This window comes from Lygodium microphyllum, chromosome 24, assembly GCF_053477565.2.
Source record: "Lygodium microphyllum isolate KBCC chromosome 24, Lygodium_microphyllum_v1.1.10, whole genome shotgun sequence".
NCBI lineage: Eukaryota > Viridiplantae > Streptophyta > Polypodiopsida > Schizaeales > Lygodiaceae > Lygodium > Lygodium microphyllum.
In genome coordinates this window covers 62,645,611-62,717,699 of record NC_141158.1, presented here as the reverse complement: position 1 = coordinate 62,717,699, position 72,089 = coordinate 62,645,611, and positions in this window count along the sequence as shown.

Genomic DNA, 72,089 nt, shown 5'->3' with positions numbered 1-72,089 from the left:
GCTACTCACACTATGAAACACATAAATATAACTTTCTTTATTAATCTAAGCAAATATGCTACTCCTAGTTTTAGAGATGGTATATTTATTATATCTAATAAAACATGTTGCTCATGCTTTGAAACACATAAAGACAACTTCCTTAATTAATCTTTACACATGATTCATTGTCACGTTTCTAAGTATGAACATAAAAATGTTCCTTTGGAAAACATGATATTTACATTTGTAGTTCAAGATAATATTGGGCTTCACAATCTTGAATACATTGCTTGGATTCTTCAAAAATATTGAATGCTTGAAGTAGAAGAAATGTCCTTGGAGTGATTTAGAGCAAATAGCCCCCGCATGTGTGCACATGCATGTGCACATATGTTATTGTACTTGTACACGTGCACGTAAGATGGGTCTATTTTCAACCTCATTTTCTACATGTATTGCTAAAATTTCAACCATAGTGTCAGTAATGTTCAGTCCATAAAAGAGGCTTGAAATACCTTCATTTTTAGCTAGCAACCCCAATGCTCCTAGTTTCTTAGTAGCCTGTTTCATATATAGGCATTCAACCTTGCACATAGCTTCCATAGGCTTAAATCAACATGAACTATTTGATTCCTGAGAATAACCAGTAGTAAATACATGATTCATTCCATCCAAAGGTGAGTACATCCTCTGAATAGAACTACTGTAGCTCCACATTACAACATTTCTCATCAATGAAAATCTGGGCCTTTGAATTCCCTTGCATTTGGAGGTAAAGGAGATTCTCGAAGCGTATCTCAATTCCTAGGTTGATTAACACAAATGGTAAGAAATTGGATTTCTTTTCTCCCATCCTTGCTTCTAACTCTTGCATAAGCAGAACCATCATCAAGCACTTTTGTTTCCATACACACTCATGTAATATAGGGTTGTCCCAAAATCACTACATATAAGGAACTATCTTGCACAAAGGAGTGCTACTCTTCTTGTACATCACAAATTGTTGCTTTTACATTAGGACATGCAGCATAGAGCTCCCTTGAAGAATTATTTGTAGCCCTCATATGCCAACCATGATCAATGTTGATAGGCCATGCACCGTTCTCGTACAATCCATGCTCAATGACATTAATCTTAGACTCGTGGTCAAGCAAAGCAACACAAGGAGTTTCAAGCTCCCCTATTTTCACTATCATTTCAATGGTAGCCCTTGCCTAGTGATTTCTTGTGTGATGAATTTGAGGAACAAATCCTAGAGTCCTTTCCCCATATTGTTACATTTGCCTTACTCCACCATGCATATTGCTACAAGACAATGCATTTTCAGTCACTTTCTTATCTTTTCCACATGATGTCCACCATTGATACTACTAAATGCTAACACTAAAGGCTAAAAGCATGCTAATAAAAATCGTGATGCACAAGTGATGCTAACGGCTAATGCTAGAGGCTATAAGAAATGGGGGCTAAAAACAATTGTAAATATGAGAGATATAAGGACGACATTCTGAGTCTTGCATCTAGTCAGAGTCCGGCACTCATGATCATCCATGTTAGTAGTTCGAAGTTCAATTAGATCAGTACATTAGTTCTCTAGGTTAGCAATAAGTAAACATTGTACGCTAAATAAAAATGAGTTACTTATAAGTAATAATATTAGATGTCCACACCATACTTACATTAGTTAGTTAATAATCTTAACATTAGTAACACATGTTAGTTAGTAAAGTTAGTTTAAAAATTAGACATTAGTATTAGTTAGTAACGTTAACATTAGTAACACACATTAATTATTTTAGTACAAACATTAGTTAGTTAAAAACATTAATGTTAGTTATAAATTTTAGTTGGTAAAATTAATTTAAACAATAGTAAATGTTGGATGTTAGCTAGTAGCGTACATTAGTTTAAACCCTAGGGAGTCCACTAGAACCTGTAAGATACCATGTGAGTTCAAAAGAAAGGATATTATATTTTGAAACTTTGTAAGATTATATTTATAAAAGTATTTTTTAATTATAATGTGAAAAAAATCGTAACTTTAGTAAAGTAAAAGGAACCATTTTAAGACCTTATAACATGTAAAGAAAGGGTATTCTTTAATATCCTTTGAACACACATCATATAGATTATTTCTTGTAGGTGGACCCCCCAAGGTTTAAACATTAGTTAATTAGTTTAAATTTGTAAATATTAGTTAGTAACATTAGTTTAAACATTAGTAAAAAATTAGTAGTTATTTTAAATTAGTAGTAGTCAGTTCAATTATTAGTTAATTGGTAAATATTAGTTAGTAATATTAGTAACAAATTAGTAGTTATTACTTAATTAACATGATTACTAATCAATTAGTAAAACTTAATTAGATGATTATTAACTACTTTTTGTAAATTATTGAATTGAATTAATTAGTTAGTTTTGTGTAATGGTTAATTAGTAAAACATTAAATTAGTTAATTAAGTAAAAAAAATTAATTAATAGTTCCTACCTAATTGATTTTATTTCTAATTAATGAGTAGAGCTAATTTGATTACTATTAATTATTTTCCTTAATTTTGATTATATTACTTAATAGAATTACATAATTAATTTGATTAATAATTAAATATTAGTTACTATTTTAATTTGATCAATAATAAACTAGTAATTAGATTACTTAGTCAAAGTTCTCAATTAATTTCATTAAAAATAAATTAATATTAGTTGTCACTATTTCATTAATTTGATTACTAATTAATTAGCAGTTACTAATTAATTAATTTTATTAATAATCAATCAATAGTTTTAATTAACCTAATTGATAGATAATTTGGAGTTGAATAAATTATTGTATTTATTTTTTGAATTATTAAATTTAATTTATTAATTATTTTGGGATAATAACTAATTAGTTTAATATTAATTTAGTGGCTTAGTTAACTTTATATAAAAATAAAGTAATATAATAATTATATAATAGTTATTATTTATTTAGTTTATTTAATAATTAATGAATTAGTAATTATTTATATTATTATTAATAAATTATTATATATTACGTAATTTAATTAATTAGTTTATTTTCACATAATAAATAATTAGTATATTTTTATTAAGCTTTTTTGTTCATTTGATATAAAAATTAAAATTGATTCAGTGAGTCACATAATTTTTCACATCAATAAGTAATCTTTTTTTGGTAGCTTGATTAATTAGTTTTGATTTTATTAAAAGTAAAAATTAGTTAATTGCGTTGTTCTCTATTAATTAGTAGTTGGTTAAATTAATTAGTATTTTCTAATTACATGGTATAATTAGTTTATAATAATTAATTATTAAACTTTTAGTAACTACATTGTTATTATTTTCTAGTATTAAACTAATAATTGATTTACTTAGAGATAATGTAATTTGCTCATTTGCTTTTATTTGATCATTGTAGGTTCTAGTTTAACAAAGGCAAACTATATTCATTATACATACAAGATTTGAGAAGGTTAAATTCTACCTTTTGCCCTTTTTGTTATCATCAATAGTAAAGGAAAGCAAAGAAAACCAAAGAAAAGTCAAATCTTTCTCAAAAGACGAGGGAATGGTGCCTTCCCCCATAACCATAAAACAACGAAGAGACCTATGCTAGCTCTTTGACATGCTACTTGTATACCATGTTTGTGTTTGGTTTTTTCTTACTACTTTACTTTTATAAAGTTAGAAGTTCAATCTCAATCAAAACGTGTTGTAAAAAATAGTCAAACATAGAAAATAATACACCTCACACTTTGATTAATCAAATTTTTTATTTTCTATTTTATGTTTTGCAAGGTGCTCTTTATCAACATAAAGTGCCAAGCTATATGGTAAGTTTCCAGCCAAAATTAATTAGCTCCATAAACTCGTAAGCATTGTTCATGTAATACATACTTTAAAAAAGATGACATTCCATTTTGCTTAGTTGTAGTTCAAGACAATTTTTGTTTTTTTTTCAAGCATTCAAATTAAGATGTAAGATTCCATTTAATCATGGAATCATGCTTCATGAAACACTACAAGGATATAGGAGTATAGCAACTGCCATTTCTGATGCAAATTAGTGGTGTCGCTATTTGTGTCATAAATGCGATGAAAATAACGATGGTACTTAGGTAAAAAAAGTGGGCCGAAATCGGAGCGCGGCATTTTGCGTGAAAGAGCGAAAGAGGGAGAGAAAGGGAGAGCAAACTTCATCTTGCATTTGAGAGGGAGAGGGAGAGGGAGAGGGAGAGAAAGAGAGAAAGAGGGAGAAGGAGAGCTTCTCACCGCCACCATCGCCACCGCTGCCGTTTGCAAAGAAGAGGAGGAAGTGCACGGAGGGCAAAGAGGAGTCCCCCATAGCGAAGAGGAGCCACCGAATCCATCCTCGGGCCTTTGCGGTGAGTGCATTGTTCCCTCTTGGTTTGTTTTTGTTTTTTCTCCTTTTCTTTTGCTTGTTTTTGTTAAAAATGATGTGTACTGAGAGAGAAAGAGAGGAAATGAGAGAGGGAGAGAAAATGAGAGAGGGAGAGGAAGAGAGAAAAAGAAAGAAGGAACGAAAGAGAGAGGGAAAAAACATGAAACATAATAAAGAAAGAGAGAAAGAGAGAGAGAGAGGGAGGGAGAGAAGAATGAATGGATAAAAAACAAAGAGAGGGTAAGATCTTGCTCTTTAACTTCTTCTTTTCTTGTTTGTAGTAGTAGTAGTGGTGGTGGTGGTGATAGTACACACACAGAGAGAGAGAGAGAGAGAGAGAGAGAGAGAGAGAGAGAGAGAGAGAGAGAGAGAGAGGTTTTGTTAAAGATACACACAAAGGAAAAAAGGTAGTGAGGTCTGGTGCAATACCATGGGACGGGAAACACTTCGGCATAGGGTAGCTACTCACTCGTCCCCATGCATAGCATATTAGACTTTACATACTGTAGGCCCATCCGTAGGTGGGTGGAGACTTTACATACATTAATTTTGTTGAGTTACAAGAGAAGAAATCTCTTCTCAAACAATTTAAGAAAGAAAAAAAGAATGATAACAAAAACAAATTGTTTGTCGTAACGTAGAACAAATGGAAAACGATGAAGGCCGTGATGTTCAAGATCGTGAGGCGTATCTTAATCAGTGTGTCCCATGTCCTTGTTCTCAATGTAAGCTGGCAATTAGATGAAAATGTCGATTTTCTATAGAACACGTACGACGCTTCGACGAGTTTCAATCAGAGATCATTGATCAGGCGATCTCAAATTTTGAGCAAACGGTAAGAAAAGTATATATCGATCATTCAATATATTCGCAAACTAATTGAATAACATATACAAAAACTTTGGATGTGGCCGGTAAATTTATTACAGGAAGGTGATGTCTCATCCCAAGAAGGAGTGCACCCTTTGCAGCCAGTTAGAAGAGTTTGTGGGTGTGTGATGGATGGAGTGCCTGAGCCAATCTACCACTTGGAAGGTACTATCCAATCTATACTATCAATACCAGAGGAGACATGTAGTCTTCTATACTTTCCTACAATCTTGGAGCCTGAGCTGGAGGCAATGATCGATGCATTGATGCCCATAGATGTCAAGACATCTGATCCCCTTAGAGAGGAAGCATCAATACCATTATATGATGGGAGCCAAGTATCTCGCCTGAAGACACTGCTTGCACTCCTAAGTGTCCAAGCAAAGTACGGGTGGAGTGATGCGAGCGTGACTGAGTTGTTCAGGTACCTTGTATGTACGCCTCGTTGATAGCTTTTCGGCACTATCATAAAAAACAATTGTGCTTTTTCAAGATGTTTTATGATTTTCTTTCAGGTTACTGAAGTATCATATATTACCACTTGCAAATACCATGCCTGAGTCCCGTGATGATGCATGACATGTTTTACGAAAGCTTGGCATGGACTACAATAGCATTCATGCATGTATCAACGATTGCATACTGTTTCGAGGAGAATGCGAGACTATGGAGACATGTCCAAAGTGTGGTGCTTATAGGTCTTGACAGGACTTGGAAGAGCAAACCATCCCTCAAAAAGTTCCTAGAAACTTTTTGCTTATCCCCCACATAAATTATATGTTTCATACATCTAGCGTGATGAGATTGACAACATGGCATGCTCAGAATAGATCCATAGATGGAGTTCAACGAATAACAGTGGATTCACGCGCATGGAGACACATTGGCTCTACCTTTTCAGGCTTTGCCTGAGAGCCAAGGAATCTTCAGCTCGGTCTTGCTATGGATGGCGTGAACCCATTCGGTCTGCACTCAACTTCTTACAATGTGTGGCTTATAGTCCTTGTCAACTACAACATCCCTCCATGGCTTTCTATGAAGAAAGCACAACTCATCCTTAGCTTGCTCGTTCCCAACCGCTACAAAGTCAACAATATGGATGTGCATCTTTGTCCATTAGTCGATGAGCTTAAGATTTTGTGGGAGGAGGGGGTCACCGTGGAAGATATGAGCAAGCATGATAGTTGACGGCGGTCTACCAATATTCGAGCAATTCTCATGTGGATCATGCATGACTTTCCGAGATTCGGGGAATGCTTAGGTAAGTAGGCTTCCGTTCTCGTTGGTTTTATCTATCATAGCTTGTTCAAGTTTGTATTCATTGGATAGAGGTGTTGGAACAGGTCTGGTTACCTCAAGTTATCATGCATGTCCATTGTGTGGGCCACAGTTAGACTCCCAAAGGTCACGGACCATGAAGAAGATGGTATATCAAGGACACACCGCTTTCTTGCCGGAGGGTTATGAACTGAGAGAAGGTTTTCTTGGATGACCTCCAGCACGTATGAACGCCCAAAGCTCGAGCTGAAAATGGTCCACACGGAGTCACATCCAAATGGAATGTGACAGTTCTTAGTTTTCTACGAGTTGCCATATTGGACCCACTTATAGATCAACCACTTATTGGATCCCATGCATATTTTCAAGAATGTGGGCATCTTACTATGGGACCATATCACAGGAAAGAAAGACACTTCAGGGGCATGAATGGATTTGAAGGAGGTAGGCAAGATAGAGGCGCTTTGGCCGCAGTCGAGTGTTGATGGTTGCTTGCAGCTACCTCACGCTCCTTGGGTTTTGCCTACTATGGAAGAGCACGTTGTGAAGCAAATTATCAATTCTATCCGCACTCCGATGATTGTGGCATTCTCTTAGGTTTTTGTTTTCTAAAGATGATCAATTATTAGGGCTAAAATCCCATGATTGGCATAAGATATGTCACGTTTGTATTATGAATGGATTGTAAGTGGCCTGCATATTTTGCTATTTGGAGTGTAGTCATTGTTCGTAATGCTTCTTCATTCATGGTAGTTTGTACTACCAATTGCAATCACAGGATGCCTTACTCCAGAAATACGTGGGGCGATTTACAGGTCGTCAACTTTAGTGCAATGGATCTCACAGAAGGAGATTAAGATGTCCTCTATTGAATGCGCAAGGTGGGGAGCAGTGGAGATGGTCTGTCTCTTTGAGAAATACCTGCCCACCAGCATGCTCACGATAGAAATCCGCCTTCTTGTGCATCTTGTAGATGAAGTGGAGATTATTGGACCTATCCATACGCAATGGATGTTCTTCTTGGAGCGCTTCATGAAAACCCTGAAAGGCTTTGTGCGACAACGAGCTCGGCCAAAATGTAGCATGGCTAAAGGTTGGTTGGTGCCTGAGGCATTAGTGCATATTTCACAATGGCTACCAACGGTGGATTCAGGCAACAGTATGCTATGGTCGCTGAAGGACTATGATAGAATGACTAGAGATGTGGTGGTTGGAAATAGGGTAGAAAAATGAATGGATGTTGCAATGGAGGAGAAAGTGAATCGCTTTTGTATGTTGCAACATGCCTCCATGGAGATGTGGCTCGCTAGGTACGAGCAAGCTAGGAAAGATGGGGAAGAAGCGTGATCTGAATTTCGACGTAGTATGTGCCATTAAAAAATTCGATATCCCGAGGGCATGGAGGAGATGCCGCGGTCTATGTCAACACGATGGTTGCATGGAGATTTGACTGCAACGTCTTGGGAAGGGACAGAGGTCTCAATTGAGGAGTGGGAATTCTCGAGGGGATGTAGTCCAAAGGTGATGACATGTTTAGGGTTTGTCATATCTACATTTTATATGCGACAACTAATTGATTATTTCAATGTATAGTATAAAATATACAGTGTGGCGTGGTCGCGTGGACAATGTTTTCGCGTGGAGCGTATCGACAAAATGTGCTCCACAATAGATTTTGGTATCATGGAAAAGTTTGAGCAAGAGAGCCGACGACGAGCAACAGATCCAAACACCGTTATAGATGAGATGTAGTATTTTGGGAACTTGCAAAGTATTATCACAATGGATTATCGTAGCTTCTCCATGATCCTATTCAATGTGTAGTGGTTCGAGGTTGTACTTGAAGGAGATGGAGCAACAATTTGACAAGGTCCATCTGGATTTCTCAAATAGATTCTAAAAAAAGATGGATGGATTTGCGTGTCACGTTTGTATTGATGGCCCATTGTGAACAAGTGTATAAACTCATATTTTTTAAAATTCTATTATGGCATGGTACATGTCACAAAAGGTAAATCTCTCTTGTACGTAATTTTGAACATGTAAATTTCTATCCAAACCCCCGACAACCTCGATGGTGGTATGTTATACCTTCAGCTTCCCGAAGTGTGAGAGTATATGATCAAATCAATGTTCCTAGTGTAGATGAGGACATTATACAAATAGAGGGGTTGATATTGCAAGGGGTGGAGGCCACCGAAAGCTTGGATCATTGATGAGAATACAAGAGTCCAAGAATTCTTTGAGGATGAGGTGGACTCATCCTTTTGTGGTGACCTGTCTATCGACCTTCCAGTGTATGCGGAGTTGTATCAGGAGATTGACATGGGACCATAAGGTACTTCATACTTGAAGCATCCACCTACTCAATTCATTGATGAATCGCTTATAAGGGTACATAAGATATGTGTTTTTAAGTAATATCATTTTTTAAAGATTTATATTAGCGTGCTTTGCTTGATTTATATTGATTATGCTAACATCAATTTTTGTCTGTGTAGGTGACCTTTGTGGAGATTTAGATCAGCACGATGAGTCGAGGGATGAGCGATGAGGAGCTACAAGAGATCTTCACACATATGTCTCTAGATCAGATGGTTTGATCTTAGGCATAGCTTAGAGGGGCCTAGATACCTTGTAGATGATATGACAGGAGCCATCATCATGAATGATGAGGGGAGGAGGGTGATGGCTTGTATGAGAGAGTTGTGCCAACAAGTTTTTTGGTACAATGTCTTGGATCATTGGAAGAACATACCAGAGAGAAGCAAGGACTACATAGTAGCATCCTTGCATGAGGAGTTTCCGATACGCGCCAAAATAGATAGGTTTTTCACAGGCTGGATGATGGAGTGCATGCATGTGTACATGTCACACAGAGGATCGGATGTACGCAAGGCACTTAAGAGTGGGGCCTCAAAGCCTGAGTGGCTAGATGTCGATGACTGGTGTGCATGCGTGTGTACATGTCACACAGACGATCAGATGTATGCAAGGCACTTAAGAGTGGGGCCTCAAAGCCTGAGTGGCTAGATGCCGATGACTGGTGCTGACTCAGGGAGGAGGCTATAGATTCTCCAGGATGTTGAAGAGAACAACGCGAGGCGGCAAGGGCACGACTGGAGGCAAGAGTGGTCCATCATCTTGGGAGTGGTGGCCATAAGACTTATTTGGAGGACTTTGTAAGTTTTTCTTTTGTGTTACTTGCTTTTTTTTTTTGCAATTGTGTTTTAACGAGTCTATTTTGTTTTCTTTGCAGTACTCCATTACAAACCACGATCCCATCGGCCTAGAGAGTTGATATGCAGAGAGACACTGTCGCACTGCATTGATCGACCGATTGTATAGACACGACAGCCCTGTAAGTCACTTATCTTTCTTGTTCGTGATTACTAATTTTAATTGAAATGCATTATTGTATGATGGACTGATGTGTAGTTGTTTCTCTTTTTGAGAGTCCCTTCGATGCTCCTTTGCGGTGGGACGAGCTTTCGGATGGCAATGATCTATAGCTCGCCCTTGGATCCGTGCAACGCAGATGCTCTTCTTTTTTGGTCATATGATTTATGTAGGCATTTTTTATGCACTATGTTATTATCATCCTTTGTATCTTGCCATGATTGTATCGTCGCTTTCATTACGTGATCTTGTATTTATTTTATGTATCAGTATTATGGATTCAAGTACACTTTGCCTTCACTCAAACAAGCATTGTACACATTACTAAAACTCTTTTGTATGGCCCAAATAAAGCACATAGTGCTAGTTGGTTTGCCACAAATTTTTTTTCCTATTACTATTGCTATTAGCATTGTAAATTTACTGAACACGTCGCTATTAGTGTCGCTATTAGTGTCGCATGTGACTCTAATAGCAACACAAATAGCAACGCTTATAGCGATTGTTCTATGGCGTCGCTAATACCAACATTTTTTGCTATGACGGGGGCAATTTTCTTTATGAACATTTTCATCACTTTAAACATCGGTATAAGGCTTGTATCTTGTAGTGAAAATTCTGAATCATAAGATGTCATTTTTATGATCTTCTAGGAAAAGAAAAACTATGGCTTCTAGAAAAACAACACTAAAGCCATATGCTACACGTTGGTATGATATATGCATATTTGAATTATCTTGAGCAATAGAATGTGCAAGCATCATTGGCACACTAGCAATATGTTTAACTTGTGGAGTAGTCATGATGCATCATCAAACTATAGCTTCATAAACAAGTAATAGATATATAGAACAAATGCAAGTTTTGACAACTTTGTTAAGCACTATCCTCATTCTTGAATTCTAGCAACATGTAGTTAATGTTGTAGTGGTAAAATGTGTACCATGTCATACAAATAAAGACCAAAACAAACACGTAGTGCCCCTATTGCTAGGCTACACAAAAAGGATTCTACATGGTGAATTGTTACAACTATAACTTCTAAGTATCATTGATGTCTCTATCTCACTCTCCAAAACAACAACAACAATAAATGAAAATGGAAGAACGATCAATTCTTAACAATCCCTTGGTCTCTTGGAATGATGCAATGCTGACTCATACATCCACCAAAATTAACTTAACAATATCTATCATCGTTGGTGTATTCACATTTATTATATTCCATAATCTAATTATCCAAAAATACAACACAATAGTAGAACATCCACATCTAAAGAGATGTCTTTGCATCCTTAGTAAACAATCAATTGAAAGGATTCTAGAGCTACATCGTCAAAGATTTCCATTCAATCTAATGCTACAAATAGAAATGAAGTAGGTTATACTTTGCATTGAGCCCCCAACTGATGACAAGCATTTTAAAGGGCTAATCAACATGAGTTTGCATGCATCATCCTTTGAGACAACAATTAGCTTCTCATTAGGGGAGATTTGAGGTCAATTTTTGGTCCTATGTAAGAAATTGAGGAGAGGGAAAGTGATGTACAATTTATAAATTATGGGTAAGTTTCAACTACAAGATGTACTTTATTTTCTTGAGCATGGTGAGACACCTACACATATGAGTAAGAGTGAGAAAAGGTGGCTAGCTACTAAGGCCACTAATACTACTTGATATATGATGTCTTGTATTGCAAAGGAAAGGATACAATGCTTAGAAGGGTGCCAACAACAAAGGAGATTATGGATGTGATTAAGAGCTACCATGAGGGGGTTTGTGGTGGATATTTTGCTCAAGAAATAACCAACAAAAAGATTCTCCAAGCTGGTTTTGTGTGGCTTAGTTTGCATCGAGATGTACAACATTGGTGTCGCACTTGTGATGATTGCCAAAAGGTCGAACCAAGGAAGCTAGTGCATGAGGAACAAAATCCCATAACTACATATGGCCCATTTGAGAAATGGGGGATTGATACAATAGGGACACTCCCACAAACTCAGTCTGGCAAGGAATACATCATAATGGGGGTGGACTACATGACGAGGTGGGCAGAGTCTTCAACAACTAGTAGGATCACAGCCCAAGAAGTAGGAAAATTTGTGTTTGAAAACATTTGTTGTAGGTTTGGCACACCTTTGGAAATTATCTCTGACCGGGGTCCTGGTTTTAGGGCCAATCTAGTGGGAGAGCTAATGGAAAGGCTAAAAATCAAGCACTGGCATTCTACTCCCTACTACCCACAATGTAATGGTTTGGTCGAAAAAGTGAATGGGCTCATTTGTAAGATAATTACCAAGCAAGTACACATGCACCCCAAGCACTGGGATAAAAAATTGAGTGTAGCTCTTTGGGCCTATAGGACTTCATTCAGAACCTCATTGGCTATACTCCATTTCACCTCGTCTATGGCCAAGAGGCTTTGCTTCCTATAGAGGTGGAATTGGCTAGCTTATGTGTTTTAGTGGCCGGTTGAGAGAAGAATCAATATAAGAAGTTAGAGGAAAGGATCTTGGATCTAGAGAGACTGAAGTTAGATAGAGAAGCAGCAGTCCAACACTATTCCATGCAGGCTGAAGAGAGAAGGAAGACATTTAATAAGAAACTCGCTAGCAAACACATAAGGGAAGGATCACTTGTGCTACGCTATGATAACTGGTTTGATAACATAAAGGATGCTAAACTTGTATTCAAGTGGGAAGGACCATTCATGATCATAAGAAGATATCCAAATGGCAGCTATAAGCTAGGTGACATGGATGAGAGGGTTCACAAGACAAGGGTAAATGGATGGATATTGAAGCCTTATTTTCAAAGAAATATGGACACTTTGGAGTAGTCATTCAATGAAGAGCCACAAATGAGGGGGTGCAGTCCTCCCTGCTCTACTGGACCATCATTAGCAAGCTAGAGGCATGAATGCCTCTAGCTTAAGGGGAGGGCTAATGATCCAGGTTTTTTACAAATCGGATTTCTACCACAAAATTTGGCCAAAACCCCTATCAAGGACCTTACCGTATCACTTTGGGTTTACTCTTCAAGTACTAGGTATGCTACATTTCTTCTCGATTATGATCACTTAAGAAAATGGGGGGAAACAAGTTCTTAGGAGGGATGTTAATGTAAAGGGTAAAAGGGATGGTTATCTTAGTGAAGATAGAAATGAATTACACCTAGGAGTTGAGTGAGTGCATAGATTTTTCAAAGGACTAGCCTCCAACTACACGTGGGTTCCGCCTGCATCACTAAGATTTGGAATCTATCACTATCATTAGAGGGCACCTCACTCTCACCCTAGTACACAAGTAAATATCTACATCATGGTGTCATTTGAATCTTACACAAAAGCTTACAAGCATGGATCCCTTCTGTCACATGCTTATATATATTTATATATATAAGGAACTAAAGTCAAAGCAGCTTTTGGAAGTCATTTTTTTATAATCTCAATAACTCCCAAAGGAAAAGAGAATTTCAAGAAAATTCTCATGAGATCAATGGGTTTTGACTTGGTCTACAAAGTTACAAAGAAACTTTTTTCAGATTCTTCCCCGATTTGAAGTTACGAAGGCACAAGATCCTGGCTACATGCAATTTTCTTCTCTCTTTCACCACATCAACTTTCCATTCTATCCTTGTTGTAAATATATTATAATAATGTGCTTTGGGCATCCATCTCTTGCAATCTAGCTCAATTTTTCTATTTTGTCTACCACCACCCTTGGCTTCTTGCGCATGATGACCGAGGTGGGGACTTATCCCATCCACTATTCTCCATATTTTCAAAGATGCCATACATAATCTAGGATTATGTTAATCAAGAAGATTAGCTTAATCTAATCCCTCATGGAGGTTATATAAGGAGCCCATGGAGATGTAAAGAAGAGAAGGACAATGACAAGCACATGAGAGCACTCTAGAATACCCTCATGCTAGTCCATCTCTTCGAGGTAAGCTATGAGTGAGTTCTTTTATTATGTAGCATAATGGCAAGCTTCCTCTACCTCTTCTCCTAATGGCAAGCTTCCTCTACCTCTTTTTCTCTTGTCTCCCTCTCCTCTCATCTCTCTCTCTCTCTCATATTCTAATATGGTGTCTAGTACATATATTCTCTCTTGTGAAGTTTTGTCTTGGTTTCTTTGATTCTCTTTGAGAAAAGGGGTATCCCAGCCCATCATCCCTTTGGCTAGGTGGTGTCCCTCTTTGGTTCCCTTAGTGAGGATTGGAGGTTGGATGGGTAAGAGGCAGCCCATTCATCATTTCAGCCCCCTCACCACCTCACATGCTGCCATAATAGCACCTCTATACTCAGTCTCTGTACTCGATAAAGCAACTGTAGGTTACTTTTTGCTGCTCCATGTAATTGCTACACTACCAAGGGAAAACATGAATCCATTAGTAGATCTTGTGTTTGACATGCTATCAGCCCAATCTGCATCTGTGTATCCAAAGACCTGTACATTCTTACCTGCCTCATAAAAAAGTCCATAATGTAAAGTGGACTTCACATACCTCAATATACGTCTAACTACATCCAAATGAGGCTTTCTAGGTATATGCATAAATTGACTGACAAGACCAATAACACAGCTCAAGTCTGGCCTTGTGATGGTCATGTAAATCAAACTCCCTACTATCCTTCTTAACATAGTAGGGTCTTCTATCTCATCCCCAACGTCAGCACTCAACTTCACATTTTTCTCCAATGTATTGAAAGAGGCTTACATGTTGTCATACCATACTTGGATAACATATCCAAGCCATATGCCTTTGTGACAGCCATATATCATCATCACATCTAATCACCTCAATACTAAGAAAGTATCTCAGCTCACCCAAATCCTTCATCTCAAACTTCTTCTTCAAGAAGTCCTTAACTTCAAAAATCCCATTGTCATTGTCACTTGTAATAATCAAGTCATCCACATAGATGACTATGATGACCAAACTTGCATCTCCCTTTCTCACATAAAGTGAGTGATCAACATCAGAAATGCAAAATACAATATTGATAATATACTCTCCAATCTTGTCAAACCATGCTTTAGGTGCTTGCTTCAGCCCATAAAATGCTTTCTTTAATCTACACACATATCTAGGATGCTCTAAATCCTCATAACCTGCTAGCTGCTCTGTATACACTTCTTCTTGCAACTCACCATGCAAGAAGACATTCTTAATATCCATTTGGTGCAAACTCTAACCTTTGGCTACTACCAAGGCAATCACGCATCTAACAATTGCTATCCTAGAAACTAGGCTGAATGTCTCTTCATAATCTATGCCATATGTTTGAGCATAGCCTTTTGCAACCAGCCTAACCTTATGCTTGCTAACGGAACCATCTGCATTATGCTTGACTTTGTAAACCCACTTACAACCAATAGCTTTCTTACCCATAGGCAAGGGTACCAAATCCCAAGTCTTATTTTCTTCTAATGTAGCCATCTCCTTATCCATTGCTGCAACCCAATGAGCATAACCAACAACATCCTGAAAACAAGTGGAATCAACATCCTCAACTAGCTTCACCATATAAGCATAATGGTGAGTTTCATAACCTTCAAAACTAAATCTTTTAACATGGTATCTGACCCCGCTAGACCTGTGTACCACTGGATCACTCAATGGAGCCTTTACATTACCTATGAGCTCTCTGTACACCTGGGTCTTGATTGAAGGAATACCAAGCTCATCATCCAAACTCTCAGAACCACTAGAATCTTCATCAAATCCCAAATGACTAGTTGATGCATCATTACCATCCAACACTTTCTTCTTTCCTTTGTCTTTTCCTACAACACTTATAGATCCACTTGAAGATGTGGGGCTACTCCTTAGTCTCCTAGACCAAGGGCTCACTCTAGGTATAGTACAAGATGATGTTTTTGGTCCACTAAAACTTTGTGATTATTTCTTTTCTTTCTGCACGTAGCTATCATGATCATTATCATCATCTAATACATCACCACCAGGTGCATACCAACTACTCATGTCATAAAAAATAATATCCATGCTCACTCTGAACTCACTTGTGATAGGGTCATAACAATGATATCCTTTCTGCTCTAAAGAGTATCCAATAAAAATACAATTTGCAGCCTTTCAATCAAGCTTCTTCTGTAGCTCATTTGGCACATGAACATATGCAATGTAGCCAAATACCTTCAAGTTTGATACAACGGGCTTCTTGCCAGTAAAGCATTCATCCCATGAACTGCAACTGTGGGGTTTCTATTCATAATATAGACAGCAATATGGATAGCTTGAGACCAAAAATGTTTTGGCATATTCCTTTCAGCCATTAATGCCCGTGCAACTTTTGCAATATGCCTATTTTTTATTTCTACAACCCCATTTTGCTATGGGATATACGTGCAAGTAAATTGTCTCTTTATCCCATGAGTCCTCAAGAAGACACTAAACTCATTAGAGAGGTACTCTCACCCTTGCACTTTCAAGCTTGTTTCTGTTTCAATTGCTGCCTTGAAAGATTTGAAGTACTCAAATACATCACTCTTTTCCTTCATAAAATATACCCATAGCTTCCTTGAACAACCATCAATAAATGTGACAAAGTATTTACTTCCACCAAGAGATACATTCTGTGTAGGCCCCCAAACATCTGTATACACTATATCTATATTTCTGCTCACTTCTTTGTCATGTGAGAAGGGTTTTCTTACCTCCTTACCAAATTGGCATGCTTCACAGACTTTATGAAATTCTACAACTCTAAAATAAGGCAACTCTATAACCAATCCTCTAGAGTGCATTAATTTCAATCTTTGCATATTTGCATGTCCAATACGTTTATGCCATATTTTAATGCCTGCAACCACTTCTTTTTCTTTAGCATATATAGCAGCATCCATTGCAGGAATTTCCACATCTAAAGTGAATATGCAGCCAACTCTACTTCCTTTTGCGATCAACCTACACTTATCATTAAAGTCTTCTACAAAACAACCTTTTGTAGTCAATCAAACCTACAACCCTTGATCTACCATTTGGCCAACAAACACTAGATTCTTTATGACTAATGGCACATGTAATACATGTGTCAGACTCTTTGTCTGGCCATTATGCAAAGATAAGGGAACCTTTCCAATGTGTGAAATTGGGTGGCATGAATTATCACCCGTCTACACATAACCTGGATTTTGTAAGTCTTGCATCTCTCAAAACCATTCAACATGACTAGTCATACGATAAGATGCACCCGAATCGATATATCATACATCATCATGTGTCCCCTTTCTTGTAACTGCATTCATCATAGGCTACATAACAAACAGACGCTCATTTTTTTCTTCATTCTATCGTGAAGACAATGCATAGTTTCCTTGTTGCAATTTACTACTACGAATATCATCCTTCTTAGCATAACAATGGGCTGTAATATGACCTGTTTTACCACAATATTGACAAACAATAGCAAAATTTTCAGAACCTTTGTTCTGCCATCCACCTCTTCCTCTAGAGCTCCCCCTTCCTCTAAAGTTCCCTTAGCCTCCTAAAACCTACATTTCACCAAATTGTTGATTGAACCTATTTTATTAGTTATCGCCAGCATGTCCCATACCACGGTCTCTCGAAGAGGATCTACCATGTCTCCTTCTTGAACGTGAGTAAAATGCTTGGACCTGTTCACCATTTTTTTCCAGAAAAGTCACTCTGCATATTGATCTCTTTGGCAATCATGAGAGAGACCAGCTCATCAAAATCTAGAAATGGCTTACGTAAGTGTACTAAAGTAACAAATGATTTTCATGCCTTCTCATTATTAAGGCCACTCAAAGTGGATGAAACCAAATCATCATAAATATGCACGCATGCACTCCATCATCTAACCCATAGAAAACCTATCTACCGTGGCTGGAGCTAGAAACTCCTCATGCAAGGATACTACTATGTAGTCCTTGCTTCCCTCCGGTATGTTTTTCCAATGATCTAAGACGTTGTGCCAAAAAACTTGTTGGCACAACTCTCTCATGCAAGCCATCACCTCCTCCCCTCATCATTCATGATGATGGCTCCTAGCCTATCATCAACAAGATAGGCGTACCCCTCTGGGGTATGCCTAACATGGGTTCTCTCCCACCTGTGACCACTGCATGTGAAGTTTTTGCATTCTTGATATATCCCAGCATAGTATTATCAATGACTGCAAATAACTAGTACAACACCTTTTTGTCTTTTGCATTCCATTCTTTCCATGCCTTTAATTCACTTGTAGTCGGAGGTATACCTAGCTCTGGCTCCTTTTCTTCACCTGAAACAAACTCAAAAAGGCCCTTTCCAATGAGGAAGTTCGTCACATGGAACTTCCATGAAGGGTAATTGTTCTTATCGAGCTTCTCAATAATAGGATTTCCATTGATCTTTGCCATTATCACAAAAAAGGATACAACACAACAAGCTAGTCTTCTACAACCTTTCACAACAAGTGCACATCAAAACACGAAGCAACCTTTTTCATTGATTGCTCAATACTACATGTAATCAGCAACTTGTTTGCAGATAAACCTTATGTTTACTCCTTGGAAAACACCTCAATAATTACAAATTCAAAATCTATAACATATGCACCCACTTTTGGTCAATAAAGCTGAAATCACTGTGTACCCTGAAACTTATGTTCACAACCTTGCGGTTCTATAATGAGGCTTGACACGGCCTCAGATGCCCAAAAAATTTGTAGGAAAGTCCTAAAGGGCCTATTTTTTAGAATATATAGTACTCTGCTCGCACACCAAATCTCACAACAATATGAGATTTTCACTCTGCGCTGCTTCCAATAGGCACTATCCAAGAGAAAGAGTGGAAGAATGAGAGAGCTTCTTACCCATTGCTTACTTGCTCAAACCTTGCTTCTTTTCCTTCACTTCAGTCTTCAAAATCAGCTTCTCTCAATGCCACAGCTCTAATACTATGCCAATAATCGTGAGGTGACGGGACTTGCTTGAGCTACTTTGCCAAACACACACTATATACACAAGGCTCAAGAACACAAGAAGAGAGATGGAGGCCAAAACGTTTTCTTGCTGATTTCTTCTTCTTCTTCTTCTTCTTCTTCTTCCAGACACTATATAATGTATACAAAGTATAGATAAGATACCACATAAAGGAAAGTGGCCTACTAATTCAAATAGTGCATAATAAACTACACTAATTAGCTGGTGCTATATCTTTGTCAGCTATAGGTAGGTGTAACAAACAAAATATAATAAGTGATAAGTTAGTGGCCATGTTGTCAAGATTGTGGGAGAGAAGGAAGGAGTCTCGCTTGAAGCTTTCTTGCTTGCACAATGGGGGAAGACACACAAGGGTGGAGGCTGAAAACAGTTTTCCTCTTCTTAGTTGTGTAAGCCAAAAGAACTCAAGTACAAAGAAATAGAAGAACCCTCTATATGGGTCTCAAAACCAAACTCAACTAACTAAGGTGGCATACTAACTGAGCCACGAACTAGAGTAGATAAGGATAGCTATCATGTAGCTATTATTCATGGGCGGTGTACCAACCGCATCTGCAACTGACAAGTCGGTGACATAAATACACAACGGTCACCCTAGCGTATCACGAGTGGAGCTCGATATCTCAACACTCCCCCTCGCGCTCAATCCCAATTCCTGCACACCAAGCAGGTCTTTGAACTTGCGCAGCTTCTCTGCACCCAATCCCTTCGTGAATATGTCAGCTACCTGATCCTCTGTGCTGACATAAACTAGATCAATAAGACCTAGTAAAACCCTCTCTCGCACATAGTGATAATGCACCTCAATGTGCTTTGTTCTAGCATGATAGACTGGGTTATTTGCCAAGTGTATACTACTCATGTTGTCACAATAAATGACAACTGGTCCATCTGTAGACTGATGCATATCATAAAGTAGCTTATGCAACCAAGCTACCTCACATGCAGCCATTGCTGCACCCCTGTACTCAGCCTCTGTGCTCGACAAGGCAACTGTAGGCTGTTTCTTGCTGCTCCAAGTGACTGCAGCACTCCCAAAAGAGAACACATATCCATTGGTAGATCGTCTATCAGAAATACTACCAGCCCAATCAGCATCAGTGTATCCATGCAACTGTATCTGAACCCCAGTCTCATAAAATAGTCCATACTGCAATGTGGACTTCACATACCTGAGTATGCATCTAGCCGCATCCAAATGTGGTTTCCTTGGAGCCTGTATAAACTGACTTACCAATCCAACAGCATAGCTCAAATCTGGCCTGGTAATAGTCATATAAATCAAACTTCCTACTATGCGTCTGTACATAGTAGGGTCTTCTAGAAGCTCACCTGCATCTGTGCTCAGCTTCACATTTTGCTCCAAAGGAACTGAAATAGGCTTACAGCCTGTCATCCCATATTTGGACAGCATGTCCAATCCATACTGCCTTTGTAAGAGCTGTATCCCCCTTGGTGATCTAATCACCTCAATGCCCAAGAAATAACGCAGCTCTCCCAAATCCTTCATCTCAAACTTCTGCTTCAATAGCATTTTCACATGAAGGATATCTTCATCACTGTCACCTGTCATAATCAAATCATCAACATAAATGACAAGTAGCATAATACCTTTCTCTGTTTTTCTCACATAAAGTGAGAAATCTGCCTTGGAAATTTGAAAGCCAATAGTGACAAGATACTGTCCTATCTTGTCAGACCATGCTCTAGGTGCTTGCTTCAAGCCATACAAGGCTTTCTTCAACCTGCAAACAAACTCAGGATGAACAGCATGCACATAACGTGGTGGCTACTCCATATAGACCTCTTCTTGCAAATCACCATGCAAGAAGGCCTTCTTTACATCCATCTGATGTAAATACCATCCCTTTGATGCAGCCATAGCAATGACTGCTCTTACGGTTGCCATCCTTGCAACCGGACTGAATGTTTCTTCATAGTCAATGCCATATGTTTGTGCATACCCCTTGACTACTAATCTTGCCTTGTATCTGTTCACAGAACCATCTGCATTGTGCTTCACCTTATAAACCCACTTACAGCCAATTGCATTCTTACCTTTAGGCAAAGGTACTAACTCCCATGTAGCATTTGCTTCCAAGGCATCCATCTCTTCATCCATGGCTTTCTCCCATTTTTCTTTTCCCATGGCTTGCTCAAAAGATGTGGGTTCTGGTTCCTGTATCACTTTGACCATATATGCATAGTGAATGGCTGTAAATCCATCATATTTCAGCCTATCCACAGGATACCTAGCTCTCGTAGACCTGCGCAAAGTAGGTTCACTCCCAGGTGCTCTCAAAACATCCCTGGTCTTCCTTACTCCAGGTGTAACAATAGAAGGAATACCCAACTCATCATCAATGCTCTGTTCTGAGCCACTGGATTCACCATCCACATAAGAGTGACCTGCATTCACATCAAACATGGGCTGATCAACCTTCTCTTTTCCTTTTCGTGATACCTGCATACCACCATCTGCATTACTTTGAGAAGATTCTCCTGATCTCAATCTGCCTGTCCATGGCGAAGAATGTGAACCACTGCTAGAGGACGCTCCAGGTCCACTAATATTTTGTGACTGCTGTTGTGAATTCTGTGCAGCATTACCATTTTGTGCATCTACATCATCAATCACATTTATTGGTTTATACCAGCTACTCATCTCATAAAAAACAACATCTCTGCTCACTGTAAACTTAAGAGTAGAAGGGTTATAGCATCTATACCCTTTTTGCTGCAGAGAGTAACCAATAAAGATGCACTTTTCAGCTTTTGGATCCAACTTGGATCTCAACTCATCTGGCACATGTACATAGGCAATGCAACAAAAAATTTTCAAATGAGAAATATCTGGTTTCCTACCAGTATACCTCTCCTCTGGAGTCATTCCATGTATTGCTGCAGTGGGAGTCCTGTTCATTATGTAGACTGCTGTAGCAACTGCTTCAGCCGAATAAAAATCTGGCAAGTCTTTTTCATTGAGCATGGCACGAGATACCTCTCCAATATGCCTGTTTTCTCTTTCTGCAATTCAATTTTGTTGTGGGATATGACTGCATGAATATTACTGCTTTATGCCATGCTCCTGCAGGAACCTTGCAAACTCATTTGAGAGGTACTCTCCCCCTCCATCTGACCTTAGGCATTTTATCTGCAGGCCTGTTTCTTTTTCAACCATAGTTTTAAGAGTTTTGAAATGCCCAAAAACTTCACTTTTCTTTTTCATAAAATACACCCAAACTTTTCTACTATAGTCATCAATAAAACTGACAAAATAATGGCACCCTCCAAGAGATGCAGCTCTAGTAGTCCACACATCAGAGTGGATTAATTCCAATGGCTTCTTACTCTCTTGAACATGTCTAGGAAATGGTTTCCTTGCCTGTTTTCCAAACTGACAGGCTTCACATACCTTATGCATTTCTGCAACCTTGAATTTAGGCAAACCTGCAACAATATTTTGGGCCTGCATTGATTTAAGTCGCTGTACATTAACATGACCAATGCGTTTATGCCAGATATCAATATCTGCAACTATACCGGTCCCATGTGCAAACATTGCTGCACTCAATTCAGACATGTCTGCATCCAACGTAAACATTCTGCCCTTCTTCTTTCCTTTTGCTATCAAGCGACCTTTATTTTTCATATCCTCAACAAAGCATCCATGAGGATTAAATCTGACCTGCAAGCCCTGCTCAACCATTTGACCGACAGAAACCAGATTCTTGTTGATATTTGGGACATGAAATACATCGGACATGTATTTCTTTTTCCCATCCTGCATAGACAAAGGAATTTTTCCAATCTGCACAATAGGATGTGTAGTATCATCACCAGTCTCCACAAATCCTGGTTTTTCCATTTTCATTGCATCCTCCATCCATTCTGCATGACCTGTCATGTGGTTTGATGCACCTGAGTCAACATACCATACATCATTGCTTTCTTCTGCACTTGTCACAGAATTGTTCATGTGCTGCACCATAAACAGATGCTCATTTCTGTCATCACCCTGTCTACTAGAAGATGCATAATTTCCTTGTTGCAGTTTTCCATTCATGATGTCATTCTGCTTTTTATAGCAGTCTTTAGCCATATGACCCATTTTACCACAATAGTAGCATTCAACATTACTGTTTGCATTTTGGCCTCTTTGCCATCCACCACGACCTCTTTGACTCCCCCTGCCTCTAGAGTTACCACGTCCTCCTCCATAGGACTGGTTTTCTTGAGTTTGCTGCATATTCTGATTTCTACCACGGCCTCCATATCGGCCTCCTCTACCTCTGCCTCTACCTCTTCCAGCATTTGAGTAGAAGACAGCTTCTTTTGAAGTTCCTCCTGAAGAAGATGCACCACCATTTCTTTGCTCCTCAGAAATTAGAAGAGCAATCAGCTCCTCAAAATCAAGAAATCTTTCACGAACTGAAATGGATTTCCGAAACTGTGCATAATCCTTTCTTAGACCATTCAAGGTCACAGAAACTAAATCATCATCTTCCACTGGTGACCCAATGGAAGCAAGTGCATCTGCAATCTTCTTCACCTTCATGTGGTAGTCGTTGATGCTCATATTTTCTCTTTGCACATTGTGCAACTCTTGCTTGAGCTGCATTTTCCTAGCTTGCGTATTTGTGCTATACATTTTTGACAAAGTATCCCATGCCTCCTTTGGCGTACTTGCATCCTGAATATGCACAATCATAGAGTCTGAAATGCTGATAGACAGCCAATACATAACTTTCCTGGCTCTCTCATGCCATGCTTTAAATGCCTGCATTTGCTGTTGATTGGGAACATCAGGCAGAACTGGTTCTTCTTCATTTCCTGCAACAAATTCCCAATATCCTTTTCCCATAAGGAAATTCATCATTCTAAACTTCCATGCTTGGAAGTTGTTCTTGTCAAGCTTTTCAGTGACAATCTGTGAAAGAGAATCAGATGCCATTACAGAACACTGCAAAAAATTCTGTCACTGCAAAAAACACAGCTTCACCCTCACAAGGGCAAATCTGCAAAACTGGCGAAAGTGGTATTTGACCACACAGTCACTTCCTAGTGACGATTTTGCATCAACAGGCAACAGGGATGATTCTGTAACTCCCAATGTCTCTGCACACAAGCATACGATGCAATCTCTGTGGTAACTTTTCACCGACCTGTAGAACAGTGGTCGCACAGCATAAAACAGGGCCTTTTCCTGAGTGCGTGCAGAAAACTTCCACCTTCAAAACAGGCCCCGAAATGGCCTCAAATAAAAAAAACAGGGTCGCCAAGGGCTAAAGCCTTTCCCACAGCATATACTGCCCTCTTGCTTCACCGCGAAGGGCGTCTCAACCTGAGACAATGCACTCCTGCACTTTCCGACTGTGCTACCTGCAGAGATCTGCTCCCAAAACAGAAAATGAAAGCAACACTGCTCCTCTTACCAGAACACCGCGAGCTTGGCTTGCTTTCTTGAGCTCCTTACCACGAACAAGGCTCTGATACCATGTCAAGATTGTGGGAGAGAAGGAAGGAATCTCTCTTGAAGCTTTCTTGCTTGCACAATGGGGGAAGACACACAAGGGTGGAGGCTGAAAACAGTTTTCCTCTTCTTAGTTGTGTAAGCCAAAAGAACTCAAGTACAAAGAAATAGAAGAACCCTCTATATGGGTCTCAAAACCAAACTCAACTAACTAAGGTGGCATACTAACTGAGCCACGAACTAGAGTAGATAAGGATAGCTATCATGTAGCTATTATTCATGGGCGGTGTACCAACCGCATCTGCAACTGACAAGTCGGTGACATAAATACACAACGGTCACCCTGGCGTATCACGAGTGGAGCTCGATATCTCAACACATGTGAGTATCATAATGACCACCAATGTGCTAAGTGTAGACGTGTGGACCTATCTAGCCAGGCGATGAGAATTAGCAAGACGAATCTTAACTTAGCGGAAAGCGCAACGAAAACCTATAAACCAGCGAGGACAGATAAAAAATCGAACATATAGGCCTATCAGGCCAAACCCATAAACGAGAGTGCAAGAGCTGCTTAGACACTTTATTTTCTCACTCACTCTGATTTTGAGCACTCGAAACACACTTAAGAAAAGCTAAAAAGCCTAATTGCTCATAGTGCATGGAAAAGAGTATACACACACACAGTGAAGGTAAGTTGAGGACTGTTTGTAATTAACAAGAAACTCACTCAGACATAAAAACTTGAAAGAACCCACTAGTAAGAGAAGATCCCAAGGCATAAATAGGTGATTGAATCCCCAAGTGTAGGACCAAGCAAAGAACACAACTGAAAAGACACATGCAACACGGACCGACACTATCGGGAAAGTAGATATACCTGACCTCATCAACTTGATCAACAACTTGGTAGAACAGGAAATCCTAGACATGGCAGAGGGAAACTCAGATCGTAAAAGCAATGAAGAACTTGACCTAGGAGACTTTCTTGAGGCGATCCAATAATTAGTGAGAAAATAGGAAGCTCAAACCTGGTTAGAACATCGCGGCAGACTTGCAGAGAACATCATAGCAGACCTTGAGGAGGAGAGGAAACTAGCACACAAAGCTCTACAAGGCATAGTCGCTTACAACCAGGATTAGGAAACTAGGAGCTTACACCAGAGCATGGAAATGCAAGAGATCCAAAGAGTGCTAGCCCTAGCAGAAAGAGAACGAGAGAGTGCTAGAAGGAGACCTCATGCTGAGCGAGCTTCTAGTCAAAGTGGCTGCTAGATAACATGGCAACGAAGCAGACTGTTGTAGCATTAGCAATATCGCTACTAGCAAGGTTAGGAGTCAGCCAAAAGGCTCTAAAAGCCAATAAAAAATTCTCATAGTAGCAAAGAAATTGGACAAGAACAACGACCCGTACAACTTTGTAGAGCAATTTGAGCAAGTCTTCGAGACCAACGGCCTCAGTGATCTCACTCAATGCTCACAAACTTTTGGTCTGTGCTTAGGCAATAAGGGTAAGACTCGGTACACAAGTCTAGATGCTGCTAAGCGAGCCAATTTCAATGGCCTAAAAAATCTCATCATTAAGAGATTCTCCAAACTAGGATACTCTGACAACCTGCTATTGCAACTCATGAATGTTAAGTAGAGAGAGAAAGAGGACATTTGAGATTATGTGACCCATGTGAGGAGCCTCTTCAAGAGAATCCATATGACCAAGAAAGCAATCAAAAGAACAATGTCCACGGTATTCATTAACAGAATACAAAGCAAAGAACTTTAGAAAGCCTTGGAAGGCAACTCGAGCCTGTAGCGAGACGCGCTTGCAAGGGTCTTTGAAGAAGCTATTAGAGTGGAAGACTAGCTCAAGGAGAAAAGCTCGAAGAGCTCGAATCAAGAAGAGTCCAGTGCTAGGAATTTTGAAAGAGCTTCAATGTTGAGTGAGAGATTGGGCCCAAGTGCTCAGGATAAAGAGAAGGGCACTGATTCAGGACAAGAACTAGCAGAGATGAAGATGAAAATAGCCAAATTGCAAGAGATGATGAGACGACCAATGCACCCACATGTCCAATGCATGTATTGTGGTGGAAACCACCTACCAACTCAGTGTCAAGACCCTAGGTCACAACCTTGTGCTAATTGTGATAGGTTCAACCATGATGCCATGCATTGTCGATTACCTCGGAGACTCCCATACTCGTAGCCTTACGATCAACCCTACCTTGTGAATAGGCTGCCAAAATTCTTTGGAAGGGGAGACCCATTGGCCCTCCTAGCACCTAATGACACTAAGTTGGTCATCCCTAGGATGGAGATAAACCCTATGGGTATCCCTAGGCCACCTGGACCCTACGTAACCCATTCACCAAGTGATACTCCAGTCCACCATGTGGAGGAGCCGAATGACAAAGAGCCTTATATACACCCTTATGTATCATACGGTAAAGAAGGCAGTGTAGTCCTTATGGACTACTGACCCCAGTACTACCGATGATGTCATTAGGTAGAGGGAGAGATAGAGGCCAAGGAGGGAAAACCCAAGAGGCAGTCGTATGTTGGACTTGGGGTCACCCATGACATGTTTCTTCACGCTCCCACAAGAGGAAGCAAGCAAATAGAAACAAGGCTGATCTAAGATACGCTGAGTGTGGAATCACTCATCTCTTTGTCAATTTCCCTAGACAGAAGCCATCCTCTAGTTCGATAAATGAGCCATTGGTCCCATTGGGTCATCCAGATAAAGCAGGCTAGCATATCATTGCCAAGGCTTAGCAATCTCGACACAACCTCAATCAGAAAAAAGAGTCAGAGAACGGAGGAAGAAGAGACCAGGCGCTAAGGTCATGCTCAAAACTCAAAGTTCCATGACTTTGCTTGCTAGAAAGAAAGTCACTGATGTAGAGGTAGAAATGTCAGCTCCAAAGACAACTAAAAAGGGAAGTGGTGGTTGAGATGGCAAGCTTAACACATGCAGACATTATTCCTTGTGCCTGAAAGGTGTTTCAAGTGTCTAGGTGGGTTTGGGCCAGACATTTAAAAAATTTAAGAAAAATAAAATTCATCCCAATAGGTCTGAATTGCAGGGTCCGAGTGTATAATTCACACAAGCCGAATGGTCTAGGGTCAAGTGGAATTGGGCCAAATTGGGCATCCGAATGACACGTCTCACAAGTGGGCCTAGATTGAATATGGAGTTTAGAGGGTTGGAATGGTTGGTGGGCCAAATGGACATGGCCGAGTGACTGAGTCGGCTAGGAAGGTTGAATTGGGTGGGCGGAGTACCTAGTGAGCCCAAATGTGTAGCTCGATCGGGCTGTATCCAAGTGGGCCGAGTGGTTGTGTGTCCAAGTGAGTAAGGTCAAGTCCGATGGGCCAAGTAGGCCAAAGACAAATGGCTGAGGGCTGATTCTGGGACTTGGCCTAGAATTGAGCTGCTCGAACGGACCAAACACGATGCGTTTCTTATCGAAATGATGAAAATCTGACAAACTAAGAGATTCAAGGCAAGGTAATCGTCCAGCACTTCGAGATCATATCTATGGATTAAGGAGAAGGGTTGGATATACCTATAGTGGGCAACAAACTCATCGGCGGCAAGATCAAAGTGAATCCCCACAATGGAGCTCTCTCTTTCTATCTCTCTCTCTCACAATCGGGGTTTCAAATGAGATTGCCAATAAATTACACACTCATTTGCTCTATCAATTGTAAGCATCCTATGGTGGATTTTGGACTTGATCATACTCCTATACTCTATGATTATGTCTTCTTGATGGATAGAGCCTTTGTGTAGCTTCTCAAATGATTTATGTGCTTCTTTTGAGGTTGAGATAGGCAACATATTGTAGGGATTATTGAAACAACTGTTCTCATCTCTTTTCCTTGAAGCATTTCTCATCATATTTGGGTCTTTTCTGACATTGGATGGATTTAATGTCTAGTGCAAGCTGACATTGAATAAAAGATTAAGAAGCTATCTTGCTTGTCCTTCTTCATGCTTAAGCTAAAATAGGAAGCCACTTATAGAGGTAGGAAAGGGAAAGAAAGATTACCAACCATCTCTCTTCTTCTACCAGCATTTTACATTATCTATCTTGCTTGATACATGAAGTTTATGATAGGGTTGAATTGATTGGAAGACCAAAGTGCTATCTTGGATGATTTATGTGAACTATTTGGATTGATATAGGCAGTCCTCACAGTCATCTTGTGAGCAGCAAAATTATCTTTTATTCTATTGGCTTTGACATGGAACATTGTACTTGCAACTAGATGCTCTAAGCAATCTTATGTTACAAGAGCTTGAGCTATTAAAAAAGGTGTTTCTTGAAGATATTTTTGGGCTGATTTAGGGCTGTAATTTTCAGCCATAACAAATCCAAACTAATAGCAGTCAATTCTTCCTATTTCTCTTGCATCATACAAGCCCTCTTGATAAGATTTGTATCTTCCAAGAGCTCTTGTGCTAGAGCACTACATGTACTCTTCATCTAGCTAATTTCTCTTTATATAAGAAGAATTTTTTATCTTCCAAATCTTGGTTGTAATATTTGATTCCCTTGGGCTGAAATCTCAAATCATACCACTTGAAGTCATTCCAAATCCTATTTCCCTAAAAACATTGTCTTTGAACATAGCATTGTTCTATATTATGCAAAGTGGATTAACAGTTGTTTACATGAATGGGTGTTAAGATGCAAGGAAGCCTATGGTAATGCATTCCAAGTGATTGAAGGTTTACATGTTCTTGATCAGTGCTTGAAGTTGGAATTCTTCAATCCATTCTCGAAACCCTAAAACTCTTATCTAATCCCATCCACCTCTTGATTCCAAGCTCTCTTCCATCTTACTCTCTTCACCCTGCTATCTCTTACTCCCATGGTAGACTTTCGATGCCAAATGCTCCGACTACGGACCACTTATTTGTCCAAGCATTTCAAGTGAGGGCCTATGGTTATCTCTCACCTAGCTGATGTGCCTTTGATCCTACCAGGGTGTAGTGAGCTTATCTCGATGCCCGAATGAGTTGCCTCCACCATCAAACACACCGTAGCTCCATGATTCTTGATGCAAGCTCAAGCATCCTTAAGCCTCCACCTCCAAGCTCCATCCTTCATAGCTGTGTGAGAGATGAGAGAAGAGAAGAGAGAGAAGAGAAGAAAAGAAAAGAAAAGAAAAGAAAAGAAGAGAGGAGATGGTGGAGAGCTTCACCTCCTTGATCCCTCACCCTCACACACTCACTCCTCACACTCTCACACTTCCTCTCTCAAGCACACACAAGCAAGCAAAGAGAAGAGAAGAAGAGTCTCTTGTTGCTACAAACCAAAAGAATGAGCTCTCATTCACTTTTTGAAGTTTATATGCATGCCCTAAAACCCCACGGGCACCCATCCCCTTTTTACACGACCGGCCATTGTGGCAAGGTTATCTTTTCCATTCCCTTCTACTTGGCGTATTTCTTTAGCCTATGCCCGTCTACCCTTTTACAATTTGAATAGGAGGGAGCCTGGCACTCTTTTACAAAAGTTTTGGGGCGCCTTTCACTTAAAAATGCACTTTTACCTTTAACTTGATTTTAGAGGCCGCCCTTACACCTTTGCATGTTCTCCGTCCTACTTCTTCCATTTCATCCACATTTTACTTCTTTTGCTTGTGTCTCAAGTTGGGGTTAATAGCCCTATGGGAGAACACCATCACTGGTGAAAACATATGGGATTGATAGAATGCAAGATGTATGCATGAATGCATTTGGAGATGGTGCACAAATTCTTGTGTGCATGTGTGTTCTATTTGATATGGATTCCTTACTTTGTACACATAGCTAATGCTCTATATTAGCTTCTGTGAGGAAATGTCAAAGGTTTCACTAGAAAAGGAAGCATAAGAAAGCAATGAAGAAATTGAAGCAACTCATGAAATCTTCTTATGCATTGAGAAAGGTTGATTATTCACATGGAAATCCTATCATTATTACTATTGATACAAACCCAATCGAGATTGGATGGGCAATCGGACACGATGATGAGGAAGGGCAAAGATAATGCAATTCGGATTGGTATCAAAGTATTGATTGAATGGTAGAGAAGGTAACCACAGGTAAAAAGAGAAATACGGGGAATTGTAACATTCCTTGAATGTGATAAGGAGTATTTTATGGGTACTCATATAGTCATTGGGACTAATTGTTTGCTAGTATTGGGTATGATTACTAGTTGTGTTACCCCGAACATTTCTATGCTCTAGTGGATTGCATACATCAAATCTCTAAACCCTAAATTTCAGAATATTGTTGGAAGAGATAACCCGGTGGTAGACATGTTATCTTGGGCAGCTTGAGTGCTGGATTTTAGGACCCAAATTCGATCCATTCTTGGAGTGGTGGAGCCCGTTTACAAGTGTTAAAGAGCCAATTTTCATGAAAAATCAAATGGTGGCAGATAGTCTAGCTGGAGTTTTGTAGATGCATTTTGACATCAGGAATCCAACGCAAGTCTCGGTTCATCAATCGGAGGTCGTTTGACCCCCCATTTAGTCCCCGCAAGGTTCGATGTTATAAAGCAGCTACCAGATCGGGAAGCCATAAAGTGCGTGAGAGAGGCCAAGTTGATGGATTTTGATGCCACAAAGTCATCTATCCAATCGGAGGGCAAATCAGAGTTCATTTGGGCCTTCAAAATTAAGAAATCCATTTGCCGGGCAGTGTGAACATGAAAGGCTGAACCGGTTATTTTAGTCTTTAAAGCTTAATGAAGGATTAAAGGGGAAAAAAACTCATGAAGCTTAGATAATTGATGCCTCTTTGTTGCTGGCTGGGGGCAGTTCCTGCATATGTGAAGGGAGATGAAGGCCGGGTAGTGAATGCTTGTCTAGCGTGGTACCGGATCATTTCCGAGTCGATTTGGGGTAGGAGATGGATGATTGGAGACAGATTGAGCATTAATGGTGGACTATTATACTATCCCAAATCTGGTTTTAGAAATCCGCAACCATAAAAAAATCGATAATTCTATTTTATAAAGGAAAAATGCTTCTTTTTTAGGTTTGGTTGGCCAAATGATGTTCCTATTGGATGAAATTTGGTAGGAATGTTGTTTGTTGTATGTTTGATGATATTGTGTCAAAAAATTAGAATACATAATGCCATAATGCTGAAAATACTTTTCTAAAACCCGAAAACCGCATTTTACAAAGAAAAATGGGATTTTGCGTGTTTCAGGTGTTGAAATTTTGTTTGAGCCTTGCTTGCATCATGTTTGAGGGCTGCACATGGGAAAATGTAGAATCCTTAATAATTTATGGTCATAACTAATTACTTAAAACCTAAAAAACATGCATTTACAAAGAAAATGAGATTTTTTGTCATTTTGAGTTTGATAAAAATGATGCATGAGGGATGAAATGTGGAAAATGAGTGATTCTCAATTGTCATAATCTAGAAAAACTAGAAAAACTTGTAAATGCTCTATTTTCTTGATAAATAAATAGAAACAAATAGCAAAAATGGAAAAAAAAGGGTTGTGGAAGCATTTAAGTGCTGGAACATGAAGTAAAGGCTGATCTTTTAGTTGTGCACATCATATAGGACGATAAAAATTTAACTTTTAAGAGGCTAGTAGTACGAGGTAGCTCGGTGCTAGTCTCTAGCAACACAACAACAACAAGTAGATTGAAAATCATTAAAGGGTTGTTTTTGCACATCACAAAATGGTGATTTGATAAATATTATTTGTGCACTAGGCATACACATTTGCATTTTGCATGCCACATGGTATAAAATCTTGGATGCATAGCACCTATATGATGAACATTGACCAATGCTAAGAGTGTGAGGAAGCCTTTGATGTAGGTTAGACGAGCAATTCCTTGGGATAAGTTCAGCGAGGAAACATCAACTCTTGGATCATTTGATAAATCAAAGAGTGGAGCTTCTATGCTTGTTCTTTATGTTGAGTAGTGCATCTTGGGGCCAATCCCCGAGATGTAGGAGAGGTGCTATGAGGCCATGGTGTTTCAGCCGAGAGGTTGCCTCCTATGTATGTGATACGAGGTATTATACCTATATGTTATGGGATCTCCCTCGGAGGAGTAGGGGAAGGTAAACATTGGACTGCGACCTTTTACAAATGCAAAATTGATATTAGAGTTTAGTGTAGTATGAGCCTTAGACGCTCCTGGCCATTAGGCCGGGTGGGGTGTCTTGTGTGTCTTAGATTGGCTAGTGCTAGAGAGCCAATGTTGGGCCCATTTTAGGTCCCGACTAGTGGTGCATTTGCCGGGAGCTGCCTATAAGTGGCGGTCTCCAAATCTAGGTCGTAAAGGGCCCTATGTTTATTATGTCCATTAGGAGTGTGCTAAGCAGTCCATAAAATGGGATTCATTCAAGGATGGAAAACGTTTGCTTTCCCTATACAAAACTTACTAATGGAGTCATGGCATCAACAAGTGATTATGCTAAAGCCCATAGTGCTATGGGAAAAACTCGGCATACAATGGAGTGCATTTACGGCTGAAACATCCCATGTGGTGGGGCATCGTGCCAAAATTTTAGGTATCACAAGGATGTTAGAAGCCCTAGATGTAAAGGAAAAACCATTGCTTAAAAGGCACAGTCCCCAGGTCTTATAAGTGCTAAGGATAAGTTTGCTTTTGATGAGGGGTAGAAGCTCCTAGATAAAGCCATCATAGAACTGCCTAGGAAGGGGCAAGATATGGAAGATCATCTAAGAAAGGATCATAATGACATTCTAAGAGCTATAGGCCTCCCTAGACCACTTTATGAGTTGGCAAAAAGGGCCGTTAAGGATGGTATTGACCTTCCTACACCAATAAAGGTGGAAACGAAAGATGTTAGGGACCCTAAGATGTTGGAGCTAGGTCATGATTATAAAGATTTTAATGATCCAGTGCTAATCCCAAATGAGAGGACAAAATGCCCTCCTCCTTATAGGGATCTCCCAGTGTTTCATGGGCTGGTAAAATGAGGATCCAATGTTGCACTTAAAAGAATACGGCCTAACTTGCCTTGGAAGCGGGCATGATGATATACATCAAATACTTGTGTTCTCTAGCACCCTGAAGGGAGAAGCTAGGAAATGGTACTGGAGCCTCCCAAGAGGGTCGATTAAATCCTTTGATGATCTATGTAATAAATGTTTAGATGAATATGAAAAGAAGGTGCATATGACCCATATTTTAGGACAACTTATGCAGCTTAGACAAGAGACTTATCCTTCTGCTAAAGAATACGCTAAAACCTTTGATGATATTCTTAGGCTTTGGCCAAGAAGGATTGCTACATTGCTAGGTGATGTGTTATGTGAGCTCTTTATGAGCGGCTTAGAGATTAATACACAAATCCAAGTGAGGATGCGAGAGCCTAATTCATTAAATGAGGCCAAGAGACATGCAATTGACTATGAGTAGTATATTCGAAGATGTTGGGAAAAATTTTGGAGTTTCCCTTGCTCGTTGCAAGTGCATCTAAATATCCAGCCACCTTAGCGGGTGATCTTGGTGGTCAACATCTCCAAGTACGAAGTGGCAATCCTATGAGCAGTGATAGAATGCCTCTTGAGGATAAAAAGATTCCACGCCTAGCAGATCCTATCAATCTTGCAACACTTCCATGAGAGGTAGTTGCAACGATGGAATTGATAGAACCATTAGGTCTACAAGCTTAGATGAGCATTCTATGAGTGGTTCTAGTTGTGCTTCTAGTAAGGCTATTGAGGGACCTTTCCAATTTGTAGATGAATCATGCTTTCAAGTAGATGCTATTCCTTTTAGTAAAAGCATGGTTCCTATGGCTAAGAAGTTGCAGAGTAGACAAAGGAAAGGGAAGACATCTCATATGAAGAAGATGTACCATGCCCCAGGTCCACCTATGCTGAGTAGAAGCCCTAAGGATGTGAGGCCATCTGGCTATAGTAATAAGTTTGTTTTAAATCCATTAGACCAATGTGGCAAAATGAGATAGTCTAAGAATATAAAAAGGAATATGAGATGGGTTTGGAGACCCAAAATTTATAAATGTGTGGTTGGTGTTCCAAATGAAAGGCTAGGAATTGCATGTGGACATGCTTTGATGGATTCCCAAGAGGATGTGAGTAAAGGCCATAATGCTACATCTGACAATAGGGAAGCCTTGAGATGCATCTAGGTGATGGGCCTAGGATTGAAGTTCTACCTAGTTTAGGTTGCAACATTGACCTAGGCCAAAATCCAAATAGGGAAGGTTTGAATGAGCACAAAGCTGTGATTCATGAGCCCAATGAGTTCTACCTAGTTTGGGTTGCAACATTGACCTAGGCCAAAATCCAAACAAGGAAGGTTTGAATGAGCACAAATGAGCACAAAGCTGTGATTCATGAGCCCAATGAGGTCAATACCCAATAAGAGATGACCCACAATGCGACGCCCAAAAGGGAAAGGGTGGGTTGACTATGATTGTCAAGATCCCCAGGGAGGGAAGTACTTCTTCAGTAAGGGAAGCTTTACTGCAATGATGCCCACCATTACCTCTTTCAACTTTTCAGCTCTGCTGCTAGAGCATCTGCGTCACTATTTGTGTGCCTTGGCACAAAATAGATTTGGGCTTTCTGTAGCTTCCTCATGAGAGTTTTAGCTTCTCTCGTTTTCACAACTAATTTATCATTTTTACAAGCCCAAATTCCTTTCATTTGCTTAAAAATTAGCATAGAATCCCCAAAAATATTAAGTTGAGTGACACCATGTGAGAGACACCACCTCAAACCTAGAAGCAAGGCTTGATATTTTGCCTCATTGTTAGAATGGACATCCTCCAACCTGATACCTTCTCCATAAAGTTTGTTACCTTTTCGGGAGTGAACACCACTATTCCTACTGCCGCTCTGTCTTTAATACACTTGTAGGCCCCATCGAAGTAGAGGGCATGGGCATTCTCCACCCGTGGCAGGTCCTCAAGAGGAAGTGTCTCCTCTTTTGCCTTTCCCTTATCTTTTTCCTTATTTTGATGGCATCTATGGGTCAACAAATCAGCTAGGCAAGCCCAAGTAGAGTCCTCCACCTTAAAGGTGTAGTCAAACTCTTGGAGTTGTATCACCCACTTAGCGATTCTGACTGAAACATCCATGTGCTGTAAGGCATAGGGAAAATGCTCTTCTATTGTGATCACTGTGAATGGCCTAGGGACAAGATAAGGACAAAAATTTCTTACAGCAAACATTAGAGACAAAACCATCACCTCCACCATCTTGTACCCTTGTTTTGATGATGCCATTACTCTGCTAGAAAAGTAAACCGGCCTCATCAAGCCAGTTTTAGCATCCTTTTCTATTAGTGCTGCCCCTAGATCATCTTTCCCAAAACTCGGGTTGACAAAAAACTCTTGATCCCAACAAAGCTGTAAAATTATAGTGTAACGTATCCGTCCGTGCGCTTGTGAGACACGTCTTAGCAGCCCATTGGGAAGAGGGTCTAGAAAGCTCCGCCTAGCACTCGCAAGGAATATCACAACGTTTGCGATCTAGGTCTTCCCGAGTTTGCCCCGAGTGGGAGTGTCTGGCCGTTCCCACTTAGGATCTACCTAAAGTCAGGGTTCCTTTCCTATCAGCAAGGTCTTTGAGAAGTAGCTAGTGTCGAGCTCCAGATGAACCACTTTGCGTAGGAACAATAGAGTCGAAGCAGATTCATGCTGCACTTGGTTCATGGAGAATGGGAAATGAGAGGGATGTGAAGCTCAACCTCTCTACCATAAGGCATAGTCCCATTCCTTTTCCCTAAAACAACATAATCGGGATTCTAACTCTATTGATGCTAGGTCTTCATAGTCTCATTATCTCGTCGTTGAGAAAAGTTCTGAGCTAACCGGGACCACCCTTCTGTAGGACAGACCCAAGTCACGTCCACCGCACTTTCCTCAATTTGCTTAGTTATCTAATTACCTACCACATTATGTTTGACATGCAAAAACAACTTCCTTAATTAATCAATTTAATCATTGGTTCATTCACGTAACTTAGGCACTAACACAAAAACAATGACAAGCAAGTTTATTTTTCAAATATCTAATCTTTACTTATCATAATTCCGGAGTACATCAAGTATCATGCTCGAAGGCTATCCCAGCAATCTACAGGATTATTGCTCCAAGTTTTTCCCCGTAGACTAGTACACGAGCCTTGAGATCCCATCTTGAGTCACGCCGGCCTCTTGTGCTGGATCCAAAGGCAAGGAATTTACAGCAAGAGCCTCCCCTGGCACCCAAGCGTCCTCCCGCTCCAAGCAACACCCACGGAGAGACCTCTCACGGTGGGTTAGGTCCATATACCCGGCGCGGCTATTAACAACCCCCTTGGATAGAGCCAGGCAGACAGCCGTAGGTAACTGTTCCTGCCTCTCCCTCCATGCTTTTAACCTAAAGCATTAAGTGTTTTTCCTTGATCAAAGAAGTTCAAATAATGTACCTAAGTGTACAATCACGAACATTTCGAAGGCCGTTTGTACGACCAACTGCTAAGGTGTGACTCCTTTTTCCCGAATACTCCTAGCATCCGATCCTGGATCGTTCCTGACTTGGCGAGATCCCAATAATCCCAAACAAGATCATGCAAGTAAATATTCTTGGTAAGTTAACTTATTTTGACTTGCTTTTTTCCTTGGGTTTTACCTTATGGTATCTTAACCCTGACTCAAGCATTAACTGGTCAATCAAGGCAACGGACATGCCTTATTCGCAACCCAACCAAGGGTCCTTTATTCTTCCAGTTCTTTACTCATCTCCCTCCAACCAAGTTCAGTTAACACACTTGGCAATGCAAGTCTCTTCATCTAGGCCTTCAGGATACAGTCTAGATGCATGCGTCCCTTCTATCCCTCTTAGTGTGATACTATACAGAATTTTCCAATCAACTTACCCATCATGCATATGGTGCATTTAATATATTAGTACATCCTAAACGACTAACTCTCTTCATACCTGGCAACGAATACTTAATCCTAATGCACCGGATCTCATATGACTTGCGTATATGAAAGTCTAGGTTTTTATCCATCGGTACAATTGCATCCTATGAACGGAAACTAGCATTTCATGTGTTTATTTCAATCATAATTTCGAAGCGTGAATTCTAGACGACTATTCATGCACTGAACTGGTTTAAAAACTATTATTTTATGTGAAATAATGCAAAAACCTTATCATTTTATGTGTGTAAAAGCTATCATTCTATGCATATAAACTTATGCAAACTCCATGCTCTACCATTTCATCCATGCAACCTATCACTTGGAGTAAACAAAAATCCTAAGGCTCGTTCTTGTTCCATGCATGAAGCTACCCCTTTATTTTTTCTTCTTGAAATAGTACAAAATAAGCTTAACCAAAATTAATTATAAAGCCTAGAATATCAAAAGAACCTGGGTTTGATTCGTGATCGTAGGGGCATTTGTTGCGTTGGTTGCTCTGCTCGCCTCTCCTGCATTACCGGTACCATTGGTATCTCTGGCACTTACACTTCCCACAACTCTCTTTTTGGGAGCCATTTGCCACATGGAGTTTGGATAGTTTGGACCTTAATGGGCCTTTAAGATGAAAGGCTTGGGGAGGAAAGGTCGTGAGTAAGGTGACCTTCGCCGATGAGGGGATGGCTTGAAAAAAAATGGCTTCTTGAACTGGCTCCTCAAACACGGCCCTCGACACCTTCTCTACTCACCAACTCTCTCTCTCTCGCTCTCTCTCTCTCTCTCTCTCTTCTTCTCCTTCTCTCTCTCTCCCTCTTCTTCTTTTATTCTCTCCTTCTCCTACTCTCTCTCTCCCTCTTCTTCTTCTTCTTCTTCTCTTTCTTCTCCTTCTCTCTCTCCCTCTCCTTCTCTTCTTCTCTCTCTCTCTTCTTCCTCTTCTTCTTCTTCTTCTTCTCCTTCTTTCTCTCTCTTCTTCCTATTCTTCTTCTTTTTCTCTTCTTCTCCTTCCCTCTCTCCCTCCTCTTTTTCCCTCTCTCTCTTCTTCTCCTTCCCTCTCTCCCTCCTTCTTCCTCTTCTTCTTCTTCTTCTCTTCTTCTTCTCCTTCTCTGTTCTCTCCTCCTCCTCCTCTTCTTCTCTCTCTCTCTCTCTCTCTCTCTCTCTCTCTCTCTCTCTCTCTCTCTCTCTCTCTCTCTCTCTCTCTCTCTCTCTCTCTCTCTCTCTCTCTCTCTTTGTGTGTGTGTGTGTGTGTGTGTTCACGAGGGGTTGTGTCTCCGCTTGACAAACGAGGGGAGGTCCTGACGAAAGCCCGGGGGGGGGGGGGGGGGGGGTCTCCGCTTGACAAACGAGGAGGGGGGGTTCTTAATGAAAGGCCAGGGGGGGTCTCTTGTTGTTGCCGTAATGGAGGTGGGGGAAGGTGGCGAAGCACGAGGGGAGGGAGGACCTGCTGTTTTATGCAGGGAGGGGGGGAGCCTCCCTTATATGGTGGGGGGGGGGGGGGAAAGATGGCCACCACCCCTCCCACCTGGGGGGTTGCATGCCCCCCTCAACACACACTTCACTCCCTCTCTCTCTCTCCTCGATGTGTTGTCGGCGGGGAGAGAGAGAGGGATAAAAAATTTGCATTAAAGTTAAATAAAAACTTTAAGGGGGGGTATGTTACATATAGGAAGGGTGTTGAGAGCCTTCTTCACCTCGTGAAAGCACCTTTCGCTTTCGTCACTCCACAGGAGCTCCTCAGAGTGGGTCAATTGTTATAGTGGAAATACTAATCGAGAGAGGAGATGAATGAACCACCCCATATATCACACCTTCTGAATGAAAGAGGTTAGTCGCTTCATAGAAGATGGTGATGGCACTACCAATAGGGCCTTAACTTTGTTTGGATCTACTTCAATGCCCCTCTCACTTACGACATGCCCTAACAAAGTTACATTTCTTTCATCAATACGACACTTGTCATGGTTTTGCTGACCCCCCATTTGTGCGAGGTGGTTGAAACCTTCATCCACCTTCCCTAGATGTAGATCCCTAGAACTATAAATACAAAAATCATCAATAAAGACCCTGATGGACTTCCCAAAATATGACTGGAAGATATAATTCATGAATCGTTGGAAGGTAGCTGGGCATTTGTTAATCTAAATGGCATTACTTTGTAAGAAAAACACCCCCAAGGCGTGATGAAGGTGGTCTTCTGTTGATCCTCTTTAGCTATTCAGATCTGAAAATAACCAGAGTACCCATCACAAACAATGTATCTCTCATGCCCGGCCACCTCATTGAGTATTTCATCCTGAAAGGGAAGAGGAAAGTGATCTCTCTTTGTTGTAGCATTTAGTGGCTTGTAGTCCACACAAATCCGCCATTTGCCATTCTTCTTGGGTGTTACCACTACAGATGAAACCCACTCTAAGTCCCCTATTGGATAGATGAAACTTGCCTTCAAAAGTTGCTGCACCTCAGTGATGAGTAGAGCGTTTTGTTGAACTACTCCCAACCGTCGTAGGCGCTGCACCACTAGCCTTGCTCCCTCTTTTAGATTAATGTGATGTTATACAGCTATCACACCTATGATGTGTTCATAATCAGAAATAAAAAGTGCAAAGTGTTTTATCACCACTTCCATGTAGGCTGTCTTCTCCTCAACTGATAGATTAAGCCTTAGCCAACATTTTTTGTAACCCCTCCTTCTCGACCTTTGGAAGCTGTTGTAGAATTTCACTACTAGAAGTGCAATCCCCATTACTTCTAGAGAGCTTTCTTCCTCCTCATTAGAAGACTCTCCCTCTGTCATAGATGACCAATCCTTGCTGGAACTCTATTCATCAGCGGTGGTCTCTAACACAAGATCCTCCTGTCGGCCCTCCTTCATGTTGTAGATAGTGCTCTTCCATTTTTTCTGCAACCCCTTTTGTGGCCTTAGCTCTAAAGCCCTTGTCTCCTAATCTTGTCAAGCTTTCATTCCCATTAGCCATGGTCACCTAAGAATGAATGGATAACCGTTCCCCTTCACTAGCATCACCACATACATGTCAAGCTCCAATTGCACTCCATACACCTTTGCTTGACTTTCTTTATAACTCCCAAACAATTTACTACTACATTGTTAGCCATTTTGGCCCCAAATTCAATAGTTTCATTTACCTCTAAACCCAAACGACGCATCAACTTTTCCGTCATGATACAAATCTCTGCACCTCCATCCACATATGTCTTTGATACTCTCTGCCCATTGATTTTGGCTTCCACTAGAGGCACAATATCTTTCATCTTTATAGCTTGGATTGCATTCACATATCTATTATTCATGGGTCTAATGCTTACCATCTTTAACCATTGTCACCGCACTGTTGGAGATAGATGTAGTAATTGTGGCCATGAAATTTTTGGCCCTTGATCCCTCACATCTGCAAGCAAATCATAAGCTCTAGTATCTTTACCCAAGGAAAAATCATCTGGCTCAATGTGTTAGCGTGAGCGAGCCCTCCTCTTTTTACTGTTGTGTGTCTTTGCAGTCTTTGAAGACTCTGCCTTCTCTTCCATATTTTCAACCCCCTCTGGTGGCGTGGGTTCCATCCTCTCAATTCTATGGGATTTCTTCATCGGCATTGCTTCAACCTCTGCTACTTTGGCCTTCCCTTTGACATCACTCTCATCCAAACTAATCATCCTAACATCACGGTTCTCTAGCGGCTAGACAGGCAAGGTCGATACCTCTGCAAGTGGTCGAGGATGCTGGAGAACTTGAACCGGTGGTGGAGGCCCTAGATTCGGTGGAACAAGTCTCTCCCTAGGTGGTGTCACTTTTTGTCCCCTCCTTCTTGGTTGGAACCCATTTTCTAGAAAATACCTAGGATGAGGGCAAAAGTACATACCATAGCCAGTCTCCCTACAATTATAGCAAACATACTCTCTTTCTTGTCTTCGTGGGCCTCGATTGCCTTCATTTGTGCGGGGAGGGGGCCGTACTCCTTGCACTAAATTCAATAAAAGGCTTTCAAGTTGATTAGTAATGCGTTGTAGAAGCTCTTGTTGTGGCATCTCTAGTTTGAGTGGGGCCTCTGCTATTTCTCTAGGCCTTGGCACGGTTGGTAAAACCTGCATGGGCTCAACTCCCCCCTTCAACTAGACTTGATACTTTAATTTTCTATCTTTCTCCCTGGCATAAGTGACCGATTCTTCATAGGATGTGGGAAACTTTCCTTTGGCATTCTCCCTTAGTAGAGGGTGGAGATCGGCCATAAAATAATCTTTCTTAAGGCAATCAGGTACTCTCTCTCCCTCGGCTAAGGAGGCTGTCCATTTATCCCACAATTTTATAAACATGCATTCATATGCTTGGTACTCCCCTGGTAAGGTTTGGCAAAGATCTAGGAGCTGTCTCCATATATCTTCAAGATGCTATGTATCTTGGTACTCAAGCATGAATGCGGTCTTGAGATCCTCCTAGTTACCCCTTGTAGCCGCCAGGAGAGCTTGATACCACACTCGAGCATCACCCTTTAGAACTAAAGAGAAGGCCCATACTTTGGATGCTTCATCATCTTGACTTGTGACTAGGAAGGCCATTTCTAAGTCATCTAGAAAGTCTAGAGATTTCTCTCCTTTGAGCCCAAAAAAACTTAGAAAAGCCATGATAGGAAGATGTTGATCTAGCTCAATACAAAATAAAGATGAATATGTCTAGGCCCAAGTCATATCTTATGAAGGGTAGAATAAATGGATTCACAGATGCATTAATCTCAGTAAGATGACGAGGGCCCAATAAGCCCCTTATGATATTTTGAAACCTGAGCTTTGTGCTAATTATTATATGCACAATTTGCCTAGCAAGTGAACGAATAGGTTCGTACAAATCCCTATGGTTCATGGGATGCACTTATTAGAGTAGAATGAATATGTGCATATTAAAGGAGATGTTATAATCCAAAATAGGGAGTATTATGGGATCAAGGGACAACAAGATCTCTCTCAACCTCTCAGCTCCAAAATAGAAGACCAACCTTTGCTGAAAATGTATCTTTCTACTAATGCACACATCCACCTGAATGTTTTGAACCCATTGAAAATTGTAAAAAGTAGGAGTAGTCATTTATGCATTAACTATAAATTTCCTCTAAAAACTTTCATGAAGTGTGTTGTTGAAGCTCCGGCCTCTTAGATCCCACCATTCGAGAGATGTGAAGGATTTGCTCACCACTAATTAGCATAGCTTTGGTGTGACCATCATCAGCCTTGTAATGTTTATAAGCTTTGATAGCTACCTTCTCAATTACTTTGAGCCTTCTTGCTAGTAGTAGTTGAAGTATATCACGTATGTAGCCTCTCGCCAATACCGTACACCATTGATATGAAACTTCCCCTCCAAAAACTTGTTAATCTCCAAATTTGAAAGCGCCTTCACCACTTGAAGATGAGGCTCCTCAGGGAGTGTCTTTACACTAGACACAACACTCAACACAATGCCTTGACCTAGAGACTTTATGAGAGCAAGATTTCTCTTGAATCAAAGAAGGGTGTATGTAATTAGCTTGCTTTACCCACATACGTGCCGTTTGCCGATAAAGATTCTTCTTCTCTTAAGCTTCCTTTGGAGACCATAGTGGTACTCTTGAGCAATGAATCCCTTGAATAGGGTTTGATGAAGATTCCTCCTTAGTGATTCCTTGATGAACACTCATTGAAGAAGAGGACAACTCCTTAGATATTTCTTCCTTCATAGAAATTGTAGAGCATAGCTTGAGAACTTCTCAGTGGTGGGGGCACAAAAAATGAGGGCTGAAATGATGAATGGGCTGCCTCTTACCCATCCAACCTCCAATCCTCACTAAGAGAACTAAAGAGGGGCATCACCTATCCAAAGAGAGGATGGGCTAGGATATCCCTTTTCTCAAAGAGAATCAAAAGAACCAAGACACAACTTCATAAGAGAGAATATATATACTAGACACCATATTAGAATATGAGAGAGAGAGATATGAGAGGAGAGGGAGACAAGAGGAGAAGAGGTAGAGGAAGCTTTCCATTATGTATTCATGGAATGAGAAGATGAGAAGATAAGGAGACAAGAGGAGAAGAGGTAGAGGAAACTTACCATTATGCTACATAATAAAAGAACTCACTCATAGCTTACCTCGAAGAGATGGACTAGCATGAGGGTATTCTAGAGTGCTCTCATGTGCTTGTGATTGTACTTCTCTTCTTTACATCTTCATGGGCTCCTTATATAACCTCCATGAGGGATTAGATTAAGATAATATTCTTGGTTAACATAATCCTAGATTGTGTATGGCATCTTTGAAAATATGGAGAATAGTGGATGGGATAAGTCTCCACCTTGGTCATCATGCGCAAGAAGCCAAGGGTAGTTAGTGGTAGACAAAATAGAGAAATGAAGCTAGATTAAAAGAGGTGGATGCCCAAAGTACATTATTATAATATATTTACAAGAAGGATAGAATGAAAAGTTGATATGGTGAAAGAGAGAAGAAAATTATATGTAGCCAGGAGTCTGTACCTTTGTAACTTCAAATCGGGGAAGAATCTGAAAAAAGTTTCTTCTGTAACTTTGTATACCAGGTTAAAACCAATTGGCCTCATGAGAATTTTCTTGAAATTCTCTTTCTCTTGGGATTTATTGAGATGATAAAAAAATGGTTTCCAAAAGCTGCTTTGACTTTAGTTCCTTATAGATATATAAATATATATAAGCATGTGACAGAGGGAGTCCATGCTTGTAAGCTTTTGTGTAAGATCCAAATGACACCATGATGTGGATATTTACTTGTGTACTAGGGTGAGGTGTCCTCTAATGATGGTGATAGATTCCAAATTTTAGTGATGCATGCGGAACCCACATGTAGTTGGAGGCTAGTCCTTTGAAAAATCTATGCACTCACTTAACTCCTAGGTGTAATCCATTTCCATCTTCACTAAGATAACCATCCCTTTTACCCTTTACATTGACATCCCTCCTAAGAACTTGTTTCCCCCATTTTCTTGAATTATCATAATCGAGAAGCAATGTAGCATACTTAGTGCTTGAAGAGTAAACCCAAAGTGATATGGTAAGGCTCTTGATAGGGGTTTTGGCCAAATTTTGTGATAGAAATCCGGTTTGTAAAAAATCCAGATCAGTGGTATGGCTATAAAAGTTATTGGGCGATTTGGATGTGCAGGGAGATGGTCTAGTTGTTGTTTACTGTGACAACATGAGAAAAATATAGCTAGGTGGGAATCTAGTGTTCCATGCTAGGACAAAACACATTGAGGTGCACTACCACTTTGTGAGAGAGAAGGTACTTACAGGAGAGATTGACTTGGTATATTTCAGCACACAAGATCAGATAGCTGACACTTTCACAAAGGCATTGGGTACAACAAAGCTTCAAAAGTTTTGACGCTTACTTGGAGTTGAAGAGATAGAGTTGAGCTTGAGGGGGAGTGTTGATATGGCAAGCTCAACATACGCAGATATTGATGATGGACCACCTAGCTAGATGGGTCCGCACATCTACACTTAGCACGTTGGTAGTCATTATGATACTCACATGGCCACTCACTTATCACTTATTATATTTAGCTTTTTACACCTACCTAGAACTAGCAAAGAATGCAAATACCGAGCCTAACGTCGCACTCCTAACTAAGTCCTTGCACATCAATGCTTTCTGGGAAGTCACAGATATGCATGCGGTCTTGCCAGTCTTTGCTCATGGAGATGTCACGAGAAAAAGAATTGTAGACATGGGAGCGGGAGTTAGTGTGCTAAGCTATATAGTACTCCAAACTTGGGGTAGTCCACCAGTCAACACTACTAGGTTCAACGTCACACATGCTAACGAAATGAAGGAAACCATATGGTGTATTCAAGAATTGCCCAATGAAGATCGTAGGAGTCCAATTCTTTGTTGACTTTATAGTCATGAAGGGAGTGGACTACAAGATCCTACTAGACAGACCCTAAATGCACAATACGAGATTCATAGAAGATTGGGCCAATGGTCTCATCTTCCTAGGCAATCAAAGAGAGGTTATAAGAGTAGAGATGGACACTTAAAAGACTACGCTAGTCAACCTAAATACCATCTCCACCATGCTAAAGGGTGATGGCCAGATTAGAAAATCCTATAGGCCCTTAACCAAGTATATTTCATGTCCTAAGGATGAGAGAGACTCGATGCATGTTCTTGCTACCATCGACATGTCGCTCTCAAACAATGAAAAGTATGAACAAGCCATCACAACAATTGGCAAGCCCAAGGACATACCCTCAATACCAGTCTACATGATGGCTAGAAGCCTATGCAGAAGACCTAATCCTATCACATTCCAAGTCCCGAACAATAGATAGAGAGCTCCTTAAGATCCTAGGATATTTGACTAACAATTTGGCTGACAATCCAACAATGAATCTCAAGCCCCTCCAAGATCTCTTGGATGAGCCTAAGTGGCAATGGTCCAATGTGTACAATTTAAACTTGATGTTGTATAATTAGGCCTTAGTCCCTGACCAACGAGAAGAGACGTATCAAGACTTGGGAGATGATGAACAATCGATGGACAAAGATAGCATGACAATAAATATGAAGACTGTTGTTCCTTCAGTGTGATGAGAGCGAAGGGGAAATACATATTATAGAATCCGACACTGAGGGATGTGTAATCGAACAAATATGAGTTGACTCCAGACCACACAAGCAAAACACCTTTAGGTTAGAGAGAGGAGTCATGTGCATGGATTGCGATCGAACCTAGTTGGAGCACATAGGTGCAATTGACTATGAGCAGGCAGGCCTAGCCCAACCAAGTGCCACACCACTATTGAGAATGAACTCACCTTTGGATCTATGACAACCAGGAGATACTTCCTCTTCTAGCAAAGATAGAGAGTTTGATTTTGATTCAAAAGTGAGCTTAAATAGTGATCCTGAGAGACCTCGACCTTCCGAGCTTAGACGCACCAAGGGGGACCTACTCATCCACCTAAGGTGCCGAGGTTAAGGGAGGAATGATGGAAGCTTCCTAGGGATATGCAAGCAGAAGAGCAGCGAAAACCGCAAGACCTACCAAAGTGATTCATGAAATTCAAAAAATGAGATAGGGTAGTGATCTTGCTAGGAGACAAACAATAGGGACAAGCAAGCGAACCAATCGAAAGACCCGCCAAGGTCAAGGAGGTCAATTTAGCCAAGGAAGGGGAGATACCTTGACCTGTCTTTATAGCCGATAAATCGACTGAGGAAGAGGAAGCAAGTCTCATTGCTCTCTTACAAGAGTATATATACGTCTTTGCTTGGTCCTTGGAAGAGCTCAAAGGGGTAGACCCAAGTGTAGTGACTCATAACATACCCATGACATCTGACACGATGCCAATCAAGTAGCAACTATATCCCATGAATCCAATGACACAACACCAATCAAGCAACAACCATATCCCGTGAATCCAAAGCATGCACACACTATCAAGGAAGAAATTGACAAGCTAATGAGAACATCATCTACAAAATTGAGCACACAGACTAGGTTTCGCCCATAGTCATCATATTGAAGAAGAATGGAAAGATTACAGTGTGCGTCAATTACAAGAGGGTAAACACTGCTACAAAGAGAGATAATTATCCATTGGCATATATCGAGTACATGCTTGAGAGAGTAGCTAGCAAAGAGGCCTACAATTTTTTTGATAGCTTCTTTGAATACAGTTAGGTGCAAGTGCATCCTAATGATAGGCATAAGACCACATTTGCCATTGAATGGGGTATCTTTACCTACATAGTCATGCCTTTCAGGCTGACTAACGTCCCAACTATCTTTAAATGACCTATGTATACTATATTCAAAGATATGCTTAGGAAGGAGTTAGAGGTCTTCGTAGATGACTTGTGTATTCACTCTACGTGGAGGGAATACTTAGACAAACTCTGATCGGGGTCTTTGAACAGTGTGTCGACTATATCATCTCTCATTGAACCCCTTGAAGTGCCAGTTTTGGGTTAAGCATGGATGCATCCTAGGGCATGTAGTATTGAAGAATGGCATTTCCACCGCACAGACTTCTCAAAGGTCAAGGTCATTGTCGATCATCCACCCCCAACTGATTACAAGGGTGTTCAGTGCTTCTTAGGCCATACAACGTATTATCGGTAGTTTTTGTTGAAATATGCATTGATTACTAGACCTCTATACAAGCTGTTGATCATTCAAATGGACCTGATAGGACCTAAAATGGGCGAGCACTGGCTATGGCACTAGCCAGACGTCATGCACACAAGAGACACCCCCACCACATGGCCTTGTGGCCTATGATCGTCTCTACACTAAATACTAATGCTGATTCTACATTTGCATTAGGTCATAGTCCAATGTTTACCATCCCTTATCCTTAGAGGGAGATCCCATAACATATAGACATAATACCTCATAGCACAAACATAGGGAAGCACCACTCGGCTGACTAGCGTGGCTCCACTACTACAACTCTTCCACACCTCGGGGATTGGCCCCAAGATGCGTCACTCCAACAGAAATTACACATGATACAAGCTCCACTCTTTCATTTTGAACGTATTCCAGGAGATACCATGTGTCCTTACCAAACAATTCCCCAAGAAAATAATCAACTAACCTACAACGTTGGTCATCTCCCACACTCAAGCGTAGGTCATCGTAACGAAAAACATGTGCTATGCATTTAGTTCTTTGTATTCTAATACCATGGTTGATATGCACATGCAAAAGTGGATGATCCTAAAGTGCTCAAATATAATTTCAAATCAGAAACGTATCATGCACAACTAGGCTTTCCAATGCTCATTTACTAACTCATTGCGGCAATGTAAGGATAGCACCAAGGCAATGCTCATGCTACTATCCTCTTAATTAAAATACAACAAACCTTATATCATGATATGCATCAGCAAAATCAGTAATAAACAACACTCAAATCACATCATTCAAACATCCCACCCCCTACTTTTAGGTAGTGTTGCATAGGTGTAGGAGTTTATTTTGTCATGTTTTGATGTATGAAAAGCAATAAATCACAAACTTTGACAAAGAGATAGGGAAAACTGAGGCTAAACCTCATGCTTCGCCACTATCATGCATTCACAAACACTCATTATATTTTTTCTTATTTTTATGAAGTGTATTTCTAAATTTCTCCTTATTTTTCCTTATTTTTATGCATTTATTTATCAATAATCACAATTATTTTTTGATTTTTTTCATACCAATCATTTCAACATACTGAAATTCAATTTTATTTTCCATTTTTTCCCATAAGAACACATTTCACCTTCCCGAAATGACAAAAACATCATTTTACCCTTTAAAATCGCATTTTGGATTTTGCGGGATTTAAATAGCGCATGTAAATCATTATAAAATCAGTATTTTCTTATAGATAGCAATTAACCATGATGCAACCAGCACTCAAACAAATTTTCATCGCATAAGAACATCATTTCCAGCATAAAATGTCAAAAAACCTTCATTTCCTTCATTAAAAATAGTCATACCGTGTTTCTACGAAACCCGAGATGCATTAAATTATTGCATGACTAGACAGAGCCTCCATCACTCTCAATCCCATGCTACACATTAATCTTCAGCATCTCCATTAATATTCCTCATCATTTTCTTCAATCTCCTTTCTGATTCTTCCTTCAAAGTAGTGTGCATGAAATAGTGAAGATCCAACCCTATCAATTGATAACATGCCAACTCTATAGGTTGGGGCAAGATAGGTTGCTATGTAGATGCATGTGTGAGCATGAAATGCACGGCGTACTCATAGAGGCACATTGAAAAATCGCAAGAGGACACTTCAGTGGTGGAGACACGACAACCCGCAAGATGCTGCAGTCCCAGCTGTGGTGGCTCACTCTTTTTTGAGATGCAGCACAATTCGTAAAGCACTGTGATGAATGCCAATGGACTAAGATCCCTATTTGTAAGGATCACATGGAGCTAACCCCAATCATTGCACGACAACCCTTTGAGAAATGGGGGATTGAATTCATTAGACCCATTAGTCCCATGACACAGTATTCTCAAACCAAGTATATCATTGTCACCATTGATTATCTAATGAAATGGGCAGAAGCATGAGCTACAAGAAAAAATGACACTAGGATCACTGCCAAGTTCTTATGGGAGCAAGTGATCTCACGATTCGGCTGCCCCATCGAACTTGTAAGTGACCAAGGCACACACTTTATCAACAAAGTGATAGCTCATCTCCTATCCACCTTCATAATCATCCATTAGAAATCTTTGCCTTACTTAGGCAAACAACCAACTTGAATCCACAAATAAAAAATCTTGGTGAACATATTGACCAAGGTAGTCTCTACTTCACACAATGACTGGGATAACAAGTTGATGGTAGTCTTGTGGGCCTACCACATGGCTTAACAAACGGCATTGGGTCAAAATTCCTTTAGATTGACCTATGGAATTGTGGCAATTCTACCCTTAGAGTTCTTCATTGCCTAAGGATATCCCTTCAAGATATATGAGATGGGAAGGAGGCATGGACGAAATGCTTGAATGAGCTCGAACGCTTATCAAAAACTCGGCTTCTAGCTACCCATGTGCTAATATGGGATAAGGCAAGATGCAAAAGTTGGTTTGACAAGCATTTCAAGGAGCGAGACTTTGAACAGGGCGAAGAAGCAAGCTTGTTGTAATGTCGACTACAAGTCGCAATGTATCCACCTAGCCATGGGCAACATCCATATAGTTACAACTTTCAGCAAGGGCTATGTGACTCCTTCCAAGTCCACAAAGCTATTGGTAGAGAAACTTGATGCCAAGTCTAAGGAGGGAGGTAGTGCTTCCTCACAACCCACCAAGCCTCAAGACCAGAAAATCACTGAAGTCAAAGCTAAGGCCCATGAGACAAAGCTTCAATGGATGCCTAAACTACAAGGACCGTTACACCTAAGACCAAACACCCACAACACCGCAAGGCTAAGAGCCCCACCTCGCACCCTAGGAGGTCAAGACACAATTATATGTTGAGATATTTGCAATCACACCTACTTCAGTCCCTTTGTGAGAAGCAGTGAGGGCTCAGGACCAGAATCCCATATGCACAATAGGAGAAAGTACCACCACTCAATTCCTATAAAGCATTGTACTTGCACTCTTTTTATAATGCAATGATAATACTCTTTTATTTCCAGTAAAGTGTCATGTCACTATCAATACACAAGATTGTGTTTATGAGTCCAAGTCTCAATCTTGGAACCTAATTCACTTGTGTAACAATTTGTCCTTATCAAGATCAATGTCTTCATGAGTTCCTTTTTCCTCTTTCAACCTCCATAGCTTCCGCATCTACCATGCTTTAGATCCCACATATTTTAACATGGTATTAGAGCCCAGTCGGGCATGGCACTACTTCTCCAACTCCATTCTACTCTCATCTAGCTCAAATTGAGCTTAGTCCAGCTCAGGTTAAGTCTAGGAGCTCATCTCCTACTTCTTCTTCTCCATTTGACCTTGTGGCAGCCATAGCCACCCTGCACCTATCCTTCCTCAAGCTCTTATATCTCTTCAACCAGACAAGATCTTGACAAGCTTTCTTCAAGTGTAGCCCTACTCCTGGAGCTCCTCTCTGTCACCTCATAGCTCAAGATTAGGCCATTTGAAGCTCAGCATTGTGATTCTTCACAGTTGCTGCCATGTGTGTCTGCCATAGCCAGATAGACCCAGCCAACCTTAATCATCTAGATCTCCCTTTCCAAGCTATTATTCCTCAGACTTCCTTTTGAGGAATCATTCCTCACATCAAGATGCTTCGTCCTGGCATGAGCAGCCCCAACATTAGCCTTTCTATAGCCCAGTATTACGTGATTTTGCCATCGCTACCAGAATTGTGCCCGCTTGCAGTCGTACAGCTCTCACTGCTCATGCGTGTCAGGATCCAACTTGTAGCTATAGGGCATTTGAAGCCCATTTTATGAGCTATCTCACCACTAGAGGGTTCTTCAAAAGATGCACTCTAGCTCCTGCTACAAGGAAAAAACCAGTCAGCCCGTTTTACCCTAAAGGGCAGCCATAGCCCTTGAGCTCAAAGCTCATAAGTCTATTCAATTTCTCATTTCTTTGGGCTCAATCAACAATTGGCAACTCTGATCTACTCAGTGCCTCACTCAAATCAACAAGAAAGGGAAGTTGTGAAGATTCTTTGAAGATCATCAAGTCATCATCAAGCTCCTCTTCCATCTCACTCTTCTCACTCCATTGGAAGGTATTGCCACTCTGATCTGAGCTCCTAGCTCATTTTCCAGCAAGGATTCAAGTATCCATAAGCAAGGAGGGGACTCAAGCTGAAGGACAAGACAAGCATCAAGAATCAAGTCAAACTCAAGCAACAAACATCAAAGTTCAAACTAGTATCTTTTGATACTACACTGCCATTGCTTGTGTCTTTTGACGCATTAAAAATCAACTATGTTGCTGAAATCTAGTGCCGATCTGTTGTTGCTCCAGCCTTCTAACATGGGGAAAGACTCTCCAACTGCTCACTTCAAAGGAGTCGAGTTTCACACCTGGCAGACCCGCATCAAACTCATCCTAATGAAGAAGGACCTATGGGCCATTAACACGAAAAGAAAAGAAGCCCCATGATGCAAATCTTGCTGTCACTTGGCAAAAGAATGATGATAAGGCTCATGCCATTATCAAACTGGAGCTAGACGACAGCTATATCCACCATGTGGATAACTCTGAGACCTCACAGGATACATGGAAGAGACTTGAAACTTTGTTTGGTGCACAGTCTAAATAATCAAAGTATGGTCTCTTGATAGAGTTTTTAGGCTTGAAATGAAGTCTAGCACATCACTTGCCATGCCTCTAAATTACATGGTAGGACTTCTAACCCAACTTGCAGGAATCAACATTAAAATGGAAGAAGATGTTTGCATTGGTGTTCTACTTAAGAGTTTGCCTCTTGAATATAATAATGTATCAACAACTCTAATTAATATGCCAAACCCTAAGCTTGTTGATATCCAGGCATCACTGTTAGAGGAGGAAAAGAAGCTAAAAACTAAGGAGGAATCAAGCACCTCTAGAGATGAACATGCATTATATGTTGGCAATAGGTACAAATGTTGAGAATTAGCAATCACACTCACTAAACAGCCTCTTTGTATGGAGCTTCAGGGTCAAGGATATGCAGGCTAACCTATCCCATATGCACAATGGTGCCTACTGCAGTTTCCTACTTTCCTATAAAGCATTGTACTTGCTTCCTTTTCTTAATGCAATGATAGTACTCTTTTCATTTCAGTGAAGTGTCAATGTCATTGTCCACATACACAAGATTGTGTTTATGAGTCCAAGTCTCAATCTTGGAATCTAATTCACTTGTGTAACAAATAGTGTCTTTATCTTCTTCATCATGAGTCCACACTTCTTCTTTCATCCACCATAACTCACTGCCATGCTCTAGATCCCACATTTCTCACATGGTATCAGAGCCAAGTTGGGCATGGCATTGCTTCTCTAGCCTTTCTTGATTCCTCTCAACCTCAGTCTAGCTCAATGTCAGCTCATGACTTCATCTCCCAACTCTACTCTCACTGAAGCTTCCATGGCAGCCATAGCCAGTAGCACCCTATTAGATTGAGCTGCTTATATCTCACTCCACAGGTCAAATCTCTTGGAGCTTCCTTCTGGAAAAGTATTCCCCAACTCACAAAGCTTCCCTTTATCACATCAATCTAGGATATTTGACCATCTGAAGCTCAGCATTGTGAAAATTCCCAGTCACTGCCATAGTCTTCAACTGTGACCTGCAGGACATACCCTCCATGGAGCCTTCATATCTCTCTGTAGAGCGTATCTTCAGAAACTTCATCTAGGGGATTGTTCTTCTACTCAAGGCGCTTCACCCTGGCACATAAATTGACAAGATTGCTGTGCCCTGATCCCGGCATTACGGAAATTGCAGAAACCTGTCCTAAACTGCGCCAAATCTGATCGAGTGCCCTCATGCTTCATACAGTCCACGATCTGGACGATTTTCATAGGGCTTTGATAGCCCATGAAGTCAGCTTCCTAGGCATGTAAAATTTTTTGAAAATGATCAAGAATAGCTCCTGCAATCTGAGAAAAACCAGGCCCCTATCTCAGAAACCCTAATTCCACCATAGCCAAAATTTCTCAAGCTTTTTTTTCCTCAGTTTTTTCTCTCTCCTGACACTCAGCCCAAGCCTCTGTCACTCTAATCCATTGACCTAGCATCAAATAAAGGAGGGGAAGGACCTGAGAAGATTGAAGAACGACCAAACGATCCCGAACAAGAAGAATCAAGCTCAACATCAACATTGACATAGTGTGTTTTCACACTGTCACTAACTGTGTCTCTTGACACACTGCATTCTGCTCTTCTACTGATAAAATCTCAGAATTTTGGTGTTGATTTGTTACTGATCTTGCAACATCAACATGGGAAAAGACTCTCCAAATGCTTGATTCAAAGGAGTTGGGTTTCACACCTGGCAAACCCGCATCAAGCTCATCTTGATGAAAAAGGGTCTTTGGGCCATCACAAATGGCAAAGAGAAGAAACCTCGGGACGCGGACCTTGCAACTACTTGGCAAAATAATGATGACAGAGCCTAGGCCATTATCAAACTGGAGCTAGATGACAGTTATATCCACCATGTGGATAACTGTGAGACCTCACAGGATACATGGAAAAGACTTGACACCCTGTTCGGTGCACAATCTAAATCATCAAAGTATGGTCTCCTGATTGAGTTCTTCACGCTTGAAATGAAGTCCAGCACATCACTTGCCACACATCTCAATTACATGGAAGGACTCCTAACCCAACTTGTAGGAATCAACATTAAAATGGATGAAGATGTTTGCATCGGTGTTCTACTTAAGAGTTTGCCTCCTGAATATAATAATGTATCAACAACTTTAATCAACATGCCAAATCCTAAACTTGTTGATATCCAAACATCACTGTTAGAAGAAGAAAAGAAGCTAAAAACTAAGGAAGAACCAAGTATCTCTAGAGATGAGCATGCATTATATGTTGACAACAGGTACAAAGGCAAGAAGGATCAGCTCTTCTGTGACTTCTGCAAAAGGACCGGACACACCGAGAAGTTTTGCCATGCAAGAAAGAGATCCCAAAAGGCCTATCTAGTCGCAGTCAAAGAAGAAGAAGAAAATGGAGTAAAGGAAGAAGAAGATGAAGATGAAGACCACCAAGATCGGAAGGACAAGACTCATCAGTCCTTCTACTCTCATAATTCTGATAGACTGTTTTAAAAGCCTTGTACTTCCTTGCCCTAATGCTTCCTGCCATAAGCTTTGTAAACTCCTCATGTAGCTTGGCATTACAGTCCTTGTACACTTTGTGAGGCCCCTGTTACAGCCTCTGGACGTCCATCATGTTTTGGTGCCCACACTTAGCCTTTTCTGCAATAGCCTTTGGTGTCTACCATGTTTATGGTGTGCCCACACTTTGCAGGTGGTTCTCATTATAGCCTCTACACACTTTGTGCCTTTCTAGTTGTGATTGAGGAGGGGTGTTGAGAATCAGCAATCACACTCACTAAACAGCCTCTTTGTATGGAGCTTCAAGGTCAAGGATATGCAGGCTAACCTATCCCATATGCACAATGGTGCCTACTGTAGTTTCCTACTTTCCTATAAAGCATTGTACTTACTTCCTTTTCTTAATGCAATGATAGTACTCTTTTCATTTCAGTGAAGTGTCAAAGTCATTGTCCACATACACAAGATTGTGTTTATGAGTCCAAGTCTCAATCTTGGAACCTAATTCACTTGTGTAACAAACAATGTCTTTATCTTCTTCATCATGAGTCCACACTTCTTCTTTCATCCACCATAACTCACTGCCATGCTCTAGATCCCGCATTTCTCACAACAAAGGGAAAAAGGATAAGCTCTTCTGTGACTTCTGCAAAAGGCTGAACACACCAAGAAGTTTTGCCATGCCAGAAAGAGGTCCCAAAAGGCCTATCTAGTTACACTCAAAGAAGAAGAAGAAAACAGAGCAAAGGAAAATACAATGTATACATGTACACCAAGATGAGGAAAAACGTCATCTTATCCAATGCCCATAAATCTCCTGAGGAAGGCAAAACGCTCAATAGTGAGGCTCTTTGTGAGCAGATCTACAATATTTTCATTAGTGGAGATCTTGACAAGGTCAATAGACTTGTCCCTCCACAACCCCACATATGAAATGATACCTCACCTCAATGTGTTTTGTCTTCGCATGGAAGACCTGTTGAGATATCGAGCTCCACTCGTGATATGCTAGGGTGACCGTTGTGCATTTATGTCACCGACTTGTCAGTTGTAGATGCGGTTGGTACACCGCCCATGAATAATAGCTAAATGATAGCTATCCTTATCTACTCTAGTTCGTGGCTCAGTTAGTATGCCACCTTAGTTAGTTGAGTTTGATTTGAGACCCATATATAGGGTTCTTCTATTTCTATGTACTTGAGTTCTTTTGGCTTCCACAACTAAGAAGAGGAAAACTGTTTTCAGCCTCCACCTTTGTGTGTATTCCCCCATTGTGCAAGCAAGAAAGCTACAAGTGAGACTCCTTCCTTCTCTCCCACAATCTTGATATGGTATCAGAGCCTTGTTCGTGGTAAGGAGCTCAAGAAAGCAAGCCAAGTTCACGGTGTTCTGGTAAGAGGACCAGTGTTGCTTTTATTTTTCTGTTTTGGGAGCAAGTCTCTGTAGGTAGCACAGCCAGAAAGTGCAAGAGTGCATTGTCTCAGATTGAGACGCCCTTCGCAGTGTAGCAAGAGGATAGTATATGCTGCGGTGAGGGCCTTTAGCCCTCGGTTGCTCTGTTTTTTTCATTTGAGGCCATTTCGGTGCCTGTTTTGGAGGCAGAAGTTTTCTGCACGCACTCAGGAAAAGGCCCTGTTTTATGCTGTGCGACCATGTTCTACAGGTCGGTGAACAGTTACCACAGAAATTGCATCGTATGCTTGTTTGCAGAGACATTGGGAGTTACAGAATCATCCTTGTTTCTTGTTTATGCAAAATCGTCACTAGGAAGTGACTGTGTGGTCAAATACCACTTTCTCCAGTTTTGCAGATTTGCCCTTGTGAGGGTGAAATTGTGTTTTTTGGAGTGAAATTTTTTTTTGTAGTGTTCTGTAATGGCGTCTAATTCTCTTTCACATATTGTAACTGAAAAGCTTGACAAGAACAAGTTCCAAGCATGGAAGTTTAGAATGACAAAATTTCCTTATGGGAAAATGATATTGGGAATTCGTTGCAGGAAATGAAGAAGAATCAGTTCTTCCTGATGTTCCCAATCAACAGCAAATGCAGGCATTTAAAGCATGGCATGAAAGAGCCAGGAAAGTTATGTATTGGCTGTCTATCAGCATTTTAAACTCTATGATTGTGCATATTCAAGATGCAAGTACGTCAAAGGAGGCATGGGATACTTTGTCAAAAATGTATAGCACAAATATGCAAGCCAGGAAAATGCAGCTCAAGCAAGAGTTGCACAATGTGCAAAGAGAAAATATGAGCATCAATGACTACGACATGAAGGTGAAGAAGATTGCAGATGCACTTGCTTCCATTGGGTCACCAGTGGAAGATGATGATTTAGTTTCTGTGACCTTGAATGGTTTAGGAAAGGACTATGCACAGTTCCGAACATCCACTTCCGTCCGTGAAAGATTTCCTAATTTTGAGGAGTTGATTGCTCTTCTAATTTCTGAGGAGCAGAGAAATGGTGGTGCATCTTCTTCAGGAGGAACTTCAAAAGAAGCTGTTTTCTACTCAAATGCTGGAAGAGGTAGAGGCAGAGGTAGAGAAGGCCAATCTGGAGGCCATGGTAGAAATCAGAATATGCAGCAAACTCAAGAAAACCAGTCCTATGGAGGAGGACGTGGTAACTCTAGAGGCAGGGGGAGCCAAAGAGGTCGTGGTGGATGGCAATGAGGCCAAAATGGAAACAACAATGTTGAATGCTACTACTGTGGTAAAATGGGTCATATGGCTAAGACTGCTATAAAAAGCAGAATGACATCATGAATGGGAAATTGCAACAAGGGAATTATGCATCTTCTTGTCAAGATTGTGGGAGAGAAGGAAGGAGTCTCGCTTGAAGCTTTCTTGCTTGCACAATGGGGGAAGACACACAAGGGTGGAGGCTGAAAACAGTTTTCCTCTTCTTAGTTGTGTAAGCCAAAAAGAACTCTCATACAAAGAAATAGAAGAACCCTCTATATGGGTCTCAAACCAAACTCAACTAACTAAAGTGGCATACTAACTGAGCCACGAACTAGAGTAGATAAGGATAGCTATCATGTAGCTATTATTCAGGGGCGGTGTACCAACCGCATCTGCAACTGACAAGTCGGTGACATAAATACACAACGGTCACCCTGGCGTATCACGAGTGGAGCTCGATATCTCAACACTCCCCCTCGAGCTCAATCCCAATTCCTGCACACCAAGCAGGTCTCTGAACTTGCGCAGCTTCTCTGCGCCCAATGCCTTCGTGAATATGTCAGCTACCTGATCCTCTGTGCTGACATAAACTAGATCAATAAGACCTAGTAAAACCCTCTCTCGCACATAGTGATAATGCACCTCAATGTGCTTTGTTCTAGCATGATAGACTGGGTTATTTGCCAAGTGTATACTACTCATGTTGTCACAATAAATGACAACTGGCCCATCTGTAGACTGATGCATATCATAAAGTAGCTTATGCAACCAAGCTACCTCACATGCAGCCATTGCTGCACCCCTGTACTCAGCCTCTGTGCTCGACAAGGCAACTGTAGGCTGTTTCTTGCTGCTCCAAGTGATTGCAGCACTCCCAAAAGAGAACACATATCCACTGGTAGATCGTCTATCAGAAATACTACCAGCCCAATCAGCATCAGTGTATCCATGCAACTGTATATGAACCCCAGTCTCATAAAATAGTCCATACTGCAATGTGGACTTCACATACCTGAGTATGCGTCTAGCCGCATCCAAATGTGGTTTCCTTGGAGCCTGCATAAACTGACTTACCAATCCAACAGCATAGCTCAAATCTGGCCTGGTAATAGTCATATAAATCAAACTTCCTACTATGCGTCTATACATAGTAGGGTCTTCTAGAAGCTCACCTGCATCTGTGCTCAGCTTCACATTTTGCTCCAAAGGAACTGAAATAGGCTTACAGCCTGTCATCCCATATTTGGACAGCATGTCCAATCCATACTGCCTCTGCAAGAGCTGTATCCCACTTGGTGATCTAATCACCTCAATGCCCAAGAAATAACGCAGCTCTCCCAAATCCTTCATCTCAAACTTCTGCTTCAATAGCATTTTCACATGAAGGATATCTTCATCACTGTCACCTGTCATAATCAAATCATCAACATAAATGACAAGTAGCATAATACCTTTCTCTGTTTTTCTCACATAAAGTGAGAAATCTGCCTTGGAAATCTGAAAGCCAATAGTGACAAGATACTGTCCTATCTTGTCAGACCATGCTCTAGGTGCTTGCTTCAAGCCATACAAAGCTTTCTTCAACCTGCAAACAAACTCAGGATGAACAGCATGCACATAACCTGGTGGCTGCTCCATATAGACCTCTTCTTGCAAATCACCATGCAAGAAGGCATTCTTTACATCCATCTGATGTAAAGACCATCCCTTTGATGCAGCCATAGCAATGACTGCTCTTACGGTTGCCATCCTTGCAACCGGACTGAATGTTTCTTCATATTCAATGCCATATGTTTGTGCATACCCCTTGACTACTAATCTTGCCTTGTATCTGTTCACAGAACCATCAGCATTGTGCTTCACCTTATAAACCCACTTACAGCCAATTGCATTCTTACCTTTAGGCAAATGTACTAACTCCCATGTAGCATTTGCTTCCAAGGCATCCATTTCTTCATCCATGGCTTTCTCCCATTTTTCTTTTCCCATGGCTTCCTCAAAAGAAGTGGGTTCTGGTTCCTGTATCATTTTAACCATATATGCATAGTGAATGGCTGTAAATCCATCATATTTCAGCCTATCCACAGGATACCTAGCTCTCGTAGACCTGCGCAAAGTAGGTTCACTCCCAAGTGCTCTCAAAACATCCCTGGTCTTCCTTACTCCAGGTGTAACAATAGAAGGAATACCCAACTCATCATCAATGCTCTGTTCTGAGCCACTGGATTCACCATCCACATAAGAGTGACCTGCATTCACATCAAACATGGGCTGATCAACCTTCTCTTTTCCTTTTCGTGATACCTGCATACCACTATCTGCATTGCTTTGAGAAGATTCTCCTGATCTCAATCTGCCTGTCCATGGCGAAGAATGTGAACCACTGCTAGAGGACGCTCCAGGTCCACTAATATTTTGTAACTGCTGCTGTGAATTTTGTGCAGCATTACCATTTTGTGCATCTACATCATCAATCACATTTACTGGTTTATACCAGCTACTCATCTCATCAAAAACAACATCTCTGCTCACTGTAAACTTACGAGTAGAAGGGTTATAGCATCTATACCCTTTTTGCTGCAGAGAGTAACCAATAAAGATGCACTTCTCAGCTTTTGGATCCAACTTGGATCTCAACTCATCTGGCACATGTACATAGGCAATGCAACAAAAAATTTTCAAATGAGAAATATCTGGTTTCCTACCAGTATACCTCTCCTCTGGAGTCATTCCATGTATTGCTGCAGTGGGAGTCCTGTTCATTATGTAGACTGCTGTAGCAACTGCTTCAGCCCAATAAAAATCTGGCAAGTCTTTTTCATTGAGCATGGCACGAGATACCTCTCCAATATGCCTGTTTTTTCTTTCTGCAATTCCATTTTGTTGTGGGGTATAACTGCATGAATATTGCTGCTTTATGCCATGCTCCTGCAAGAACTTTGCAAACTCATTTGAGAGGTACTCTCCCCCTCCATCTGACCTTAGGCATTTTATCTGCAGACCTGTTTCTTTTTCAGCCATAGCTTTAAGGGTTTTGAAATGCCCAAAAACTTCACTTTTCTTTTTCATAAAATACACCCAAACTTTTCTGCTATAGTCATCAATAAAAGTGACAAAATAATGACAGCCTCCAAGAGATGCAGCTTTAGTAGTCCACACATCAGAGTGGATTAATTCCAATGGCTTCTCACTCTCTTGAACATGTCTAGGAAATGGTTTCCTTGCCTGTTTTCCAAACTGACAGGCTTCACATACCTTATGCATTTCTGCAACCTTGAATTTCGGCAAACCTGCAACAATATTTTGGGCATGCATTGATTTAAGTCGCTGTACATTAACATGACCAATGCGTTTATGCCAGATATCAATATCTGCAACTACACCGGTCCCATGTGCAAACATTGCTGCACTCAATTCAGACATGTCTGCATCCAATGTAAACATTCTGCCCTTCTTCTTTCCTTTTGCTATCAAGCGACCTTTATTTTTCATATCCTCAACAAAGCATCCATGAGGATTAAATCTGACCTGCAAGCCTTGCTCAACCATTTGACCGACAGAAACCAGATTCTTGGTGATATTCGGAACATGAAATACATCGGACAGGTATTTCTTTTTCCCATCCTGCATAGACAAGGGAATTTTTCCAATCTGCACAATAGGATGTGCAGTATCATCACCAGTCTCCACAAATCCTGGTTTTTCCATTTTCCTTGCATCCTCCATCCATTCTGCATGACCTGTCATGTGGTTTGATGCACCTGAGTCAACATACCATACATCATTGCTTTCTTCTGCACTTGTCACAGAATTGTTCATGTGCTGCACCATGAACAAATGCTCATTTCTGTCATCACCCTGTCTGCTAGAAGATGCATAATTCCCTTGTTGCAGTTTTCCATTCATGATGTCATTCTGCTTTTTATAGCAGTCTTTAGCCATATGACCCATTTTACCACAGTAGTAGCATTCAACATTACTGTTTGCATTTTGACCTCTTTGCCATCCACCACGACCTCTTTGGCTCCCCCTGCCTCTAGAGTTACCACGTCCTCCTCCATAGGACTGGTTTTCTTGAGTTTGCTGCATATTCTGATTTCTACCACGGCCTCCAAATCGGCCTCCTCTACCTCTGCCTCTACCTCTTCCAGCATTTGAGTAGAAGACAGCTTCTTTTGAAGTTCCTCCTGAAGAAGATGCACCACCATTTCTTTGCTCCTCAGAAATTAGAAGAGCAATCAACTCCTCAAAATCAGGAAATCTTTCACGAACTGAAATGGATGTCCGAAACTGTGCATAATCCTTTCCTAGACCATTCAAGGTCACGGAAACTAAATCATCATCTTCCACTGGCGACCCAATGGAAGCAAGTGCATCTGCAATCTTCTTCACCTTCATGTGGTAGTCGTTGATGCTCATATTTTCTCTTTGCACATTGTGCAACTCTTGCTTGAGCTGCATTTTCCTGGCTTGCGTATTTGTGCTATACATTTTTGACAAAGTATCCCATGCCTCCTTTGGCGTACTTGCATCCTGAATATGCACAATCATAGAGTCTGAAATGCTGATAGACAGCCAATACATAACTTTCCTGGCTCTCTCATGCCATGTTTTAAATGCCTGCATTTGCTGTTGATTGGGAACATCAGGAAGAACTGGTTCTTCTTCATTTCCTGCAACAAATTCCCAATATCCTTTTCCCATAAGGAAATTCGTCATTCTAAACTTCCATGCTTGGAAGTTGTTCTTGTCAAGCTTTTCAGTGACAATCTGTGAGAGAGAATCAGATGCCATTACAGAATACTGCAAAAAATTCTGTCACTGCAAAAAACACAGCTTCACCCTCACAAGGGCAAATCTACAAAACTGGCGAAAGTGGTATTTGACCACACAGTCACTTCCTAGTGACGATTTTGCATAAACAGGAACCAAGGATGATTCTGAAACTCCCAATGTTTCTGCGCACAAGCATACGATGCAATTTCTACAGTAACTTTTCACCGACCTGTAGAACAGTGGTCGCACAGCATAAAACTGAGCCTTTTCCTGAGTGCGTGCAGAAAACTTCCGTCTGCAAAACAGGCCCCGAAATGGCCTCAAATCAAAAAAACAAGGTCGCCGAGGGCTAAAGCCCTCGCCCGCAGCATATACTGCCCTCTTGCTTCACCGCGAAGGGCGTCTCAACCTGAGACAATGCACTCCTGCAATTTCCGGCTGTGCTACCTGCAGAGATCTGCTCCCAAAACAGAAAATGAAAGCAACACTGCTCCTCTTACCAGACCACCGCGAGCTTGGCTTGCTTTCTTGAGCTCCTTACCACGAACAAGGCTCTGATACCATGTCAAGATTGTGGGAGAGAAGGAAGGAGTCTCCCTTGAAGCTTTCTTGCTTGCACAATGGGGGAAGACACACAAGGGTGGAGGCTGAAAACAGTTTTCCTCTTCTTAGTTGTGTAAGCCAAAAAGAACTCTCATACAAAGAAATAGAAGAACCCTCTATATGGGTCTCAAACCAAACTCAACTAACTAAAGTGGCATACTAACTGAGCCACGAACTAGAGTAGATAAGGATAGCTATCATGTAGCTATTATTCAGGGGCGGTGTACCAACCGCATCTGCAACTGACAAGTCGGTGACATAAATACACAACGGTCACCCTGGCGTATCACGAGTGGAGCTCGATATCTCAACACTTCTTAGTAGACAAGGTGATGATAGAAATGAGCATTTGTTTATGGTGCAGCACGTGAACAATTCTGTGACAAGTGTAGAAGAAAGCAACGATGTATGGTATGTTGATTCAGTGCATCAAACCACATGACAGGTCATGCAGAATGGATGGAGGATGCAAGAAAAATGGAAAAACCAGGATTTGTGGAGACTGGTGATGATACTACACATCCTATTGTGCAGATTGGAAAATTTCCTTTGTCTATGCAGGATGGGAAAAAGAAATACCTGTCAGATGTATTTCATGTCCCGAATATCACCAAGAATCTGGTTTCTATTGGTCAAATGGTTGAGCAGGGCTTGCAGGTCAGATTTAATCCTCATGGATGCTTTTGTTGAGGATATGAAAAATAAAGGTCGCTTGATAGCAAAAGGAAAGAAGAAGGGCAGAATGTTTACATTGGATGTAGACATGCCTGAATTGAGTGCATCAATGTTTGCACATGGGACCGGTGTCGTTGTAGATATTGATATCTGGCATAAACGCATTGGTCATGTTAATGTACAACGACTTAAATCAATGCAGGCCCAAAATATTGTTGTAGGATTGCCTAAATTCAAGGTTGCAGAAATGCATAAGGTATGTGAAGCATGTTAATTTGGAAAACAGGCAAGGAAACCATTTCCTAGACATGTTCAAGAGAGTAAGAAGCCATTGGAATTAATCCACGCTGATGTGTGGACTACTAAAGCTGCATCTCTTGGAGGCTGTCATTATTTTGTCAGTTTTATTGATGACTATAGCAAAAAAGTTTGGGTGTATTTTATGAAAAAGAAAAGTGAAGTTTTTGGGCATCTCAAAACTCTTAAAGCTATGGTTGAAAAAGAAACAGGCATGCAAATAAAATACCTAAGGTCAGATGGAGGGGGAGAGTATCTCTCAAATGAGTTTGCAAGGTTCCTGCAGGAGCATGGCATAAAGCAGCAATATTCATGCAGTCATACTCCACAACAAAATGGAATTGCAGAAATGAAAAACAGGCATATTGGAGAGGTATCTCGTGCCATGCTCAACGAAAAAGACTTGCCAGGTTTTTACTGGGCTGAAGTAGTTGCTACAACAGTCTACATAATGAGCAAGACTCCCACTGCAGCAATACATGGGATGACTCCAGAGGAGAGGTATACAGGTAGGAAACTAGATATTTCTCATTTGAAGATTTTTGGTTGCATTGCCTATGTTCATGTGCCAGATGAGTTGAGATCCAAGTTGGATCCAAAAGCTGAGAAGTGCATCTTTATTGGTTACTCTCTGTAGCAGAAAGGGTATAGATGCTATAACCCTTCTACTCGTAAGTTTACACTGAGCAGAGATGTTGTTTTTGATGAGATGAGTAGCTCGTATAAACAACTAAATGTGATTGATGATGTAGATGCACAAAATGGTAATGCTGCACATAATTCACAGCAGCAGTCACAAAATATTAGTGGACCTGGAGCGTCCTCTAGTAGTGGTTCACATTCTTCGCCATGGACAGGCAGATTGAGATCATGAGAATCTTCTCAAAGCAATGCAGATAGTGGTATTCAGGTATTGCGAAAAGGAAAAGAGAAGGTAGATCAGCCCATGTTTGATGTGAATGCAGGTCACTCTTATGTGGATGGTGAATCCAGTGGCTCAGAACAGAGCATTGATGATGAGTTGGGTATTCCTTCTATTGTTACACTTGGAGTAAGGAAGACCAGGGATGTTTTGAGAGCTCCTGGGAGTGAACCTACTTTGCGCAGGTCTACGAGAGCTAGGTATCCTCTGGATAGGCTAAAATATGATGGATTTACAGCCATTCACTATGCCTATATGGTCAAAGTGATACAACAACCAGAAACCACTTCTTTTGAGCAAGCCATGGGAAAAGAAAAATGGGAGAAAGCCATGGATGAAGAAATGGATGCCTTGGAAGCAAATGCTACATGGGAGTCGGTACCTTTGCCTAAAGGTAAGAATGCAATTGGTTGTAAGTGGGTTTATAAGGTGAAGCACAATGCAGATGGTTCTGTGAACAGATACAAGAAAAGATTAGTAGTCAAGGGGTATGCACAAACATATGGCATTGATTATGAAGAGACATTCAATCCGGTTGCAAGGATGGCAACCGTAAGAGCACTCATTGCTATGGCTGCATCAAAGGGATGGTCTTTACATCAGATGGATGTAAAGAATGCCTTCTTGCATGGTGATTTGCAAGAAGAGGTATATATGGAGCAGCCACCAGGTTACGTGCATGTTGTTCATCCTGAGTTTGTTTGCAGGTTGAAGAAAGCATTGTATGGCTTGAAGCAAGCACCTAGAGCATGGTCTGACAAGATAGGAAAGTATCTTGTCACTATTGGCTTTCAGATTTCCAAGGCAGATTTTTCACTTTATGTGAGAAAAACAGAGAAAGGTATTATGCTACTTGTCATTTATGTTGATGATTTGATTATGACAGGTGACAGTGATGAAGATATCCTTCATGTGAAAATGCTATTGAAGCAGAAGTTTGAGATGAAGGATTTGGGAGAGCGGCGTTATTTCTTGGGCATTGAGGTGATTAGATCACCAAGTGGGATACGGCTCTTGCAGAGGCAGTATGGATTGGACATGCTGTCCAAATATGGGATGACAGGCTGTAAGCCTATTTCAGTTCCTTTGGAGCAGAATGTGAAGCTGAGCGTAGATGCAGGTGAGCTTCTGGAAGACCCTACTATGTATAGACGCATAGTACAAAGTTTGATTTATATGACTATTACCAGGCCAGATTTGAGCTATGCTGTTGGATTGGTAAGTTAGTTTATGTAGGCTCCAAGGAAACCGCATTTGGATGCGGCTAGACACATACTTAGGTATGTGAAGTCCACATTGCAGTATGGACTATTTTATGAGATTGGGATTCAAATACAGTTGCATGGATACACTGATGCTGATTGGGCTGGTAGTATTTCTGATAGACGATCTACCAGTGGATATGTGTTCTCTTTTGGAAGTGCTGCAGTCACTTGGAGCAGTAAGAAACAGCCTACAGTTGCCTTATCGAGCACAGAGGCTGAGTACAGGGGTGCAGTAGAGGTAGCTTGGTTGCATAAGCTACTTTATGATATGCATCAGCCTACAAATGGGCCAGTTGTCATTTATTGTGACAACATGAGCAGTATACAATTGGCAAATAACCCAGTCTATCATGCTAGAACAAAGCACATTGAGGTGCATTATCACTATGTGCGGGAGAGGGTTTTACTAGGTCTTATTGATCTAGTTTATGTCAGCACAGAGGATCAGGTAGCTGACATATTTATGAAGGCATTGGGCACAGAGAAGCTGCGCAAGTTCAGAGACCTGCTTGGTGTACAGGAATTGGGATTGAGCTTGAGGGGGAGTGTTGAGATATCAAGCTCCACTCGTGATATGCCAAGGTGACCGTTGTGCATTTATGTCACCGACTTGTCAGTTGCAGATGCGGTTGGTACACCGCCCATGAATAATAGCTAGATGACAGCTATCCTTATCTACTCTAGTTCGTGGCTTAGTTAGTATGCTACCTTAGTTAGTTGAGTTTGGTTTGAGACCCATATATAGGGTTCTTCTATTTCTATGTACTTGAGTTCTTTTGGCTTCCACAACTAAGAAGAGGAAAACTGTTTTCAGTCTCCACCTTTGTGTGTATTCCCCCATTGTGCAAGAAAGAAAGCTACAAGTGAGACTCCTTCCTTCTCTCCCACAATCTTGAGAAGACCAAATTCTTGGCTAGTTGAATAGGACTCATAGAATTCGAATGCAGTGTAGGTATAGTAGTATTAATCCCAAGGTCATGAACCAAACAACCCAACCATATGGCCTCCTTGCAAGCCTTATTGGCTGCAACATACTCAGCCTCAATGGTAGAGAGAGTTGTACACTTTTGAACCCTAGACATCCAAGAGACAGCACCTCCAGCATAGGTGAATACATAGCCAGAAGTGGACTTCCTACTATCTGCATGTCTTGCATAATTGGAGTCTGTGTATCTCAAAACCCCTATATCTTGGCTACCATAGCAAATACACATATCTATTGTGCCCTTGAGGTATCTCATGATACCCTTCATGGCATCCCAATGTTTCTTGCTAGGTGTATCCATATAGCGTGCCACAACACCAACTGCAAAGGCAATATCTGGACGAGTGGCTATCATGGCATACATCAAATTTCCCACGGTTGATGCATAAGGGATCTTGGCCATTTGGGTCCTCTGCTTATCTTCCTCCTGTGGACAATCGGTTTATGAGACCTTCACATAAGAAGGTAATGGACAACCAATAGGCTTCACATCCTGCATGCGGAAACGCTCAAGGACTTTATGAATGTACTCCCTCTGTGAGAGGTAGAGTAGTCCCTGATGCCTATCGTGCTTAATGCGCATGCCAAGAATGTGAGAGGCCTGTCCCAAATCCTTCATCTCAAAGCTATTCTTTAGCAATGATTTGGGAGTATCCACCTCATCATGATCTTTTCCTGCTATCAGCATATCATCCACATAAAGTACCAAAATAAGAAATTAGCCATCACGAGCTTTCTTCATGTAAAGACACGGATCCATATCACTCCTGCTGTAGCCCTATGACTGCATAAAGGCACCAAAATTATGATACCACTTGCTAGGTGCCTGCTTTAGGCCATAAAGACTTTTCTCCAACTTGCATACTAGGTGCTCCCTACCAAGTTCTACAAAGCCCTTAGGTTGCTCCATGTAAATCTCATCATGCAAATGTTGAGATATCAAGCTCCACTCGTGATACGCCAGGGTGACCGTTGTGTATTTATGTCACCGACTTGTCAGTTGCAGACATGGTTGGTACACCACCCATGAATAATAGCTACATGATAGCTATCCTTATCTACTCTAGTTCGTGGCTCAGTTAGTATGCCACCTTAGTTAGTTGAGTTTGGTTTGAGACCCATATATAGGGTTCTTCTATTTCTTTGTACTAGAGTTCTTTTGGCTTACACAACTAAGAAGAGGAAAACTATTTTTAGCCTCCACCCTTGTGTGTATTCCCCCATTGTGCAAGCAAGAAAGCTTCAAGTGAGACTCCTTCCTTCTCTCCCACAATCTTGACATGGTATCAGAGCCTTGTTCGTGGTAAGGAGCTTAAGAAAGCAAGCCAAGCTCACGGTGTTCTGGTAAGAGGAGCAGTGTTGCTTTCATTTTCTGTTTTGGGAGCAGATCTCTGTAGGTAGCACAGCCAGAAAGTGCAGGAGTGCATTGTATCAGGTTGAGACGCCCTTCGCGGTGAAGCAAGAGGGCAATATATGCTGCGGGAGAAGGCTTTAGCCCCTGACGTCCTTGTTTTTTTTATTTGAGGCCATGTTGGGGCCTATTTTGGAGGCAGAAGTTTTCTGCGCGCACTCAGGAAAAGGCCCAGTTTTATGCTGTGCAGCCACTGTTCTACAGGTCGATGAAAAGTTACTGTAGAAATTTCATCGTAAGCTTGTGCACAGAGACATTGGGAGTTACAGAATCATCTCTGTTGCCTGTTGATGCAAAATCGTCACTAGGAAGTAACTGTGTGGGCAAATACCACTTTCGTCAGTTTTGCAGATTTGCCTTTGTGAGGCTGAAGCTGTGTTCTTTGCAGTGACAGAATTTTTTGCAGTGTTCTGTAATGGCGTCTGATTCTCTCTCACAGATTGTCACTGAAAAGCTTGACAAGAACAACTTCCAAGCATGGAAGTTTAGAATGACGAATTTCCTTATGGGAAAAGGATATTGGGAATTTGTTGCAGGAAATGAAGAAGAACCAGTTCTTCCTAATGTTCCCAATCAACAGCAAATGCAAGCATTTAAAGCATGGCATGAGAGAGCCAGGAAAGTTATGTACTGGCTGTCTATCAGCATTTCAGATTCTATGATTGTGCATATTCAAGATGCAAGTACGTCAAAGGAGGCATGGGATACTTTGTCAAAAATGTATAGAACAAATACGCAAGCCAGGAAAATGCAGCTCAAGCAAGAGTTGCATAATGTGCAAAGAGAAAATAATGAGCATCAATGACTACGTCATGAAGGTGAAGAAGATTGCATATGCACTTGCTTCCATTGGGTCGCCAATGGAAGATGATGATTTAGTTTCTGTGACCTTGAATGGTTTAGGAAAGTATTATGCACAGTTTCGAACATCCATTTCCGTCCATGAAAGATTTCCTGATTTTGAGGATTTGATTGCTCTTCTAATTTTTGAGGAGCAGAGAAATGGTGGTGCATCTTCTTCAGGAGGAACTTCAAAAGAAGCTATCTTCTACTCAAATGCTGGAAGAGGTAGAGGCAGAGGTAGAGGAGGCCGACATGGAGGCCGTGGTAGAAATCAGAATATGCAGCAAACTCAAGAAAACCAGTCCTATGGAGGAGGACGTGGTAACTCTAGAGGCAGGGGGAGCCAAAGAGGTCGTGGTGGATGGCAAAGAGGCCAAAATGCAAACAGTAATGTTGAATGCTACTACTGTGGTAAAATGGGTCATATGGCTAAACACTGCTATAAAAAGCAGAATGACATCATGAATGGAAAACTGCAACAAGGGAATTATGCATCTTCTAGTAGACAGGGCGATGACAGAAATGAGCACTTGTTTATGGTGCATCACATGAATAATTCTGTGACAAGTGCCGAAGAAAGCAATGATGTATGGTATGTTGACTCAGGTGCATCAAACCACATGACAGGTCATGCAGAATGGATGGAGGATGCAAGAAAAATGGAAAAACCAGGATTTGTGGAGACTGGTGATGATACTGCACATCCTATTGTGCAGATTGGAAAAATTCCCTTGTCTATGCAGGATGGGAAAAAGAAATACCTGTCCGATGTATTTCATGTCCCGAATATCACCAAGAATCTAGTTTCTGTTGGTCAAATGGTTGAGCAGGGCTTGCAGGTCAGATTTAATCCTCATGGATGCTTTGTTGAGGATATGAAAAATAAAGGTCGCTTGATAGCAAAAGGAAAGAAGAAGGGCAAAATGTTTACATTGGATGCAGACATGTCTGAATTGAGTGTAGCAATGTTTGCACATGGGACCGGTGTAGTTGCAAATATTGATATCTTGCATAAACGCATTGGTCATGTTAATGTATAGCGACTTAAATCAATGCAGGCCCAAAATATTGTTGCAGGTTTGCCGAAATTCAAGGTTGCAGAAATGCATAAGGTATGTGAAGCCTGTCAGTTTGGAAAACAGGCAAGGAAACCATTTCCTAGACATGTTCAAGAGAGTAAGAAGCCATTGGAATTACTCCACTCTGATGTGTGGACAACTAAAGCTGCATCTCTTGGAGGCTGTCATTATTTTGTCAGTTTTATTGATGACTATAGGAGAAAAGTTTGGGTGTATTTTATGAAAAAGAAAAGTGAAGTTTTTGGGCATTTCAAAACTCTTAAAGCGATGGTTGAAAAAGAAACAGGCCTGCAGATAAAATGCCTAAGGTCAGATGGAGGGGGAGAGTACCTCTCAAATGAGTTTGCAAGGTTCCTGTAGGAGCATGGCATAAAGCAGCAATATTCATGCAGTCATACCCCACAATAAAATGGAATTGCAGAAAGGAAAAATAGGCATATTGGAGAGGTATCTCGTGCCATGCTCAATGAAAAAGACTTGCCAGATTTTTATTGGGATGAAGCAGTTGCTACAGCAGTCTACATAATGAACAGGACTCCCACTGCAGCAATACATGGAATGACCCTAGAGGAGAGGTATACTGGTAGGAAACCAGATATTTCTCATTTGAAAATTTTTGGTTGCATTGACTATGTACATGTGCCAGATGAGTTGAGATCCAAGTTGGATCCAAAAGCTGAGAAGTGCATCTTTATTGGTTACTCTCTGCAGCAAAAAGGGTATAGATGTTATAAACCTTCTACTCGTAAGGTTACAGTGAGCAGAGATGTTGTTTTTGATGAGATGAGTAGCTGATATAAACCAGTAAATGTGATTGATGATGTAGATGCACAAAATGGTAATGCTGCACATAATTCACAGCAGCAGTCACAAAATATTAGTGGACCTGGAGCGTCCTCTAGTAGTGGTTCACATTCTTTGCCATGGATAGGCAGATTGAGATCAGGAGAATCTTATCAAAGTAATGCAGATAGTGGTATGCAGGTATCACGAAAAGGAAAAGAGAAGGTTGATTAGCCCATGTTTGATGTGAATGCAGGTCACTCTTATGTGGATGGTGAATCCAGTGGCTCAGAACAGAGCATTGATGACGAGTTGGGTATTCCTTCTATTGTTACACTTGGAGTAAGGAAGACCAGGGATGTTTTGAGAGCTCCTGGGAGTGAACCTACTTTGCGCAGGTCTACGAGAGCTAGGTATCCTATGGATAGGCTGAAATATGATGGATTTACAGCCATTCACTACGCATATATAGTCAAAGTGATACAAGAACTAGAACCCACTTCTTTTGAGCAAGCCATGGGAAAAGAAAAATGGGAGAAAGCCATGGATGAAGAAATGGATGCCTTGGAAGCAAATGCTACATGGGAATTGGTACCTTTGCCTAAAGGTAAAAATGCAATTAGCTGTAAGTGGGTTTATAAGGTGAAGCACAATGCAGATGGTTCTGTGAACAAATACAAGGCAAGATTAGTAGTCAAGGGGTATGCACAAACATATGGCATTGACTATGAAAAAACATTTAGTCCGGTTGCAAGGATGGCATCCGTAAGAGCACTCATTGCTATGGCTGCATCAAAGGGATAGTCTTTACATCAGATGGATGTAAAGAATGTATTCTTACATGGTGATTTGCAAGAAGAGGTCTATATGGAGCAGCCACCAGGTTATGTGCATGCTGTTCATCCTAAGTTTGTTTGCAGGTTGAAGAAAGCCTTGTATGGCTTGAAGCAAGCACCTAGAGCATGGTCTGACAAGATAGGACAATATCTTGTCACTATTGGCTTTCAGATTTCCAAGGCAGATTTCTCACTTTATGTGAGAAAAACAGAGAAAGGTATTATGCTACTTGTCATTTATGTTGATGATTTGATTATGACAAGTGACAGTGATGAAGATATCC